Source organism: Phyllobates terribilis, unplaced genomic scaffold (genome assembly GCF_046119375.1).
Source record: "Phyllobates terribilis strain yellow unplaced genomic scaffold, ASM4611937v1 Scaffold_5__5_contigs__length_657084704, whole genome shotgun sequence".
In the NCBI taxonomy this organism is placed as follows: Eukaryota; Metazoa; Chordata; class Amphibia; order Anura; family Dendrobatidae; genus Phyllobates; species Phyllobates terribilis.
This window is the reverse complement of record NW_027362765.1, coordinates 154,269,464-154,341,552: the sequence shown is the minus strand read 5'-3', so window position 1 is coordinate 154,341,552 and position 72,089 is coordinate 154,269,464. Positions and strand designations below refer to the sequence as shown.

The 72,089-nt window shown below is 45.8% G+C and overlaps 1 protein-coding gene across 1 annotated transcript; it reads right to left on the bottom strand.

Annotated features, from left to right (window-relative positions):
• Positions 1-27,101: 27,101 nt before the first annotated feature.
• On the bottom strand, positions 27,102-49,842 carry DLX4 (distal-less homeobox 4; the record flags this gene model as incomplete). Its single annotated transcript, XM_073681559.1, has 3 exons — positions 27,102-33,428; positions 33,898-34,091; positions 49,515-49,842. Coding segments are annotated over 3 exons (765 nt in total), but the record flags the coding sequence as incomplete, so codon positions are not given.
• Positions 49,843-72,089: the final 22,247 nt, after the last annotated feature.

The following is a 72,089-nucleotide window of genomic DNA, read 5'->3' as shown; positions in this document are numbered from 1 at the left end:
TATATGGAGTAATAGGAGGAGATATAGGGAGGTTATATGGAGTAATAGAAGGAGATATAGGGAGGTTATATGGAGTAATAGGAGGAGATATAAGGAGGTTATATGGAGTAATAGGAGGAGATATAGGGAGGTTATATGGAGTAATAGGAGGAGATATAGGGAGGTTATATGGAGTAATAGGAGGAGATATAGGGAGGTTATATGGAGTAATAGGAGGAGATATGGGGGGGTTATATGGAGTAATAGGAGGATATATAGAGAGGTTATATGGAGTAATAGGAGGAGACATAGGGAGGTTATATGGAGTAATATGAGGAGATATAGGGGAGGTTATATGGAGTAATAGGAGGATATATAGGGAGGTTATATGGAGTAATAGGAGGAGATATAGGGAGGTTATATGGAGTAATAGGAGGAGATATAGGGAGGTTATATGGAGTAACAGGAGGAGATATAGGGAGGTTTTAAGTAGTAATAGGAGAAGATATAGGGGAGTTTATATGTAATAATAAGAGGAGATATAGGGCGGTTATATAGAGTAAAAGGAGATGATATAGGGGAGTTTATATGGAGTAATAGGAGGAGATATAAGGAGGTTATATGGAGTAAAAGGAGGAGATATAGGGAGGTTATATGGAGTAAAAGGAGGAGATATAGGGAGGTTGGTTATATGGAGTAATAGGATGAGATATAGGGAGGTTATATGGAGTAATAGGAGGAGATATAGGGAGGTTATATGGAGTTAAAGGAGGAGATATAGGAGGTTTTATGGAGTAATAGGAGGAGATATAGGGAAGCTATATGGAGTAATAGGAGGAGATATAGGGAGGTTTTATGGAGTAATAGAAGGAGATATAGGGAGGTTATATGGAGTAATAGGAGGAGAAATAGGGGAGGTTATATGGAGTAATAGGATGAGATATAGGGAAGGCATATGGAGTAATAGGAGGAGATATGGGGGAGGTTATATGGAGTAATAGGAGGAAATATATGGTAGGTTATATGGGGTAATAGGAGGAGATATAGGATAGGTTATATGGAGTAATAGGAGGAGATATATGGATTTTATATGGAGTAATAGGAGGAGATATAGGGAGGTTATATGGAGTAATAGGAGGATATATAGGGAGGTTATATGGAGTAACAGGAGGAGATATAGGGAGGTTATATGGAGTAATAGGAGGAGATATAGGGAGGTTTTATGTAGTAATAGGAGGAGATATAGGGAAGCTATATGGAGTAATAGGAGGAGATATAGGGAGGTTATATGGAGTAAGAGGAGGAGAAATAGGGAGGTTATATGGAGTAATAGGATGAGATATAGGAAAGTTATATGGAGTAATAGGAGGAGATATAGGGAGGTTATATGGAGTAAGAGGAGGAGAAATAGGGGAGGTTATATGGAGTAATAGGATGAGATATAGGGAAGTTATATGGAGTAATAGGAGGAGATATAGGGGAGGTTATATGGAGTAATAGGAGGAGATATAGGGCTGTTATATGGAGTAATAGGAGGAGATATAGTGAGGTTATATGCAGTAATAGGAGGAGATATAGGAGAGGTTATATGGAGTAATAGGAGGAGATATATGGATTTTATATGGAGTAATAGGAGGAGATATAGAGAGGTTATATGGAGTAATAGGAGGAGATGTAGGGAGGTTGGTTATATGGAGTAATAGGATGAGATATAGGGAGCTTATATGGAGTAATAGGAGGAGATATAGGGCTGTTATATGGAGTAAAAGGAGGAGATATAGGGAGTTTTATGGAGTAATAGGAGATATAGGGAGGTTTTATGGAGTAATAGAAGGAGATATAGGGAGGTTATATGGAGTAATAGGAGGAGATATAGGGAGGTTATATGGAGTTAAAGGAGGAGATATAGGGAAGTTTTATGGAGTAATAGGAGGAGATATAGGGAGATTATATGGAGTAATAGGAGGAGATATAGGGAGGTTTTATGGAGTAATAGAAGGAGATATAGGGAGGTTATATGGAGTAAGAGGAGGAGAAATAGGGGAGGTTATATGGAGTAATAGGAGGAGATATATGGATTTTATATGGAGTAATAGGAGGAGGTATAGGGAGGTTATATGGAGTAATAGGAGGAGATGTATGGAAGTTATATGGAGTAATAGAAGGAGATATAGGGAGGTTGGTTATATGGAGTAATAGGATGAGATATAGGGAGCTTATATGGAGTAATAGGAGGAGATATAGGGCTGTTATATGGAGTAATAGGAGGAGATATAGGGAGGTTATATGGAGTAAAAAGAGGAGATATAGGGAGCTTATATGGAGTAATAGGAGGAGATATAGGGCTGTTATATGGAGTAATAGGAGGAGATATAGGGCTGTTATATGGCGTAATAGGAGGAGATATAGGGAAGTTTTATGGAGTAATAGAATGAGATATAGGGAGGTTATATGGAGTAAGAGGAGGAGAAATAGGGGAGGTTATATGGAGTAATAGTATGAGATATAGGGAAGTTATATGGAGTAAGAGGAGGAGATATAGGGAGGTTATATGGAGTAATAGGATGAGACATAGGGAGCTTATATGGAGTAATAGGAGGAGATATAGGGCTGTTATATGGAGTAATAGGAGGAGATATAGGGAGGTTATATGGAGTAAAAAGAGGAGATATAGGGAGCTTATATGGAGTAATAGGAGGAGATATAGGACTGTTATATGGAGTAATAGGAGGAGATATAGGGCTGTTATATGGAGTAATAGGAGGAGATATAGGGAAGTTTTATGGAGTAATAGGAGGAGATATAGGGAAGTTTTATGGAGTAATAGGAGGAGATATAGGGCTGTTATATGGAGTAATAGGAGGAGATATAGGGCTGTTACATGGAGTAATAGGAGGAGATATAGGGAAGTTTTATGGAGTAATAGGAGGAGATATAGGGCTGTTATATGGAGTAATAGGAGGAGATATAGGGCTGTTATATGGAGTAATAGGAGGAGATATAGGGAGGTTTTATGGAGTAATAGAAGGAGATATAGGGAGGTTATATGGAGTAAGAGGAGGAGAAATAGGGGAGGTTATATGGAGTAATAGGAGGAGATATAGGGAGGTTATATGGAGTAATAGGAGGAAATATATGGTAGGTTATATGGGGTAATAGTAGGAGATATAGGAGTGGTTATATGGAGTAATAGGAGGAGATATATGGATTTTATATGGAGTAATAGGAGGAGATATAGGGAGGTTATATGGAGTAATAGGAGGAGATATAGGGAGTTTTATGGAGTAATAGGAGGAGATATAGGGAGGTTATATGGAGTAATAGGAGGAGATATAGGGGAGGTTATATGGAGCAATAGGAGGAGATATAGGGAGGTTATATGGAGTAAGAGGAGGAGAAACAGGGGAGGTTATATGGAGTAATAGGAGGAGATATAGGGAAGTTATATGGAGTAATAGGAGGAGATATAGGGGAGGTTATATGGAGTAATAGGAGGAAATATAGGGGAGGTTATATGGGGTAATAAGAGGAGATATAGGAGAGGTTATATGGAGTAATAGAAGGAGATATAGGGAGGTTATATGGAGTAATAGGAGGAGATATAGGGGAGGTTATATGGAGTAATAGGAGGAGATATAGGGGAGGTTATATGGAGTAATAGGAGGAGATATATGGAGGTTATATGGAGTAATAGGAGGAGATATAGGGGAGGTTATATGGAGTAATAGGAGGAGATATAGGAGAGGTTATATGGAGCAATAGGAGGAGATATATGGAGGTTATATGGAGTAATAGGAGGAGATATAGGGGAGGTTATATGGAGTAATAGGAGGAGATAAAGGGAGGTTATATGGAGTAATAGGAGGAGATATAGGGGAGATTATATGGAGTAATAGGAGGAGATATAGGGAGGTTATATGGAGTAATAGGAGGAGATATATGGATTATATATGGAGTAATAGTAGGAGATATAGGGAGGTTATATGGAGTAATAGAAGGAGATATAGGGAGGTTATATGGAGCAATAGGAGGAGATATATGGAGGTTATATTTAGTAATAGGAGGAGATATAGGGGAGGTTATATGGAGTAATAGGAGGAGATATAGGGAGGTTATATGGAGTAATAGGAGGAGATATAGGGGAGATTATATGGAGTAATAGGAGGAGATATAGGGAGGTTATATGGAGTAATAGGAGGAGATATATGGATTATATATGGAGTAATAGTAGGAGATATAGGGAGGTTATATGGAGTAATAGGAGGAGATATAGGGGAGGTTATATGGAGTAATATATGGAGATATAGGGGAGGTTATATGGAGTAATAGGAGGAGATATAGGGAGGTTATATGGAGTAATAGGAGGAGATATATGGAGGTTATATGGAGTAATAGGAGGAGATATAGGGAGGTTGTATGGAGTAATAGGAGGAGATATAGGGGAGATTATATGGAGTAATAGGAGGAGATATAGGGAGGTTATATGGAGTAATAGGAGGAGATATAGGGGAGATTATATGGAGTAATAGGAGGAGATATATGGAGGTTATATGGAGTAATAGGAGGAGATATAGGGGAGGTTATATGGAGTAATAGGAGGAGATATAGGGAGGTTATATGGAGTAATAGGAGGAGATATAGGGAGGTTATATGGAGTAATAGGAGGAGATATAGGGGAGATTATATGGAGTAATAGGAGGAGATATAGGGGAGGTTATATGGAGTAATAGGAAGAGATATAGGGAGGTTATATGGAGTAATAGGAGGAGATATAGGGGAGGTTATATGGAGTAATAGGAGGAGATAAAGGGAGGTTATATGGAGTAATAGGAGGAGATATATGGAGGTTATATGGAGTAATAGGAGGAGATATAGGGGAGGTTATATGGAGTAATAGGAGGAGATATAGGGGAGGTTATATGGAGTAATAAGAGGAGATATAGGGAGGTTATATGAAGTAATAGGAGGAGATATAGGGAGGTTATGTGGAGTAATAGGATGAGATATAAGGGAGGTTATTTGGAGTAATAGGAGGAGATATAGGGGGGCTATATGGAGTAAGAGGGGGAGATATAGGGAGGTTATATGGAGTAATAGGAGGAGATATAGGTAGGTTATATGGAGTAATAGAAAGAGATATAGGGGAGGTTACGTGGAGTAATAGGAGGAGATATAGGGAAAGTTATATGGAGTAATAGGAGGAGATATAGAAAGGTTATATGGAGTAATAGGAAGAGGTATAGGGAGGTTATATGGAGCAATTGGAGAAGATATAGGGAGTTTATATGGAGTAATAGGAGGAGATATAGGGAAGGTTATATGGAGTAATAGGAGGAGATATAGGGGAGGTTATATGGTATAATAGGAGGAGATATAGGGAGGTTATATGGGGTAATAGGAAGAGGTATAGGGGAGGATATATGGAGTAATAGGAGGAGATATAGGGGGGTTATATGGAGTAATAGGAGGAGATATAGGGAGGTTATATGGTATAATAGAAGGAGATATAGGGAGGTTATATGGAGTAATAGGAGGAGGTATAGGGGAGGATATATGGAGTAATAGGAGGAGATATAGGGGGGTTATATGGAGTAATAAGGGGAGATATAGGGATGTTATATGGAGTAATAGGAGGAGATATAGGGAGGTTATATGTAGTAATAGGAAGAGGTATAGAGAGGTTATATGGAGCAATAGGAGGAGAAATAGGGAGGTTATATGGAGTAATAGGAGGAGATATAGGGAGGTTATATTGAGTAATAGGCGGAGATATAGGGAGGTTATATGGGGTAATAGGAGGAGATATAGGAAGGTTATATGGAGTAATAGGAAGAGATATAGGGAGGTTATATGGGGTAATAGGAGGAGATATAGGGAGGATATATTTAGTAATAGGAGGAGATATAGGGAGGTTATATGGAGTAATAGGATGAGATATAGGGAGGTTATATGGAGTAATAGGAGGAGATATAGGGAGGTTATATGGAGTAATAGGAGGAGATATAGGGGAGGTTATATGGAGTAATAGGAGGAGATATAGGGAGGTTATATGGAGTAATAGGAGGAGATATAGGGAGGTTATATGGAGTAATAGGAGGAGATATAGGGAGGTTATATGGAGTAATAGGAGGAGATATAGGTGAGGTTATATGGAGTAATAGGAGGAGATAAAGGGGAGGTTATATGGAGTAATAGGAGGAGATATAGGTAAGATATATGGAGTAATAGGAGAAAATATAGGGAGGTTATATGGAGTAATAGGAGGAGATATAGGGAGGTTATATGGAGTAATAGGAGGAGATATAGGAAGGTTATATGGAGTAATATGAGGAGATATAGGGAGGATATATTTAGTAATAGGAGGAGATATAGGGAGGTTATATAGAGTAATAGGAGGAGATATAGGGAGGTTATATGGGGTAATAGGAGGAGATATAGGGAGGATATATTTAGTAATAGGAGGAGATATAGGGAGGTTATATGGAGTAATAGGAGGAGATATAGGATAGGTTATATGGAGTAATAGGAGGAGATATAGGGAGGTTATATGGAGTAATAGGAGGAGATATAGGGGAGGTTATATGGAGTAATAGGAGGAGATATAGGGAGGTTATATGGAGTAATAGGAGGAAATATAGGGAGGATATATGGAGTAATAGGAGGAGATATAGGGAGGATATATGGAGTAATAGGAGGAGATATAGGGAGGTTATATGGAGTAATAGGAGGAGATATAGGGAGGTTATATGGAGTAATAGGAGGAGATATAGGGAGGATATATGGAGTAATAGGAGGAGATATAGGTAGGATATATGGAGTAATAGGAGAAAATATAGGGAGGTTATATGGAGTAATAGGAGATATAGGGAGGTTATATGGAGTAATAGTAGGATATATATGGAGGTTATATGGAGTATTAGGAGGAGATATAGGGAGGTTATATGGAGTAATAGGAGGAGATATAGGGAGGTTATATGGAGTAATAGGAGGAGATATAGGGAGGTTATATGGAGTAATAGGAGGAGATATAGGGAAGTTATATGGGGTAATAGGAGGAGATATAGGGAGGATATATGGAGTAATAGGAGGAGATATAGGGAGGTTATATGGAGTAATAGGAGGAGATATAGGATAGGTTATATGGAGTAATAGGAGGAGATATAGGGAGGTTATATGGAGTAATAGGAGGAGATATAGGGGAGGTTATATGGAGTAATAGGAGGAGATATAGGGAGGTTATATGGAGTAATAGGAGGAAATATAGGGAGGTTATATGGAGTAATATGAGGAGATATAGGGATGGTTATATGGAGTAATAGGAGGAGATATATGGAGGTTATATGGAATAATAGGAGGAGATATAGGGAGGATATATGGAGTAATAGGAGGAAATATAGGTAGGATATATGGAGAAATAGGAGAAAATATAGGGAGGTTATATGGAGTAATAGGAGGAGATATAGGGAGGTTATATGGAGTAATAGGAGGATATATATGGAGGTTATATGGAGTGATAGGAGGAGATATAGGGGAGGTTATATGAAGTAATAGGAGGAGATATAGGGAGGTTATACGGAGTAATAGGAGGAGATATAGGGAGGTTATATGGAGTAATAGGAGGAGATATAGGGAGGTTATATGGAGTAATAGGAGGAAATATAGGGAGGTTATGTGGAGTAATTAGAGGAGATATAGGGAGGTTATGTGGCGTAATAGGAGGAGATATAGGGAGGTTATATGGAGTAATAGAAGGAGTTATAGGGAGGATATATGGAGTAATAGGACGAGATATAGGTAGGATATATGGAGCAATGGGAGAAAATATAGGCAGGTTATATGGAGTAATAGGAGGAGAGATAGGGAGGTTATATGGAGTAATAGGAGGAGATATAGGGGAGGTTAGTTGAAGTAATAGGAGGAGATATAGGGAGGTTATACGGAGTAATAGGAGGAGATATAGGGAGGTTATATGGAGTAATAGGAGGAAATATAGGGAGGTTATATGGAGTAATAGGAGGAGATATAGGGAGGTTATATGGAGTAATAGGAGGAGATGTAGGGGAGGTTATATGAAGTAATAGGGAAGATATAGGGAGGTTATACAGAGTAATAGGAGGAGATATAGGGAGGTTATATGGCGTAATAGGAGGAGGTATAGGGGAGGTTATATGGAGTAATAGGAGGAGATATAGGGAGGTTATATGGAGTAATAGGAGGAGATATAGGGAGGTTATATGGAGTAATAGGAGGAGATATAGGGAGGTTATATGGAGTAATAGAAGGAGATATAGGGAGGATATATGGAGTAATAGGACGAGATATAGGTAGGATATATGGAGCAATGGGAGAAAATATAGGGAGGTTATATGGAGTAATAGGAGGAGATATAGGGAGGTTATATGGAGTAATAGGAGGAGATATAGGGGAGGTTATTTGAAGTAATAGATGGAGATATAGGGAGGTTATACGGAGTAATAGGAGGAGATATAGGGAGGTTATATGAAGTAATAGGAGGAAATATAGGGCGGTTATATGGAGTAATAGGAGGAGGTATAGGGGAGGTTATATGGAGTAATAGGAGGAGATATAGGGAGGTTATATGGAGTAATAGGAGGAGGTATAGGGTAGGTTATATGGAGTAATAGGAGGAGATATAGGGAGGTTATATGGAGTAATAGGAGGAGATATAGGGAGGTTATATGGAGTAATAGGAGGAGATATAGGGAGGTTATATGGAGTAATAGGAGGAGATATAGGAGAGGTTATATGGAGTAATAGGAGGAGATATAAGGAGGTTATATAGAGTAAGAGGAGGAGATATAGGGAGGTTATATGGAGTAATAGGAGGAAATATAGGGAGGTTATATGGAGTAATAGGAGGAGATATAGGGAGGTTATATAGAGTAATAGGAGGAGATATAGGGAGGTTATATGGAGTAATAGGAGGAGATATAGGGAGGTTATATGGAGTAATAGGAAGAGATATAGGGAGGTTATATGGAGTAATAGGAGGAGATACAGTAAAGACCAAAAGTTTGGACACACCTTCTCATTTAAAAATATTTCTGTATTTTCATGACCATGAAAATTGTACATTCACACTGAAGGCATCAAAACTATGAATTAACACATGTGGAATTATATACTTAACAAAAAAGTGTGAAACAACTGAAAATATGTCTTATATTCTAGGTTCTTCAAGGTAGCCACCCTTTGCCTTGATGACTGCTTTGCACACTCTTGATGAGCTTCAAGAGGTAGTCACCGAAAATGGTTTTCACTTCACAGGTGTGCCCTGTCAGGTTTAATAAGTGGGATTTCTTGCCTTATAAATGGGGTTGGGACCATCAGTTGTGTTGTGCAGAAGTCTGGTGGATACTCTGCTGATAATCCTGATGAATAGACTGTTAGAATTTGTATTATGGCAAGAAAAAAGCAGCTAAGTAAAGAAAAACGAGTGGCCATCATTACTTTAAGAAACGAAGGTCAGTCAGTGCGAAAAATTGGGCAAACTTTGAAAGTGTCCCCAAGTGCAGTTGCAAAAACCATCAAGCGCTACAAAGAAACTGGCTCACATGAGGACCACCCCAGGAAAGGAAGACCAAGAGTCACCTCTGCTTCTGAGGATAAGTTTATCCGAGTCACCAGCCTCTGAAATCGCAGGTTAACAGCAGCTCAGATTAGAGACCAGGTCAATGCCACACAGAGTTCTAGCAGCAGACACATCTCTACAACAACTGTTAAGAGGAGACTTTGTGCAGCAGGCCTTCATGGTAAAATAGCTGCTAGGAAACCACTGCTAAGGACAGGCAACAAGCAGAAGAGACTTGTTTGGGCTAAAAAACACAAGGAATGGACATGAGACCAGTGGAAATCTGTGCTTTGGTCTGATGAGTCCAAATTTGAGATCTTTGGTTCCAACCACCGTGTCTTTGTGCAATGCAGAAAAGGTGAACGGATGGACTCTACATGCCTGGTTCCCACCGTGAAGCATGGAGGAGGAGGTGTGATGGTGTGGGGGTGCTTTGCTGGTGACACTGTTGGGGATATATTCAAAATTGAAGATATACTGAACCAGCATGGCTACCACAGCATCTTGCAGCGGCATGCTATTCCATCCGGTTTGCGTTTAGTTGGACCATCATTTATTTTTCAACAGGAGAATGACTCCAAACACACCTCCAGGCTGTGTAAGGGCTATTTGACCAAGAAGGAGAGTGATGGGGTGCTACGCCAGATGACCTGGCCTCCACAGTCACCAGACCTGAACCCAATCGAGATGGTTTGGGGTGAGCTGGACCGCAGAGTGAAGGCAAAAGGGCCAACAAGTGCTAAGCATCTCTGGGAACTCCTTCAAGATTGTTGGAAGACCTTTTTCCGGTGACTACCTCTTGAAGCTCATCAAGAGACTGCCAAGAGTGTGCAAAGCAGTCATCAAAGCAAAAGGTGGCTACTTTGAAGAACCTAGAATATAAGACATATTTTCAGTTGTTTCACACTTTTTTGTTAAGTGTATAATTCCACGTGTGTTAATTCATAGTTTTGGTGCCTTCAGTGTAAATGTACAATTTTCATAGTCATGAAAATACAGAAAAATATTTAAATGAGGTGTGTCCAAACTTTTGGTCTGTACTGTATAAGGATATTATATGGAGTAATAGGAGGAGATATAGGGAGGTTATATGGAGTAATAGGGGGAGATATAGGGAGGTTATATGGAGTAATAGGAGGAGATATAGGGAGGTTATATGGAGTAATAGGAGGAGATATAGGGAGGTTATATGGAGTAATAGGAGGAGATATAGGGAGGTTATATGGAGTAATAGGAGTAGATATAGGGAGATTATATGGAGTAATAGGAAGAGCTAGAGGGGAGGTTATATGGAGTAATAGGAGGAGATATAGGGAGGTTATATGGAGTAATAGGAGTAGATATAGGGAGGTTATATGAAGTAATAGGAGGAGATATAGGGAGGTTATATGGAGTAATAGGAGGAGATATAGGGAGGTTATATGGAGAAATAGGAGGAGATATAGGGAGGTTATATGGAGTAATAGGGTGAGATATAGGGAGGTTATATGGAGTAATAGGAGGAGATATAGGAGAAGTTATATGGAGTAATAGGAGGAGATATAGGGACTTTATATGGAGTAATAGGAGGAGATATAGGGAGGTTATATGGAGTAATAGGAGGAGATATAGGGAGGTTATATGGAGTAATAGGAGGAGATATAGGGAGGTTATATGGAGTAATAGGAGGAGATATAGGGAGTTTATATGGAGTAATAGGATGAGATATAGGGGAGATTATATGGAGTAATAGGAGGAGATATAGGGAGGTTATATGGAGTAATAGGAGGAGATATAGGGGAGGTTATATGGAGTAATAGGAGGAGATATAGGGAGGTTATATGGAGTAATAGGAGGAGATATAGGGAGGTTATATGGAGTAATAGGAGGAGATATAGAGAGGTTATATGGAGTAATAGGAGGAGATATAGGGAGGTTATATGGTGTAATAGGAGGAGATATAGAGGAGGTTATATGTAGTAATAGGAGGAGATATAGGGGAGGTTATATGGAGTAATAGGAGGAGATATAGGGAGGTTATATGGAGTAATAGGAGGAGATATAGGGAGGTTATATGGAGTAATAGAAGCAGATATAGGGAGGTTATATGGAGTAATAGGAGGAGATATAGGGAGGTTATGTGGAGTAATAGGAGGAGATATAGGGAGGTTATATGGAGTAATAGGAGGAGATATAGGGAGGTTATATGGAGTAATAGAAGCAGATATAGGGAGGTTATATGGAGTAATAGGAGGAGATATAGGGAGGCTATATGGAGTAATAGGAGGAGATATAGGGAGGTTATGACGCGCCCCTGGGCCTGTGTCACGCTGCGTTGCGCACGCGGGAGCTTACCCGGAGCCGGATCTGTTGAGGGTTGTAGTCTCGTGGCGGTGACCCGGTCCGTGCCCAGGGAGTCAAACTGGACGGCAGTCTATTAGCGGTAGATGTAGTACGACTACGCCACCCGTTGAATGCAGCTTATGGAGCTGCCGCTGCAGGACAGTCCGCTGAGGCCAGTGGATGGATGGTGCAGCGGGGATGGTATAACCCCCAACGGGAGGGGTATGGCCTCAGGGCAGCCGACGTGGATGATGGGGGTAGCAGGAACCACTCAGAGACGGTGCGGTGTAATTCAGGGTCTTTACTGGTAACAACGATAAACCCTCCCGGAGTACTTGCTAGCGAACGGGGCCTGGTCAGTCCTTGAGCAGATGGGATCTCCCCTGGCCAGGCGGAGTTGTAGGCCTCCCAAACTAACTGTACTCTTCTGGCTACCTTGCTAGAAGCGGATATAAGTAGCCCACGTCCCTGAGTGTACCGTGTGGTGCTCGCCCGTATGGCCGGTGACTCGGGGCCTTCTAATGGCTTCCGCTCCACGATGGCGGTGCTGGTCCCACGCGTGTGACCGTGCCTTCGGGTTTCTGGGCCTGAGGACCTGAAATCCCCTGCCGGTCGGCTTCTGCTGCTGGGTAAGAGTTAGTCCCCACAGCCTCGGACGCCGGGTCCGGTAAGAAATCTTCTCAGTCAGGGCGAGCTCTGCAGCTGCCAGCCCCTGACTTGTAGTAGTATTGCTCCCACTGAGCTTCTGCTGTTTCTTCCTATGCTGCTTCTCTGTCTCTACTCTCCTTGACTGACTAACCCTGCTTCAGCCCCGGGTTTATATAGGGGAAGTTCTTCCCCTCCCAAGACTGAGCAGGAGGTGTGGCATGCACAGGATCCCTGACCAAAGGACCTCCCACCTGCTCTCAGACATAACATTACATTACTGTGGAAACCAGACCCCTGGGGTGCCACATTCCCCCCTAGTAAAATTTAGTACTCCGGGACTAAACATATTTTAGAAAAACATAACAAGATATAAACAATAATAATACAATAAGAAACACATAAAGGTGGTCACGGCATGTCCGTAACCGGGTGCAGTCTTTGAAGAAAGCAAGGTGTCCATTTCACCAAAACAGGGAGACGTAACCAGGTAGGGGTCTGTCCTACCCCGAGTCCTTAACAGTCTCTAGTCCATCCTGGGTTACGCTCCAACTATGTACAAGGATTCCCGGTAATCCACCAAGGATTCCTAAAAGTAACTGGAAACACAAAATTATACACAAGCAACAATACACAGGTAAACATAAATAAAACAATTTATACACTTCAAATCCTCCAGCGTGCGGGTAACTGGCCTCTAGTGGCCCTAGTGGACCTACGGAGCTGACTGTCTGGCCCTGAACTACAGGGTGTAGGAGCTGTCAAGGGTAAACTGGGCAGCTGTCTACCGGCTCTTTGTCTCACTAGGGGTACGGCAGGCTCACTATAAGCAGAGGGTTGATCCTCCTGTTCTGCTTGTGTGGAGTCTTCTGCCTCCTGGACCGGCTGTTCTTCCAGCTCTACCTGTGCTCCGTAGGTGCTTGGGATGCTGGTTGGAGGAAGGTGAGTACGGGTACCACAACTGCACCATTGACTTGAGTCCAAGACCGAGGGAAGTCCCCGAGCACAGTACTAACCATATCTTCCCTTTCCTCTACGGGTCGATGGTCTTCTTGTTCCTCTTCAGGGTTCCTCAGTTGTTCGGGACACTTCTTCAGGTGGTCCCGGGATACAATGGCTGTGGTTTCCCCTCCGTCTTTACTGATGGTACAAACCTTCGGGTTCTCATGGCTTGAGGGCAGTACGGTGTACGGGTCCTTCTCCCACTGGTCGTCCAACTTGTGGAGCCGTCTCTTCCTCTTCAAGACCTGCTCTCCGGGTACCAGGGGAACAGCGGGAGCATACTGGTTGTAAGTTTTCTCTTGTCTTTCCCTAGCCTGACAGAGACTTCGCTCCACGCTCTCCTGTACTCTCCGGTACTGCTGCTGCCTCTCTGTGTCCCAGTCTGTTTCTGGTGAAGTGTCCTCGGGTGTCAGGACTCCCATTTCCAGGTCAACAGGTAACTTACCAGGTCTTGCCCTCATTAGGTAAGCCGGGGTACAGTTGGTGGAACCTACCGGGATGTGGTTGTATAGGTCCACCAGATCGGGCAACTTCTCAGGCCACAGATTGCGTTCTTCCAGGGGCAACGTTTTTAGAAGATCCATTACCACCTGGTTCATTTTCTCACAAAGTCCATTAGTTTGCGGATGGTAGGGTGTCGTCCTTATCTTCCGGCAGCCATACAGATTGCAGAATTCCTGGAAGACCTCCGCTTCAAAGGCAGGTCCCTGGTCCGTCAGCACTTGGTCCGGGTACCCGTGTGGACGGCAAAAGTGCTGCTGGAAGGCTCTAGCTGCTGTTTGAGCCGTTAAGTCCTTGACGGGGACGACAACCAGAAACCGGGAGTAATGATCCACGATGGTTAACGCGTAGACGTAGCCACTTCTGCTTGGGGTCAGTTTTACATGATCCAAGGCTACCAGTTCCAACGGTTGCCGGGTGACGATGGACTGCAGGGGAGTCTTCTGGCTGGCGCGGTCCTTCCTTCTCAGGTTGCACGGGCCACAGTCTCTGCACCACTTCTCAATGGTTCCCCTCATGCCTACCCAGTGGAATCGCTCGCGCAGCAGGAACTCCAGCTTCTTCCACCCGAAGTGTCCAGCTCCGTCGTGGTATGCCTCCATCACCATGGCTGCGTCCCTCCGTGGCACCACTACTTGCCAGAGTAGTTCATGCGTCCGGGAGTTAACCATTCTGCGGCACAACTTCCCCTTGTAAAGGAACAGTCGACTCTTCTCTGCCCATAGTTGTTTGGCTTCCTCCGGAGCGTCTGGTTCAAGGCAAGCCTCCGGGCGAGTCAGCATCTCCTTCACCAGTCGGACGGCAGGGTCGCTGTCTTGCGTTTCCGCCCAGTTGTAGTGAGGTAAGGGGTTCAACGTAACAGCCTGCTTACTCCTTACCCGGTGGGAATACTGGATAGTCCTATGACGGTGGAACGCAGGGAGTTCAACTTCTTCCAGTCCCTCCGGTTCTTCTCCTTCGTCCGGCAGGTTGGGCATCCTGGACAGGGCATCCGCGTTGGTATTGGAGCGTCCGGCCCGGTATTTGATTGTGAACTCGTAGTTGGACAGACGGGCCATCCACCTCTGCTCCAGGGCACCGAGTCTTGCCGTGTCCAGGTGTGTCAACGGGTTGTTATCCGTGTACACGGTGAACCGGGAAGAAGCGAGGTAATGCTTAAAGCGCTCGGTGACTGCCCATACTACGGCCAGGAACTCTAGCTTAAATGAGCTGTAATTCTCGGGGTTCCTTTCGGTGGGTCGCAGTTTTCGGCTGGCGTAGGCGATTACTCGTTCCTTCCCCTGCTGGATCTGGGACAGTACGGCTCCTAGCCCGATGTTACTGGCGTCGGTGTAGAGGATAAAGGGCTGGCTATAATCCGGGTACGCCAGGATTTCGTCCCCCGTGAGGGCCATCTTCAGCTGGCGGAAGGATTCTTCTTCCAGCTCCTCCCATTTGAAGGGCGGCTTCTGGTTCTTGGCCTTCCGGGACTGGCCTATCAGGAGGTCCTGAATAGGTGCTGCCTTTTTGGTGAAACCGGGAATAAACCTTCGGTAGTAGCCTACCAACCCGAGGAACTGCCGCACTTCTTTTACGCTGGAGGGGCTTGGCCATTCCTTAATTGCGGTGATCTTATCAGGGTCGGGAGCCACTCCGTCAGCGCTCACCACGTGTCCCAGGTACTGCACCTTTGGTTTCAGGAGGTGACACTTGGAGGGTTTCATCTTTAGGCCGTAACTCGCCAGAGCCTCGAACACTTCCGCCAGGTGTTTCAGGTGGTCCTCATACGTCTTGGAATATACGATGACATCGTCCAGGTACAACAGGACCGTCCCGAAGTTTCTGTGGCCCAGACAACACTCCATTAGTCGTTGGAAGGTTCCTGGTGCGTTGCAGAGTCCGAACGGCATGCAGGTGAACTCGCTAAGTCCCATCGGGGTGGTGAATGCGGTCTTCTCCCGGTCCGCCTCTGCTACAGGAACCTGCCAGTACCCGCTAGTGAGATCCAAGGTAGAGAAGAAGTTAGCAGATCTTAAAGCAGCCAATGACTCCTCTATTCTTGGCAAGGGGTACGCATCCTTGTGTGTGATACGGTTGATTTTCCGGTAATCTACACACATCCTCATGGTGTTGTCTTTTTTTCTGACTAAGACTAGTGGAGCTGCCCAGGGGCTACAGCTATCCCTGATCACCCCAGCCTCCTTCATGTCTCTAAGCATCCCCTTGGCGTGTTGGTAGTGGGCAGGGGGTACGGGTCGATACCTCTCTTTTATAGGAGGATGGTCTCCCGTGGGGATGTGGTGTTCTACCCCCTTGACTCGCCCGAAGTCTAACGGGTGTTTACTGAACACTCTCTCGTACTCCTGAACCACCCGATAGACTCCTTGTTTCTGGTGTGCGGGAGTGGAGTCCAGGGGCGGAACTACCGCCCGTGCAGCCGGTTCATTGAACGGGGGCCCCGAGGGAGAGGGGGCCCCTTCAGCCTCCAGCAGGGCCGCCATCAGGGCATGACTGCCCTGACTCCAGTATGGGGCCCAGCCGGTAGGGGCCCCCCTCTTGTGCGTCTCTCTCCTCATGGGGCCCCCGGCCCCATGCTAAGCGCCGGGGCCGGAACATCTCAGCGCTGCGCTGCTGCGGCAGCGCTTTCATGATTCCCCTGACTTCCGGTCATGTGACGGCACCGTCACATGACCGGAAGTCAGGAGAACCTGGTGTCATCGATTTGGACGAGCGCCAGGATTCTGCAGGGATCGCATGGGGGTAAGTATAACAAGTTTTTTTTTTTTTTTAAATACAATTTACTAGGAGTGGGGGGAATGGGAGGTGCACATGTGGGGGAGGGGGATGAGAGAGGTGCACATGTGGGGGAGGGGGATGAGAGGTGTGCACATGTGGGGGAGGGGGATGAGAGAGGTGCACATGTGGGGGAGGGGGATGAGAGAGGTGCACATGTGGGGGAGGGGGATGAGAGATGTGCACATGGGGGGGATGAGAGAGGGGCACATGTGGGGGAGGGGAATGAGAGAGGTGCACATGTGGGGGAGGGGGATGAGAGAGGTGCACATGGGGAGGGGAATGAGAGAGGTGCACATGTGGGGGAGGGGAATGAGAGAGGTGCACATGTGGGGGAGGGGGATGAGAGAGGTGCACATGTGGGGGAGGGGGATGAGAGAGGTGCACATGTGGGGGAGGGGGATGAGAGAGGTCACATGTGGGGGAGGGGGATGAGAGAGGTGCACATGTGGGGGAGGGGGATGAGAGAGGTGCACATGTGGGGGAGGGGGATGAGAGAGGTGCACATGTGGGGGAGGGGGAATGAGAGAGGTGCACATGTGGGGGAGGGGGATGAGAGGTGCACATGTGGGGGAGGGGGATGAGAGAGGTGCACATGTGGGGGAGGGGGATGAGAGAGGTGCACATGTGGGGGAGGGGGATGAGAGAGGGGCACATGTGGGGGAGGGGGATGAGAGATGTGCACATGGGGGGGTGAGAGCTGCACATGGGGGAATTGGGAGAAAATGAGCTGCACATGGGGGAATTGGGAGTAGGGGGATAATGAGCTGCACATAATGAATGTGGGGTGGGGGACAGTAAATGATAAATGATGATGGGGTGGGGAGAGCAGGACATGATATAATGAATTGGGGCAGGGGGTGCATGTAAATAATGAATGCGGGGAGCAGGAAGTATAGAGTAGGGGGCGTTGCGGATGCAGGAGTGTAACTGGTAACAAATTGGCGGAAAGAGTAGAGGTTCTAATTAAATTATATATTAAGTGCCTATTTACAGTTAATGGGGGCACCGTGGTGGATTACAATTTATATTTGGAATGGTAGGTTGTATAATAACTAACCATATATTGATGGTGGATACACGTCTGTATTCAGCTGCGTAATGTAGAAGTTGGGGAATGTGCTCTAGATAACTGTGTTATTTTATGCAGAGACGAGTCCTGGCTGGAAGACGTAATGGCGGTCTGTGCTGGATGAAGGAGAAAAGCGTAGCTGAAGGACTTCACCTAGAGACGTCACCAGTGAGTCAGTGTATTACATGTACACTTACACTATATACTATGTACCGGGCTCCTGTGTATAATGTCACTGGTGATCACTGTATTACCTGTACACTGACACTATATACAGAGCTCCTGTGTATAATGTCACTGGTGATCACTAGATTACCTGGACACTTACATTATACATACCATGTATAGAGCTCCCGTGCATAATGACACTTATGGTAATATTAGTAATGTGGTGGTAATATTAGTAATGTGGTGGTAATATGTGGTCTGGTCATGGTGTGGCAGTTTTTCCCCCTTCTGTGTGGTATTATTCGGTCACTATGTTGTGGTAATATGTGGTCTGGTCATGGTGTGGCAGTATTCCCTGTATGTGGTATTATTGGTCATTTTTAAAAAAAAATGTATATGACACATTCCCTTAAAGAAAACTAAATAAAAATATATCTAAAAAGAGTATTGGATATTTTAAGAAAATTTTAATAGGTTAGAGTAGGGCCCTGCCAGAAGAGTCTACCTTATCGTGGTGGCGGCTTTAAAAATCTTTTGGCCAAAACAAAAGCTGATGGCTATGCATGTGGCACCGTCTGGTGGCAGCGACGTGGACGAGCGCCAGGATTCTGCAGGGATCGCATGGGGGTAAGTATAACAAGTTTTATTTGTTTTAAATACAAGTAGTTAACTAGGAGTGGGGGGGATGAGAGATGCACATGGGGGGGGGTGAGAGATGCACATGGGGGGGGTTGAGAGATGCACATGGGGGGGATGAGAGATGCACATGGGGGGGATGGGAGATGCACGGGGGGGATGAGAGCTGCACATGGGGGGGGATGAGAGCTGCACATGGGGGGGATGAGAGCTGCACATGGGGGGGATGAGAGCTGCACATGGGGGGGATGAGAGCTGCACATGGGGGGGGGTTATGTTTAGATAACTTTGTTGCCTTATGAAGCGCAGGGGGGGGGGGCCCAAAAAATTTCTTGCACAGGGGCCCACTACAGTCTGTGTCCGCCCCTGGTGGAGTCAGTACCCAGATGTAGTTGCTGACACCAGTCCTCCATGTTTTTCTTAGAGCCGTTACCTTCCTCCGGGTGAGATGGAGGCAAGGGTTCCACAGATTGTATAGAATTTTGGTTAATGGTATATAATTTGGCTAGCGTGGCATACCGGGGCAGGTACACTTCCCTCTCCCCGATATTTATTATGCGAACGGGCACCCTCCCATGGCGTACATCAACCACCCCCCGTGCTGTCAAAATGGTGGGCCTACTGTCCGAGTAAACTGGTTCTACCATTGCCTGGTAATCTCTACCTCTCAGACCAATAGCTGCCCGGCACCAAATCATCATTTCACTTTTTGGGGGCATGGCAATAGGAAAAGGGTCACACATTCTTACGCTACCAATCTCACCGCCGGAGAGTTCCACCTGTTGCCGTCGCATCAGTGCCCGGATCTCTTTCTGGAGCACCCGCTGCTCGCCGGAGCTGGCGTTCTTGGCAACCTGCTGTAAAAGGAAAATCACCTCTGCAAGACAATTTTCAATTACATTAGTTCCTAGAGTTATTTTTGGGTGACTCTCATGTTTGTCAATATCTACAATGATCAGTCCCTGTGCTGCCAGTTCGACTCTACCGATTTTGATGGTCACCTCTTTAAATCCGATCTGTGGCACGGGCTGGCCATTGCTGGCGATGATACTCAAGTCGTCGTCAGGGTAGCGGGTAATATCCGAGTCATTCCAGTACTGCTTAAAGAGCACGTACGGGATGGTGGTGACCTGTGACCCGGTGTCCAGTAGGGCACTCATGGGAATGCCATCCAGTACCACAGGCAAGACTGGACGTCCTCCCACATATCTGTCGCGCCAGTTCGATGGGCCTGGTGATCTTTTTCCTGGGGGTTGGCCCTCTACCCCAGGTTGTGCCCGTTTAAAGAACAGTACCTTGCCATATGTCCGGGTTGATTGCAGCGGCGGCAGATGGGTCGTCCGTCCTCGCTGTATCGGTCACTGGGTCTTCCTCTGGCCGGTGGGGTCTTCCTTGGTCGACGCCACGGGATGTCCTCCGGTCCAGATGCCAGCTGGATCTTCCCTGGGGTGGAAGCCTGTAAAGACTGCACAGTTCGGGTTAGCGCAGCAACGCTCTTAGCTAGCTCTTGGACCTGATGGTGTAGGTCTGGAGCCGGGTCATTGTCCAAAGCCTGCGCATCAGCTCCCACAGGCCCTGCCGACAAGGGCGCCGCCTCCTGGTGGTAAGTGATAGCAGGGCGCCTGTGGGTCACAACGCCACCCGGTGCCGGTTCTCGGAGCACCCGGATGGCTCTGTCCTTGAACTGTGCAAAGCCCAAATGGGGATCCTGTAAGGCCATTGCCCGCAACTGGGTTCGGTGGGTATTACAATACAGTCCCTCTATAAACTGTTCAGTCAACAGCCTGTCCTCGTTTCCCACTCCATCAGGGTCGGTCTGCTTAATGGCCCTCAGGGCCTCTTGTAGGTTTAGTGCATAGTCCCTTATACTCTCATGCGCTCGCTGCTTGCACCCGTAGAATCTAAGCTTAATCTCGGCTGAGGTGCGGGTATCAAAGGTGTCCTTCAGCCGGGTTAGTATCCCTGCGACCGTCTTCCTCCCAGGTGGCCAGGATTTTACTTCCCTTTTGGCTGCCCCGGTTAGTTGGGCCACCAGGATGCTCACTTTTTGCTCTTCTGTGAGGGGGTACACCTGGAAGAGGCTATCCAGCTTTTCTCTAAAGTCATGCAGGGTATGTGACTCCCCTGAGTACTGGGGTAGCCAAGCTGCTCCCGGGATATAGGGCATGGTGAAGGGCATAACTGCAGCAGCGGTAGCGCTGGCGGGGGTTGAGGCAGTGAAGCTCTCCTCCGTATCCGACATCTTCCTCCCCCCTAGTGGACCGTGGCCTACCTTGCGATGATCCTCTTCCGTAGGCCGCGGCTCCGCAGTGGATCGTCAGGGTTGAGGACCTTCCGTCGCGCTCCTGTGACGTCGGCGTCTGCTGGGCTCCTTCCAGGACCTTACGCAACGTCCGGACGTGAGGCGGGGCTTCAGTTCTCGCGCGCTTTCGGAGTCCACGCCCCTCTTCTTCCCGCACGGCGTCCTCAAGATGGCGTCCAATGGCGGGAAAACTCCACGGATGGCGGGAAGAAGGCAGAAGATGGCGCCGGATGGCGGGAAACTTCACCGATGGCGGGAAGAAGGCTGAAGATGGCGCCGGATGGCGGGAATCTTCACCACAGGTAAGTTTGAAAAGTCTCTTTTTCAGGCACGCAGTACCCGGTGGTTGCGGGCACGAAATCCTGCCGACTACGCCAAAGGTTGACGCGCCCCTGGGCCTGTGTCGCGCTGCGTTGCGCACGCGGGAGCTTACCCGGAGCCGGATCTGTTGAGGGTTGTAGTCTCGTGGCGGTGACCCGGTCCGTGCCCAGGGAGTCAAACTGGACGGCAGTCTATTAGCGGTAGATGTAGTACGACTACGCCACCCGTTGAATGCAGCTTATGGAGCTGCCGCTGCAGGACAGTCCGCTGAGGCCGGTGGATGGATGGTGCAGCGGGGATGGTATAACCCCCAACGGGAGGGGTATGGCCTCAGGGCAGCCGACGTGGATGATGGGGGTAGCAGGAACCACTCAGAGACGGTGCGGTGTAATTCAGGGTCTTTACTGGTAACAACGATAAACCCTCCCGGAGTACTTGCTAGCGAACGGGGCCTGGTCAGTCCTTGAGCAGATGGGATCTCCCCTGGCCAGGCGGAGTTGTAGGCCTCCCAAACTGACTGTACTCTTCTGGCTACCTTGCTAGAAGCGGATATAAGTAGCCCACGTCCCTGAGTGTACCGTGTGGTGCTCGCCCGTATGGCCGGTGACTCGGGGCCTTCTAATGGCTTCCGCTCCACGATGGTGGTGCTGGTCCCACGCGTGTGACCGTGCCTTCGGGTTTCTGGGCCTGAGGACCTGAAATCCCCTGCCGGTCGGCTTCTGCTGCTGGGTAAGAGTTAGTCCCCACAGCCTCGGACGCCGGGTCCGGTAAGAAATCTTCTCAGTCAGGGCGAGCTCTGCAGCTGCCAGCCCCTGACTTGTAGTAGTATTGCTCCCACTGAGCTTCTGCTGTTTCTTCCTATGCTGCTTCTCTGTCTCTACTCTCCTTGACTGACTAAGCCTGCTTCAGCCCCGGGTTCATATAGGGGAAGTTCTTCCCCTCCCAAGACTGAGCAGGAGGTGTGGCATGCACAGGATCCCTGACCAAAGGACCTCCCACCTGCTCTCAGACATAACATTACATTACTGTGGAAACCAGACCCCTGGGGTGCCACAGTTATATGGAGTAATAGGAGGAGATATAGGGGAGGTTATATGGAGTAATAGGAGGAGATATAGGGAAGGTTATATGGAGTAATAGGAGGAGATATAGGGGAGGTTATATGGAGTAATAGGAGGAGATATAGGAGAGGTTATATGGAGTAATAGGAGGAGATATAGGGAGGTTATATGAAGTAATAGGAGGAGATACAGAGAGGTTATTTGGAGTAATAGGAGGGGATATAGGGGAGGTTATATGGAGTAATAGGAGGAGATATAGGGAGGTTATATGGAGTAATAGGAGGAGATATAGGGAGGTTATATGAAGTAATAGGAGGAGATACAGAGAGGTTATTTGGAGTAATAGGAGGAGATATAGGGAGGTTATATGGAGTAATAGGAGGAGATATAGGGGAGGTTATATGGAGTAATAGGAGGAGATATAGGGAGGTTATATGGAGTAATAGGAGGAGATATAGGGAGGTTATATGGAGTAATAGGAGGAGATATAGGGAGGTTATATGAAGTAATAGGAGGAGATATAGGGAGGTTATATGGAGTAATAGGAGGAGATACAGAGAGGTTATTTGGAGTAATAGGAGGAGATATAGGGAGGTTATATGGAGTAATAGGAGGAGATATAGGGGAGGTTATATGAAGTAATAGGAGGAGATATAGGGAGGTTATATGGAGTAATAGGAGGAGATACAGAGAGGTTATATGGAGTAATAGGAGGAGATATAGGGGAGGATATATGGAGTAATAGGAGGAGATATAGGGGAGGTTATATGGAGTAATAGGAGGGGATATAGGGAGGTTATATGGAGTAATAGGAAGAGATATAGGGAGGTTATATGGAGTAATAGGAGGAGATATAGGGAGGTTATATGGAGTAATAGGAGGAGATATAGGGAGGTTATATGGAGTAATAGGAGGAGATATAGGGAGGTTATATGGAGTAATAGGAGGAGATATAGGGGAGGTTATATGAAGTAATAGGAGGAGATATAGGGAGGTTATATGGAGTAATAGGAGGAAATATAGGGAGATTATATGGAGTAATAGGAGGAGATATAGGGAGGTTATATGGAGTAATAGGAGGAGATATAGGGAGGTTATATGGAGTAATAGGAGGAGATATAGGGAGGTTATATGGAGTAATAGGAGGAGATATAGGGAGGTTATATGAAGTAATAGGAGGAGATATAGGGAGGTTATATGGAGTAATAGGAGGAGATATAGAGGAGGTTATATGGAGTAATAGGAGGAGATATATGGAGGTTATATGGAGTAATAGGAGGAGATATATGGAGGTTATATGGAGTAATAGGAGGAGATATAGGGAGGTTATATGGAGTAATAGGAGGAGATATAGGGAGGTTATATGGAGTAATAGGAGGAGATATATGGAGGTTATATGGAGTAATAGGAGGAGATATAGAGGAGGTTATATGGAGTAAAAGGAGGAGATATAGGGAGGTTATGTGGAGTAATAGGAGGAGATATAGGGAGGTTATATGGAGTAATAGGAGGAGATATAGGGAGGTTATATGGAGTAATAGGAGGAGATATAGGGAGGTTATATGGAGTAATAGGAGGAGATATAGGGAGGTTATATGAAGTAATAGGAGGAGATATAGGGAGGTTATATGGAGTAATAGGAGGAGATATAGGGAGGTTATATGGAGTAATGTATTGCAATGTATGTATTGGTTATGTTGTGAATGAGCTATCATGATGCTGTAATAAGACCTCAAAATAACAAACCTCATTTGTTTTGATACATTTTATCAGATCGAGAACTCACATCATTGTAAGCAGCATATGAGTGAATGGTCCTCCATGTGCACACGTTTCTTCAAGACAAGAAAAGAAACCTAGAAACCCCACACCTGGTTATGTGCACTTTGTTTTATGAGAGATAAGAGATGTTCACTGTCAGACATTCCACCTCCAGATGTGAGACAAGACTCCACTCATCTCTCTGCTGTCCCTGCTGATGAGAAGCTTTTGATGTGTTGACATCTAAGAGGGAGACTCACGTTGCTATTCTCAGATCTTGTGTCTCGTGCAGTTTGTTAACTCTGTCTAATGCGACGACATTTATCACCCCAACATTTACCCGACGGTCCTTTATTGTCACATAGTAAATTTTCACAGTTGCGTTAAACTTGAGAGAAAATATGTTCCTCCTACCAGAATGTGGTATAATATGCCACGACTAATCTAGATTATGAGGTTGACAACTTTCTTGTCTATTACTTTTCAAGGCCTGTTATCATAATCTACACCATATCCCAAAGGCAACATACTCAGTTATCTTATCCATACTCCTAAGAAAAAAGAGAAATACATAAATTAGGAAGGTTTGTGTGGTTGTCTTGAAAATGTAATCAATTCTAGAAGTCCAGAACAAAGCACACTAGGCTATTATGTAGTGTAGTCTACCATGTTTGTCCTTGTTGCCTATAGACAAAGCAGTATTCGAGTTAAAAGTTTTGAGAAGGTTCTCTGGTTTAAAAAAGATGACAGGTCTCCTGACCTATGAGACTATAAGCTTGGGTCAGGACAGGAGACCCGAGATCAATCCTATGATTGAGGTCCATATATGTACTGTAAAATATGGCGATCGGAGCCCGGACTTACAAGTGGAAAGAGGCTGTGTGGACATTTAAAAAGACTTTAGGCAAAATATAGAGCCTGTGGGACAAAGCAAGACTCAAGTATATTAAGTATATAAAAAAAACTAGACTGTTGACAAGTACTCCATGCATTTATATTTCTGCCACTACTTTTTGTGTTCAGTTAAATGAGTAAAACTTGACATGCCTGCCACCATTGTGTATAGAAGTCTTTTACTGAAGATAGATTCCAACATCATGTAATGTGGACAAGTCTATGATGATAGAATCTATAAAAAGTTACCAAAACATTTAAAATAAAAATTTACAGTATCTACCTAACACAAAGACATAGAAACTCATTTATGATCATGAAAAAGTTATTCAATAACAAATTTTATTAACCCGTAAGACATTCCATGCAAAGTAATGAAAAAATGCAATAAAATTGTAGGGCAAACGATTTATATATACAGTTATATGAAAAAGTTTGGGCACCCCTATTAATCTTAAGCTTAATGTTTTATAAAAATTGGTGTTTTTGCAACAGCTTTTTCAGTTTGATATATGTAATAACTGTTGGACACAGTAATGTTTCTGCCTTAAAATGAGGTTTATCGTACTAACAGAAAATGTGCAATCTGCATTCAAACAAAATTTGACAGGTGCATAAGTATGGGCACCCTTATCATTTTCTTGTTTTAAATACTCCTACCTACTTTTTACTGACTTACTAAAGCACTTTTTTTGGTTTTGTAACCTCATTGAGCTTTGAACTTCATAGCCAGGTGTATGCAATCATGAGAAAAGCTACTTAAAGTGGCCACTTGCAAGTTGTTCTCCTGTTTGAATCTCCTCTGAAGAGTGGCATCATGGGCTACTCAAAACAACTGTCAAATGATCTGAAAACAAAGATTATTCAACATAGTTGTTCAGGGGAAGGATACAAAAAGCTGTCTCAGAGATTTAACCTGTCAGTTTCCACTGTGAGGAACATAGTAAGGAAATGGAAGAACACAGGGACAGTTCTTGTTAAGGCCAGAAGTGGCAGGCCAAGAAAAACATCAGAAAGGCAGAGAAGAAGAATGGTGAGATCAGTCGAAGACAATCCTCAGACCACCTCCAGAGAGCTGCAGCATCAACTTGCTGCAGATGGTGTCACTGTGCATCGGTCAACTATACAATGCACTTTGCACAAGGAGAAGCTGTATGGGAGAGTGATGCGAAAGAAGCCGCTTCTGCAAGCACGCCACAAACAGAGTCGGCTGAGGTATGCAAAAGCACATTTGGAGAAGCCAATTTCTTTTTGGAAGAAGGTCCTGTGGACTGATGAAACCAAGATTGAGTTGTTTGGTCATACAAAAAGGCGTTATGCATGGCGGCAAAAAAACACAGCATTCCAAGAAAAACACTTGGTACCCACAGTAAAATTTGGTGGAGGTTCCATCATGCTTTGGGGCTGTGTGGCCAATTCCGGCACCGGGAATCTTGTTAAAGTTGAGGGACGCATGGATTCCACTCAGTATCAGCAGATTCTTGACAATAATGTTCAAGAATCAGTGATAAAGTTGAAGTTACGCAGGGGATGGATCTTTCAGCAAGACAATTATCCAAAACACCGCTCCAAATCTACTCAGGAATTCATGCAGAGGAACAATTACAATGTTCTGGAATGGCGATCCCAGTCCCCAGACCTGAATATCATTGAACATCTGTGGGATCATTTGAAGAGGGCTGTCCATGCTCTGCGACCATCAAACTTTACTGAACTGGAATTGTTTTGTAAAGAGGAATGGTCAAAAATACCTTCATCCAGGATCCAGGAACTCATTAAAAGTTACAGGAAGGGACTAGAGGCCGTTATTTTTGCAAAAGGAGGATCTACTAAATATTAATGTCACTTTTCTGGTGAGGTGCCCATACTTATGCACCTGTCAAATTTTGTTTGAATGCAGATTGCACATTTTCTGTTAGTACGATAAACCTCATTTCAAGGCAGAAACATTACTGGGTCCAACAGTTATTACATATATCAAACTGAAATAGCTGTTGCAAAAACACCAATTTTTATAAAACAATAAGCTTAAGATTAATAGGGGTGCCCAAACTTTTTCATATAACTGTATATATATCTATAATATAGATATATATATATATATATATATATATATATATATATATATACCTCAGGAATGGATCTTTGTAAAGAATAGCACATTTTGCTGATATGACTCATACATTATTAACATCTCTTTATAAATAAAATATTTTGACATTGTAACCATAATAAATTGGTTCATTAATAGTTATAATAAAAAAAGAATCATTTCAAAAGGACATGCACAAATATCTGAGGCCATCAAATATCCCTGAAAAGATCTGTAAACATTTCATGGTCATAGTAAGAAAGAGCCTAAGGAATATGATAATATTGAGGATTTCAAATATTGGTGATATAGTTCCCTTAAAGTTGAGACTATGAGCTGAGACTTTGGGTCTTTTTTTTAAAGGGAATCTGTCATCAGGTTTTTGCTTTGTAATTTGAGAGCATCATAATGTAGGGGGAGAAACCCTAATTCCAGAGATGTGTCACTTGTTAGTCTGCATGCTGTCATTTTGATACAATCACAGTTTTCTTTGCTGCAGATGTAGAAGTGCACTGAATACTGAGCCCTGTATATCCCTGCCCACACCACTGATTGGCAGCTTTCTGTGTACAATGTAAATTAACAGAAAGCTGCTAATCAGTGCTGGGGGCGGGCTTACACACAACAGTTGACTAGGAGGCATGAGACCACTAGTCCTGTGATGATAATCTCCTGCTGATAAAACATTGATTTTATTGTAATGGCAACACACAGTCTAGTAAGTGACACATCACTGGAATCAGGATCTCAGCCCCTACATCATGCTGCTCTAAGGTTACATTGCAAAAACCTGCTACAGATTCCCTTTAAGAGTAGAGTTTAGTCTTTGGCTTGCTAAACGTTTAGAAAACAGACAAGAAATAAAATCAATATATACATTATCATTAGTGACTGAACCTCTTAGTGTGTTAACACCACAATACTGTTAGCTAAAACCTGAAGGCCCCTCATACAATTACTGAGCATATTTCCAGAAGTAGCTCATGGACAAATGATAGTCACAAAGTACAAAGAACAATGGAGGTTAGGAGAGGACTAAAGAACTTGTAAAATGCCGACCAGTTAAAAAGTACACAGGTATTTCCCTTAAATGGGAGTTAGTGGATGGCCGAGAAACAAGTGGTGGTGGCCTTTGACTGACAGTAATAGAATATACCAGACTTTCATGGAACAGAATTCATAGAAATACAGTCAATAAGTATATATAAGCATGGCTGTAACTAACACAGTAACTGGTATGCCAGCTATCGTGTTGGACCAAAGGATTAAGGTTGGTTTTAAATTAAGGCAGAAGGGATCCCCAGAAACATCCTGAATTCACAATTGATCCTATCCATTCTCTAGTCCACCAGGGAACATATAATAAACCTCCTCACTGCTTATATCACTAGGAAATTAATCACTTCACTATCGTAGACCACCAGAGATTTTTAAACTTTCATACATTCTGTATGTAAATAGTGAGCAGGAGGGCAAAATTGCTTTTATTTTCTATAAAATTGGCCTTACAGGGGATCTTCCAATGGTTCCAGGGTATGGATTGACATTGCGAGTTGACTGGTCAGTACAAGAGGTTTATCAACTTTTCATGGTTATTGTACACTTACTGATCTGAATTTGCGAAAGAGCTTCTGTGTACCAGTAACCCAAAATTCTTTATTCTGAGACTGGCAACTTTTGCAGTGATCCCCACCATGTACAACTGAGTTAGGGATAACAATCACAGTGAATAATGAAAGGAACAGCGGTAAAATGAACATGGGACTAAAGAAAGAGTAATGGAGTCCAAGATAATAAAATACGTGTTGGCCGATCGCTTGTTAGACCAACAGTTACTTCTCTCAACTCCTCCTCGTACACATAAATGCTTGCTTTGGGCAAGAATAAATGGAAGAGTGGAGTGAACCACTGCCAGACACCTCTGACAACTGATCATCCTCCGAAAAAACTCAAGACACTAAAAGTCAACATAACCAATGCTTATCTACCACAACATCATCTAAAAAGATAGCATGACAATTTTCATGGACAGTAACAGGAGACAGCGGGTAACTTTATATGTATCCAAACCTGATTCATAGTGACTCAAAATTGATAGAGCAATGTAATTTGCCACCCCAAAATATGGTGAAGTTCCATGAATTAAATTATAATCTTTGGTCATACTTGTAGAACTGACAGGTGCCATAAGACACCTGATATTAAGCTGTCCAGTGCCTTGCGGATAGAACAGTTGCCACCACTTGACCCTTTTTTAGGCAAAAGGTGGAAACTTAATAACTCATCCCGTCACTTCATGGATCATTTGTTCCATATAAACAATTTTCCATGGGTTAAGCCATTGTAAACTAGCAGAAAAGTTTAGCTTAGCTACAATTGTTTTTTTCTTCTTAACGTATTTCAACTCAAGCAGTGGATCGATAAACTAGAACCACTTTAATGGTACTTATTACTTAGATATAGTGGAGGAAGCCATTATATTCTTCCCTAATGCCTCAAATATGAACTGTCTTCATTACTGTGATTGTGGGCAGAAGATAAATTGTCATCATGACCCTATCATTTAAGATCCCCTATATATTTGCACATCTATTGACTATCCCTCTTCATTACATAATGATAGGGTAGGGTTGGTGACTGATGGACATATCCACCTAGATCTCATACTGGCAATGTTAATGTGGATTTTTAGGTGGACTAACTATATATCTCCTAATATGTTTTTAAAAAAATTCTGGCAAAAAAAGATCTAAAATGTCAAACGAATCTTACATATTGATTAGTCGAAGGTAGTTTACGCTACAGTTTAGATTTTCCAAAAACTGAAATTCCACCTTTCAACATCAGGTCATTTTTTGAGCCAATGTTCTGTGCTGATTTATTCCTGCATATATTTTTCTAACACTTGGCGCTGTGTTTTTCTGACACACGCTCCAAATCACTGCAAGTTTCTGGGAGTTGTGCAATTCTGACAAGCATTGAAAAAGTCATGTAGTATTGAGATATAGATACTGTACTTACAAATATGTGTTATTTTTGATTCTTTCTCAAGCCCATGCAGCTGGAGCCTGCCACCCACTTTATTCTTCCATGTCAGATTTGTGGGCACTTGGTGCCTACAACAGCGAACTCTGACCAACAATATTAAAGGGGTTGTCTGGTACTTTTATATTGATGGACCATCCTTAGGATAGGTCATCAATATCTGACCGGTGGGGGTGTGCCACCCACCACCCCTACCAATCAGCTGTTTATGATGCCGGCAGTGGCAAGATGTGCTCAGTTGCGGAGCTGCACAGCTCCGTCAACTATATAGTGGCCAAAGGTAGGTACTGCACATCCGCTCCCTACTTGAATCACCGTGAGCAGGTGATTGTCAGATGGTGTTGAATGTCGCACCCCCTCCAATCAGATATGAATGACCTATCCTAAGGACAGGCCTTTAATATAGAAGTCCCAGACAACCCTTTTAACTATGCTTTGTGTCCACTCCGCCTAATATTGGATCTTGGACATGCACAGTCTATATTTTGTACACATGTGCTGTTTAGATGCTGCACTGTAACTGTCCTATGTACCTAACGTCATTAATGGCATGACATAAATAAGGGGTGAAAACCACCCAGGACTGATCACATTTCAGATATACAGCACGTGTTTTGCAAAGAAAAGGAAAGCAGACAAACATGGTCACAAAGGAGCCACCTAGACTGCAGAAATGGTATGAAATACTTAAGATTTTTTACATATTTTGGTATATATGTACTTTTTAAAATAATTGCTTTCCAATGAGGTCATTCAGATTTTTGGGGGAAATTTAGTCTTTAAATATTTATTTTTTTATTTTGCAGTTTTTCTTCTTTAAGAGCCCCGGTTAGAAGGGGAAACAGTCCACAGTCATGATAGATGTCAGCCTGATAGAACCTGGCTGCTCTGATGTGACCGGAGGGGCTCGGCCATCACATGATTGCCAGCTAAATAGAGACCATTCCTTGTTTCTTTCCTTAGATCTCATTCAGCACTGTCTATGCTGGAAAAGATATCTCAAAAGTGGTTATAATAAACCTCTCCACTTCTGTCTTCTCCTCAATTCCCCAGCTGTCTCTGGCACCCAATCTGCTCCTGCTAAATCTCAGGATCTTTACTCCTGCAACATATATTTATAAAGGAGTTGAATTATAGCCTACGACTGAACCTCATACATGAAGGTCCATACATTATTAGGTTACTGTATGGACAGTATACCATGAGCTCCTATGTTCCCTCTAGTGGTAGATGTAGGCAGTCACAATTTTTTTTTTAACGTAGCGTATAAAGATTATTCCGGACTCAGTGTCAGATAAATGGAGCTCCAACCTCAACAAAGATGTAGAAGGAAAGGAATCAGCACAATACTTTAGGTGTATAAAGATGAAGAAAATAAATTTGTGTTCAAGGATGAGCATTCACAATAAAGGGAACCTGAAAGCTGATTCATGATGGTAGTATGAATCAGAGTCCAGCTCTGTCATTTCATCTGGCCCCCTCCACAGTCCCCCTAAGTGACAGGTCTCTCCCTAAGGGCTCATGCAGATGACCGTATTTCAGGTCCAAGTCCAATCCAACAAAACATCAGATCACACTCAAACCAATATTATTCTATGGGGCTGTGCACAAGTCTGATTTTTTCCTCGGAACAAGTCTGTCCGAGGAAAAAAATCGCAGCATGCACCAGTTGCACCCGTAAATCAGATCGAACTCGGCCATGCAACTCAATGAGTCCATTGGAAATAATCGGACCACATTCGGATGACATGTAGTCCAGGCTGAAATGACGGAGCTGGACTCTGATTCATGCTCACCGTGGATCGGGCACCATGAATCAGCTACATGGTTCCCTTTAAGTTTGGTTACATGTATTTATAACCATATTGAAGTCTACCTGTCACCGTGAAGATGGAAATTTTAATTTATCGTTTATAGCAATGTAACCAGTCACCAAGGATTGAGCATCACTTATACAGCTATATCTCTGTGCTGAACAATGGTACTCAAGAACTGTCGTTCGTTTTTGTGAAAATTTAGGGTATGTAATGGAATAAAAAAATGAAATTCTTTACCAAGACAATGTTCATGTATATAGGTATACCAGTAATATACTTAGCAATGTATATGGAGCACGGGTGCATTCTTCATAGCAGAGATACAAAATAGTGTAATCTAAAATAGAAAAAAATGAAAGTGGCACTCACCAACCAGACCTTATCTTCTTTATTTATCCACTAATAAGATTAAAAGGCCAGCAGGATCAAAGTTAGCAGGACACAAACGGGCTATGGCCTTTTCACACTCTCTCTTGTGCTTTATCATCCTGCTAAATTTTATTTGTATTCTTGGAGAAATAAAGAAGTTAAGCTCTGGTGGTGAGTGGCACTTTCATTTTTCCTATTTTTGATCACAATGATAGATAGTTTATACTAGCTGCGCACCACACATTTGAGCTAATGTGATATCCTCTCCAACACTCCACGTGTCGTAAAAATGGCATAAGGAAATAGGTCTTGTAGGCTGTGCCAGTGTTTTTTGCCTTAGTTAGAAGATTCAAATTAGGCCCGTTTCAGGTTCTTCTTGAAACTATCACATTCCTAACCAACTGGGTCAAAATGTCCTCCCATTTTCAGGAATCATTTTCTCTTTTTTTTTTTGCTAACATTGTTTTATTTATGGAGTCCAAATCCCTGTTAAGAGTCTCATCATCCATTAAAAATGGCCAACCTGTTATGTGCGTTCTCTCATTAGGTGACTGAGAGTAGCCACATAGGTTGCCTATTTGATATATTTACTGTATTTCATAGAGTAAATAAATGTTAATTTAACATCTATTCATATACTTGACAGGCATCACGTGTATCAAAGCATTTTAGCTCCTTCTCCAGACAATGGATGGATCCACAGCAGTAATTATTATTATATAAGAGAGCACGTTAAGGAGAACTTGTCATATCCCCTTTCTTCCTATGACCCATATTGGCTGGTATCATCTGGCATGACAGTAAGATCATATTACAAATCTCTATTAGGTCCCATTACATCATTGGGGATCTTGAAAAAGTATCTGGAGCCTGATACCAGGGATTATAATTATTCAAGTAATTGGAAGGAATTGGGGTAGTCTTTGTAGTTGAAGAAAAGTCCCAACTCGGAGGAACATTGGGAGAAGAAGGAGAAAGTGAAGATGAGGTGAGCGCTTGATCTCCATCCTGAATACTTGAACCTTGTTTTATGATCTTCTTGTACTTGGACCTCTTATTCTGAAACCATATTTTCACCTATAATAAAGGGAAGACATATAAACATCACTTGACATAAGACATTGGGAGCATCATCATTGGGTGATAAGAGTCCGCATGTGACTCTAGAACTGTCCAATTATAGATCAAGAAAATCAGACCGCGGTTCTAAAGATATATCAGAAGTGCTCGATTTAATGGTTACCCATGGCTGCAACATCCTATCCCCAGTTATATTTTCAGTAGAAGCAAAATCCATTTGGAGGTAACTTTGGAGAAAATCACTTGCCACTGAGACGATTAACAAACAATCTACATGACCCTACTCATATTTCCTGTGTCTACCACAACGTAGATGCAGTGGACCTAAGAGTCATCTCCACTGGTGGGTCCAAGGACCTCAGTCCAACACCTACAGCCCTATCTCCAGCTCTATTTCTTCCATCCACTGGATCTTTCATTGTTTTTAGACACTTTTAAATATTACCCAGAAGCCTTTGTTCCTCACCTGTGTCTGTGTTAGGCCAAGCTGTGCCGCCAGCTCTGCCCTCTCTGGTAGTGCCAAATACTGAGTTTGTTGGAACCTGTGATTTAATGCCTGTAGTTGTAAACTGGAATATATTGTGCGAGGTTTTCTAATTTTCTTCCCTTTTCCATTGATCCGGATTTCTCCATTTTCTATGACCGTTGATTTCTCCAGCTCTGAGAAGACAATTGACAAGTGATAAATTACGTACAAGTAATATGATTTGTGCTTAGCTTAAGAGGACAACATTTTTGAACTGATGGATCTTATTCTTAAAAGCACAAAGAAAGAAATAGTAACTCAAGATGGCGGGTCAAAATAAGGACAGTGAAGTTGAATCCGAGGACATATTGGAAATTGACCAAGATGGTATCAGTCATGACCTCGGGCTTTAATACTAAAGAAAGGTAACTTTCCACAGAACGGAGAGCAACAGATACAATTACCCCCAACCTGTTTGACAATGACTTTATCTATTCATACATGCAAAGTAATCCACAGCCAAAGTAATCCTAAAAAAATGGGGTTTTCAATAAACATCTGAGACTGGTATATGTGGATGAGGGATGGAGCATTGTGTCTCTGGCTGGTCACTGAAGCTTTAAATGTTTATACCCATCTTTATAAGTTGTGCATAGGTAAAAACTTACTTATTGGTGGGGGTCCAACAGCTGGAACCCCTGAGAACTGGGATCTATAGAGTCACATCTAAATGGAGTGGTTGCCAGACATGAGCACCACTGCTTCATTCATTGGCTGTGGGACTAAACCAGTCCTATAAAGAACGCCTGGAGCTGTGATGCACATGCCCACCCATCATTCCATTCAAATGGAGGAGCCACATTCTCATGATCGGTGGGGATCTAGAGCCAAAACAGAGCTTCTGATACCTGGGCCATTTATGTACATGCACGGCCATTTGTTTAGTGGCTGCGGAAGGCAAATTTTATGACTAGCTAGAGTTCCCATTTATAACAAAGGCTGATCCCTGATAGAGATTTCTGAAGCTGAACCACTAATTGAACTGAAAAATGGATAGTAGCGATGAGATAAGTTGTTATGAGATTTCTTGGCTCATCTGACAATGTCTACCATAATTAACGTCATAAAATTAAGAGTTTCTGTAATGATGGATGTCTTTCTTCTGATAACCTGTAATTAGAACTCATATAAAATGTAGTATCAATATTATTTCAGCGGGGCATGGAATTTACTGTACGATGAAATGATTCTAATTGTAAGGTAAAACAAATAGTGATTGCATTGAATGACAATTCTGTAATAGATTCTGATTAATTACTATTTATAATCCTAAAACATTTTTTCTAAAAAAATCTATCTGGGATAAAAGTAAAGATGAACGTTTCTTCACTTGAATCAGAAACTTGACATGATTCAGGACTAATTGCAAAGCCTCTTCAGTTATTTTCATTTTAGATCTAATGGAGCAATAAAAAATCATTACAAATGTGACTATGCCTATTAACAGCACTGAAAAAGTTTGCTAGGCGGGGAGGGCGCTATTGCATTGGATTCTATGAAAAGTGTTCTCCATCCACAGTGGTGAATAATGGTACTGCAAGTTTTGTAAATGTTTGAAAGTAAAATTACACACAGCACAGGCCTCAACAAAACACTGAAGTTAGTAATATGTAGCCTTTCATAATAGTATTCCTTGTAATACTTTAAGGGGTTTGCTTCAACATTACTTTAGAGGGAACTTGTCCGGTCCCCCAACACAGCAGCATTCACATATGTATTACTAAATTCCCTACCTAACCAAAAAAATCCATGTGTAAAAAAAGATTTATAATCTCTGTTTTTCTTATGCTAATTAAGCTTTTGACTAGTCGATGGGACGTTAGTTTCCCCAGACTAGTCAGCCCTCTTTGTATATTATCATGAGAGTTGGCATTATCGTTGTACGTGAGCCGTCTTCTGCACTTCTGGTCATTCGCAGTGCATACACCCGGCTTCAAAGACTTGCCTGAAGAAAGTCACATGCCTGCGCAAGGTTTGCAGAGAATTGGCGATAACGCAGACTCTTGCAAATCATGTTATCACGCCCACAGTGGCATGATAATATGTAAAGAGGGATGACTAGTCTGGGGAATCTAACTCCACAGACAATGTCATTTTAAGTGGTGTGGTGTGTGGATCAGCCTTAATAGTGACAAACCAAAGACATTTGGGCAGTAAACTCTGCAGAGACAAGTTGTGGCTGGTAGAAGTCAGTATGACGGTCAGGAGCAGGTGGAGAAGAAAAGAAAGAGAGTGACTCCAGAGTTGGAGTTACCTGCAAAGTTCTGCCTCTGCTCACTGTAAGGTCTGAAGAGTGATGATGGGTGATAACATTCTTGTTTGTGATAGAATGCCCAGCATAGAGTTACATTTGTAGGGGTTATACTGGGAGATATTTATACTGGGAGATATAGTTTTGCTTGGTTCAATCTTAACCAGGGGAGGAGTCCTGAGGAGATAATTTGCATATTTCCACTGCATTTTGGGGTAAGTGAAGAGTCTCCGCGAGCTCAAAGAACACTGGATTTTGGCTGTTGGAGCTGAAAAGAGGACATCGGTAAACCGCGCGCCGCCATTTTGAAGCATTTCACTGTTTTTAGAACATTAACAGTAAGAACATGGAAGAGTCCAGGAGCCATTTGGTGAGCTGCATATCCTGCTACATGTTCACAGACTTGCCAGTGGAAAAGCCAAACTTCACATGCCAGAAATGCAAGCTTGTGTCCCTGTTGGAGGAAAAGTTGCGAAATCTAGAAGAGAGGTTAACTACCTTGAAAATCATTAAGGAAGGTGAAGAGTTCTTAGACAGAGCAGAATTATCTCTTCATGATTCAGAAAGAGAAGAAATTCGAACTGCACCTGAGGAAACAGAGGAATGGAAGCATGTGACCCACAGGAGCCGGAGGATCGAGAGGCAGTCAGCACCCATACTGCTCAGGAACCAGTACCAGGCTCTCACGCAGGAGAACCTTGAAGAAATACAGCAAGATAAGACTTTGCCAGCAATGAATAACCTTGTAAGCCCTCAGAATCCTCCTGGATGGAGAAAGAAGAATGTTGTGAAGAAAAAACGAAGAGTGGTGGTCATGGGGGATTCCCTGTTAAGAGGAACAGAGGCCGCTATCTGCAGACCAGACATAACCTCAAGAGAAATGTGCTGTCTTCCTGGAGCAAAAATTAAAGATGTGTCTGACAGGATATCAAGACTCTTCAGACCTACAGATCACTACCCATTCCTGCTAATACATGTGGGGACAAATGACACCGCAAGAAAGGACCTGGAAACCATCTGCAGTGACTTTGAAGACTTAGGCAAGAAAGTGAAAGAATTGGGAGCGCAGGTGGTCTTCTCATCCATCCTCCCAGTGGATGACCATGGAACAATGAGGTGGAATAAGATTCTACAGGTGAACAACTGGCTACGTCGATGGTCCCGTCAACAAGGATTTGGATTTCTGGATCACGGGATGAATTACCTATACGATGGACTACTTGCTAGAGATGGGGTGCACCTTACGAAGACTGGAAAACATGTATTTGGAAGTCGCCTTGCTACACTCATCAGGAGAGCTTTAAACTAGAACAATGTGGGAAGGGAAGCAAAAGGCCAGAAAAAGCCATACAGCTGACAAATACTATTGAGATCTCTGCTACTGGAAGTGGAAAGAAAGAACAAAGACAAAAAAATCTAAATAAAAATATGGGAGGAAGAGAAACCAATCACAAACTAAAATGTTTTTATACAAATGCACAAAGCATGGGCAACAAACAAGGAGAATTGGAACTACTAATGCAGGAAAAGAAATATGATGTCATTGGAATCACTGAAACTTGGTGGGACGATACACATGATTGGAATAAAAGGCTAAAAGGATACAACTTATTTGCAAGAAACAGAATTGATAAACGAGGAGGAGGTGTCGCATTGTATGTTAGAAAAGCGTATATCTGCACAGAGATTGAAGCTTCAGAGACTGGGAGTTCTGTGGAAACTGTTTGGGTAAGAATACAAGGAGAGAACAACGGAAAGGACACCATTGTAGGCATTTACTACAGGCCACCTGGGCAAGCTGAAGATATGGATGAACTCTTTATGTATCAAATGACCAAGTTCTCCAAAAAATATGACGTAGTGGTCATGGGAGATTTCAACTATCCAGACATTTGTTGGGAATCTCTCTCAAGTAAAACTAACAGGTCAAGCAAATTCTTATCCTCTCTTGCTGACAACTTTATCTTCCAAAAGGTAGGGGAGAAAACAAGGGGATCTGCTACTTTGGATCTAATCCTTATAAACAGGGAGGAAATGGTTGAGGAGGTAAAGGTGGCTGGGACGCTAGGAGGCAGCGATCATGCTATTATAGAATTTTGGATAACTAGAGGAGGAAGACATGTGAAGACTCAAACTTCAAGGTTAGATTTTAGAAAGGCAGATTTTAAGAGACTCAGAAAGAGAATAGGAGGGATCCAATGGCTGGATGTCCTTAAGGACAAAAATGTCCAGGAAGGATGGGAAATTTTTAAAAATGAGATTCTCAAAGCACAATCGTTAACAATCCCGAAAAGTAGGAAGAATGGGAAGCATTTAAGGAAACCAGGATGGATGAACACAGAACTTAAACACATGCTAAAAAGAAAGAAAGAAATGTTTATTAAATGGAAAGAGGGAGGCATATCTAAAGAAGATTATAATGCAGTCTGCAGATCCTGCAGGGCACGTATCAGGTTAGCTAAAGCTGACAATGAATTAAGGCTTGCAAGAGATGTCAAAAGCAATAAAAAAGGATTTTGGGGGTATGTCAAAAGTAAAAGAAAAGTCAAAGATGCTATAGGATTTTTACAGGATGAAAATTGAGAAATGGTAAGAGAGGATGTTGAGAAGGCCGAACTTTTTAATTCCTATTTTGCATCTGTTTTCTCTCAGAAAGAAAATGTAACATCAACTGATTTGCACTGTCCTTTTAAAGGAATAGAAGAATCCAAGTTATCTGTAAACAGAAAGATTGTGAGGGAATATTTAGCTAACATAAATGAGTTCAAGTCTCCAGGTCCAGATGAATTACACCCCAGAGTACTGAAGGAGATCGTAGAAGAAATTTTAGAACCACTCTCCATAATCTTTGAAAATTCTTGGAGAACAGGAGAAGTCCCAGAAGACTGGAGAAGAGCAAATGTTGTTCCTATCTTCAAAAAGGGGAAGAAGGTGGACCCAGGGAACTATAGGCCGGTGAGTCTGACTTCTATACCAGGAAAGATCTTTGAACAAATTATTAAACATCATGTATGTAAGTACCTGGATAAGAATGAAGTGATTAACCAGAGTCAGCATGGGTTTGTAACTAACAAGTCATGTCAGACTAACTTAATTTCCTTCTATGACAGAATCACTGACTGGGTGGATCAGGGAAATGCTGTAGATATAGTATATCTTGACTTCAGCAAAGCATTTGACAAAGTATCTCACACCATCCTTATTGAAAAAATGACCAAGTATGCAATGGACCAGGCAACTGTTAGGTGGATTCATAACTGGCTTAGTGATCGGACTCAAAGGGTGGTTGTAAATGGCTTCACATCCAGCTGGATGAATGTCTCAAGTGGGATACCACAGGGCTCTGTCCTGGGACCTGTATTGTTCAACATCTTCATCAATGATTTAGATGAAGGAACTGATTAAATTTGCTGATGACACAAAGCTAGGAGGGATAGCTAATACTAGAGAAGAGAGAGAGAGGATTCAAAAAGACCTAAATAAACTGGAGCAGTGGGCAGCAACCAACAGAATGGTTTTTAACAGGGAAAAATGCAAAGTACTACATCTGGGCAATAAAAATGAAAAAAGCATATACAGAATGGGAGGAATAGAGCTAAGCAACAGTACATGTGAAAAAGACTTAGGTATACTAACAGATCATAGACTGAACATGAGTCAACAGTGTGATGCAGCAGCAAAAAAGGCAAATACAATTCTGGGATGTATTAACAGAAGCATACAGTCTAGATCACGTGAAGTCATTATCGGTCTTTACTCCTCTTTGGTCAGACCTCATCTGGAATACTGTGTACAGTTTTGGGCACCACATTTTAAAAAAGACATAGACAAACTGGAGCAAGTTCAGAGAAGAGCGACCAGAATGGTGACTGGTCTGCAAACCATGTCCTATGAGGAACGGTTGCAGGATTTGGGAATGTTTAGCTTGCAAAAAAGAAGACTGAGAGGAGACTTAATAGCTGTCTACAAATATGTCAAGGGCTGTCACATTGTAGAAGGATCATCTTTATTCTCATTTGCACAGGGAAAGACTAGAAGCAACGGGATGAAACTAAATGGGAGGAGACACAGATTAGTTATTAGAAAAAACTTTTTGACAGTTAGGGTGATTAATGAGTGGAACAGGCTGCCACGAGAGGTGGTGAGTTCCCCTTCAATGGACGTCTTCAAACAGAGGCTGGACAGACATCTGTCTGAGATGATTTAGTGAATCCTGCTTTGAGCAGGGGGTTGGACCAGATGACCCAGGAGGTCCCTTCCAACTCTACCATTCTATGATTCTATGATATGGCAGGCATACCACAGGTCTGTATAAATCCTGGGTTTTGGCAATCACTCTGATTTTTTCCTTTCTACCCCAAAGCCCCTTATTTCAAAAAGAGTCAGCCCTTCATATTATCTTATATACACTGTATCATATACATTGTTATCCGTTAATATTGTAAACAGTGCTCTCCTTTATTATATAAAGTGTACTCCCTTAATATTATATATGGTATTGTCCCTAATTATTACATACGCCAACTGACTCCTCTAGTATTTGGGTCTGGCATGTGGTATGAATACATTTTGGGGTGTAATGAATGGGGTCATATACACTGTGAGTCAAATGGCGGATGTGCAAGGAAAGAATTTTGTTTAGAACATTACATGCGCCACTTTTTCTTCTGAAGATGGGGAGTGCATATTATCTCATATGCCTAGGGCACCAACATACCTAATCCCAGTCCTGCGCTATTTCCAGTATTGTGAGGTATAGTACTGATAGTTTTGTTTGTCTGACCTTTAATGTCTTCAGTGGAGGGGAACTTGATTTATGGATACTGGAAAAAGGAACTATGAAGATGTCTGTAGAAGTCCAGGTCATAAAGGCCACCACAATAGGAGGGAGTTGGAATGTAGAAATTCTGCATTGTTCAAGGTAGCAGTTACTGTTGGAGAAGACGTGACCTATCGTACGGGATGCGTCCAGTGATCAAGAACATACACCTGCCACCTGAGCAGAGGAATAGCTGTAAGGCGTGCAGTGGTAACAGCCTACCTAGGAATTAGGGCTACGGAGGGGCCTATTGGCCCTCCATCACTAAGATACCAACACTATCAATATCATAGTTGGGGGTTGATACAGATTTTACATCAAGGCTCAGGAACACTCAAGATCACTCAATGGCATTCTTGGATCTTGGGGTGACCCGTTTGGTTGTGGACTATACCTTTCTTTTACAACATCTTGCTACAGTTCACATTAAAGGAAATTTGATAAATTACTAATTAATCTTATAATATTACTAATAAGATGGGAAAACCCTGTTCATGGTTTTTCTATTTTTCAATTAGCACATTCTGCATATTATATATCTGAGCCACATAGTAATAAGAGGCCGATATACACTACAGCAGATGTTTCCACCTTGTGGCGCTCCTGTAGCACAACTACCACTTCTGACATGCCCACAATTATATACGCTATATAAAAATACAGTCCTCCTAGGCCCCATGCAGATTGGTAAACTGATGCCTATAGATAGCTGTAACTCAGCGTATCTCTGATTTCATACTAAGGCATGCAGAGCTTTTTTCATGGATTGATACCGAGTAGCATCATATCATATGCCATTATAGGTGAAATATGGATATAGTCTCTTTGGTAGATGCCAGAATAATAGAAAAAATACAGTGGCACAGAACTAGGACTTCTATCTGTCTAGTAGATTACTGGCACAGCCGTTATTTATATTTGGAGGCCGGAAAAAAGAAAATGTTTTTACCAGCAATAGCATGTGCTGATATTTTTGCATAATGAAACGATGTGTGTGCAGTAGTGATGAGCGAGTGTGCTCGTTTAACCCTTTCGCCGAGCATGCTCGGGTGCTTTCCGAGTATCTTCGGTGTGCTCGTATATTAAGTTCGAGTCTCTGCATCTGCATGATTTAAGTCTGTTAGTCAGCCTCAACACATGCAGAGATTGCCTGTTTGTTAGGGAATCCTCACATGTGTTGAGGCTGACTAACAGTCATATATCATGCAGACGCAGGGACTCGAATTTAATATACAAGCACGCTGAAGATACTTGGAAAGCACCCGAGAGTACTCGACGAAAGGGTTAAACAAGCACGCTCGATCATCACTAGTGTGCAGTCAAGTTTCTTCCTATTTAAATTGACTACTACTCTTTTACAAGGTCGCCTATCCTGTGAATCAAAGAAAAGGAATACACTCATTTTTTTTTACAATAAATAATTCCCAAATCAAGCCATTCACCAAACAGCTTCATCTAGGTTGATGAAGTCTGATGAAGCCACTGGCGAAATGCGTGACGGGTGTGTGTTAGTGAATAAAGCCCTGTAATCCATCTGGCTTTCTTTATTTAGATAAATGTTCTACTTATTTTTATTTTTATCGGCTATTATGCTCTTTATTCAACATTCATTTTTTCAGCTCTTTTTGTTGTTGCTCCCATCTGCTCTCATGTACATGTTATTGGGTAATTGCACTTGCACTTTTGCAATATTATGACTTATTGATTAGTCTGCACAACATGGTAGTTGTCTTTACCTATTTCTACAGCACATTTGGTTCATCCATTATTTCTTCTTGCTATTATAACTGTGTATTTGTTCTGTTTTTAAAGCATATTTGATGTATTTTCCCGTATAAATAAAGCACTGTGCCCTGCATTTGGTTGGCTGATTTGGTCTTAAATCTAAAGCTGGTCATACACATGAGAACTCTGTTGACCGATCAGCAATCTCCACTGACTCTCCCGTACACATGAACACTTAGTTTGGCCTAGCCTTCATCTAATATATATAATCGTCTTATCCCGTCTGTCTGTCCTTCTGTCCAGGAAATCCTGCGTCGCTGATTGGTCCGGCCGCGGCCAATCAGTGACGCGGGATTTCAGAAAAAGATGGCGGCCGTTAGCGGCTCATCTGCCGCACAGAGGTCAGCGGCGATGCAGCCGGGAGATGACCGGCGCTAGCCGGTCATCTCTCGGCTGCTCGCAGCAGAAGTACCCCGACTGGCGGTGCCGCTGACCTCCATGCGGCTACCATCGGGAGATCAGCGGCTAGGGCCGCTGATCTCCCGACGGCAAGTGTGAAGGGAGGACCGGGGAGCGGCGCCGCCGGTCGGGATACTTCTGCATTTTTCTTTACTTAGCTGCTTTTTTCTTGCCATAATACAAATTCTAACAGTCTATTCAGTAGGACTATCAGCTGTGTATCCACCAGACTTCTGCACAACACAAGTGATGGTCCCAACCCCATTTATAAGGCAAGATATCCCACTTATTAAACCTGACAGGGCACACCTGTGAAGTGAAAACCATTTCCGGTGACTACCTCTTGAAGCTCATCAAGAGAATGCCAAGAGTGTGCAAAGCAGTCATCAAAGCAAAAGGTGGCTACTTTGAAGAACCTAGAATATAAGAAATATTTTCAGTTGTTTCACATTTTTTTGTTAAGTATATAATTCCACATGTGTTAATTCATAGTTTTGATGCCTTCAGTGTGAATGTACAATTTTCATAGTCAAGAAAATACAGAAAAATCTTTAAATGAGAAGGTGTGTCCAAACTTTTGGTCTGTACTGTATATATACATATATATAGTGGGGGAAATAAGTATTTGATTCCTTGCTGTTTTTGTAAGTTTGCCCACTGACAAAGACATGAACAGTCTATAATTGTAAAAGTAGGTTAATTTTAACATTGAGAGATAGAATATCCAAAATAAAATCAAGAAAATCACATTGTATAAATTAGATAATTTTATTTGCATTTTGTAGTGAGAAATAAGTATTTGATCCCTCTGGCAAACAACACTTAATACTTGGTGGCAAAACCCTTGTTGGCAAGCACAGCAGTCAGACGTTTTTTGTAGTTGATGATGAGGGTTGCGCACATGTCAGGAGGAATTTTGGTCCTCTCCCCTTTGCAGATCATCTCTAAATCATTAAGATTTTGAGGCTGTCGCTTGCTTCTTTTTGAGCCACTTCTTTGTTGCCTTGGCTGTAGGTTTTTGGTCATTATCTTGCTGGAAGACCCAGCCACGACCCATCTTTAATACTCTTACCGAGGAAAGGAGGTTGTTGGCCAAAATCTCGCGATACATGACCCCATCCAACTTCCCTTTAGTACGGTGCAGTCGTCATGTCCCCTTTGCAGAAAAGCACCACCAAAGTATAATGTTTCCCCCACCATGCTTCACAGTTGGGACGATGTTCTTAGGGTTGTACTCATCCTTCTTCTTCCTCTAAACACGGCGAGTTGAGTTAATGCCAAAGAGCTCAATTTTTGTCTCATTTGACCACAGCACCTTCTCTTAATAACTCACAGAATCATCCAAGTGTTCATTGGCAAACTTCAGACGGGCCTGCACATGTGCCTTCTTGAGCAGGTGGACCTTGCGGGCACTGCAGGATTTTAAACCTTTCAGGCATAATGTGTTACCAATGATTTTTGGTGACTGAGATCCCAGCTGCCTTGAGATCATTAACAAGTTCCCCCCTGTGTAGTTTTAGGCTGATCTCTCACCTTCCTCATGATCTAGGATACCCCACGAGGTGAGATTTTGCATGATGCCCCAGATTGATGTCGATTGATAGTCATTTTGTATTTCTTCCATTTTCTTACTATTGTACCAACCATTGTTTCCTTCTCATCCAGCGTCTTACTTATGGTTTTGTAGCCCATTCCAGCTTTGTGCAGGTCTATGATCTTGTCCCTGACATCCTTAGAAAGCTCTTTGGTCTTGCCCATGTTGTAGAGGTTAGAGTCTGACTGATTAATTGAGTCTGTGGACAGGAGTCTTTTATACAGGTGACTATGTAAGACAGCTGTCTTTAATGTAGGTAACGAGTTGATTAAGAGCGTCTAACTGGTCTGTAGGAGCCAGAACCCATAATGGTTTGTAGGGGATCAAATACTTATTTCTCACTGCAAAATACAAAAACAATTATCTAATTTATACAATGTGATTTTCTTGATTTTTTGGGGATATTTTATCTCTCAATGTTGAAATTAACCTACCCTTAAAATTATAGACTGTTCATGTCTTTGTCAGTGAGCAAACTTGCAAAAACAGCAAGGGATCAAATACTTATTTCCCCCACTGTATATATAATAATAATCATAGGCTATTTCATTAAGAAAAATAATGATAGCCTTTCAACTGTCATCCCTATTCCATGTTTTTATGTAAGTGGAGTCGTGTGACTTTCTCTCTCCTAAGTCACACTTTATTAGAAATTAACGAAAAAGTGCTAAAAAAACATTTATTCAGTTTGACTTACACAACAGTTCAAGCTTTTACTACATGCTCTATCACATCCAACTTCTGAGGTTCTTCAGCAGCAGAAGTTTATATTATGCACTGCTTTGTAATGTCATAATTAATACACACCTCAGCTGCTGCAGCTCTTCTTTTTAAAAATAATAGATCAATCAAGGAAGAATAGATCTCTCCTTGCTCTCAAAAGGAGTTTCTCAGAATTGTGAGGAGTTATACTGTATAGTCATGAAACTTCTCAGTGGCTTCTAATAAAGTCCTATTATTTACAGTCAATATCACATATATTATACGTATTGATATAAATCTAATACATAATAAATATATATTATATATTTGTGTATACATATATATGTATACAAGTGCCAGGTGTTAAATATTCCAGCTCTAAACACTCCTGACTAGTTAGTACTACATTTCCATAATCTCATCTTAATTATACTTTTGCCCGTTATCCAAGAAGCGTGTTTTGTAATGCAAATTAAATTCTCATAAATCCAGTGAGCTGTCACAGCCCTAAACCCCCGCAACATACACAGGACCGAGAAAGAAATGTCAAGATAAGTCATTACTACGCTGTGACCGGAAGGATAAAGCTATATGGACAAATATAGATACTGTACAGAGATATATAGATATTAGATAGTAGATAATAGATAGATAGATAGATAGATAATGTAGATAGATAGATAGATAGATAATGTAGATAGATAGATAGATAATGTAGATAGATAGATAGATAGATAATGTAGATAGATAGATAGATAGATAATGTAGATAGATAGATAGATAGATAGATAGATAGATAGATAATGTAGATAGATAGATAGATACTGTAGATAGATAGATAGATAGATAGATAGATAGATAATGGAAGATAGATAGATACTGTAGATAGATATATAGATAATAGATAGTAGATAATAGATAGATAGATAGATAGACAGATAGATACAGTCATATGAAAAAGTTTGGGCACCCCTATTAATCTTAAGCTTAATGTTTTATAAAAATTGGTGTTTTTGCAACAGCTATTTCAGTTTGATATATGTAATAACTGTTGGATACAGTAATGTTTCTGCCTTGAAATGAGGTTTATTGTACTAACAGAAAATGTGCAATCTGCATTCAAACAAAATTTGACAGGTGCATAAGTATGGGCACCTCACCAGAAAAGTGACATTAATATTTAGTAGATCCTCCTTTTGCAAAAATAACAGCCTCTAGTCGCTTCCTGTAGCTTTTAATGAGTTCCTGGGTCCTGGATGAAGGTATTTTTGACCATTCCTCTTTACAAAACAATTCCAGTTCAGTTAAGTTTGATGGTCGCCGAGCATGGACAGCCTCTTCAAATGATCCCACAGATGTTCAATGATATTTAGGTCTGGGGACTGGGATGGCCATTCCAGAACATTGTAATTGTTCCTCTGCATGAATGCCTGAGTAGATTTGGAGCGGTGTTTTGGATCATTGTCTTGCTGAAAGATCCATCCACTGCGTAACTTCAACTTTATCACTGATTCTTGAACACTATTGCCAGGAATCTGCTGATACTGAGTGGAATCCATGCGTCCTTCAACTTTAACAAGATTCCCAGTGCCGGCATTGACCACACAGCCCCAAAGCATGATGGAACCTCCACCAAATTTTACTGTGGGTAGCAAGTGTTTTTCTTGGAATGCTGTGTTTTTTTGCCACCATGCATAACGCCTTTTTGTATGACCAAACAACTCAATCTTGGTTTCATCAGTCCACAGGACCTTCTTCCAAAAAGAAATAGGCTTCTTCAAATGTGCTTTTGCATACCTCAGCCGACTCTGTTTGTGCGTACTTGCAGAAACGGCTTCTTTCGCATCACTCTCCCATACAGCTTCTCCTTGTGCAAAGTGCGTTGTATAGTTGACCGATGCACAGTGACACCATCTGCAGCAAGTTGATGCTGCAGCTCTTGTCCTTGACTGATCTCACCATTCTTCTTCTCTGCCTTTCTGATGTTTTTCTTGTCCTGACACTTCTGGCCTTAACAAGAACTGTCCCTATGTTCTTCCATTTCCTTACTATGTTCCTCACAGTGGAAACTGACAGGTTAAATCTCTGAGACAGCTTTTTGTATCCTTCCCCTGAACAACTATGTTGAATAATCTTTGTTTTCAGATCATTTGACAGTTGTTTTGAGGAGCCCATGATGCCACTCTTCAGAGGAGATTCAAACAGGAGAACAACTTGCAAGTGGCCACTTTAAGTAGCTTTTCTCATGATTGCATACACCTGGCTATAAAGTTCAAAGCTCAATGAGGTTACAAAACCAAAAAAAGTGCTTTAGTAAGTCAGTAAAAAGTAGGCAGGAGTATTTAAAACAAGAAAATGATAAGGGTGCCCATACTTATGCACAGGTCAAATTTTGTTTGAATGCAGATTGCACATTTTCTGTTAGCACAATAAACCTCATTTCAAGGCAGAAACATTACTGTGTCCAACAGTTATTACATATATCAAACTGAAATAGCTGTTGCAAAAACACCAATTTTTATAAAACATTAAGCTTAAGATTAATAGGGGTGCCCAAACTTTTTCATATGACTGTAGATAATTGGTAGAATAGATAGACAGATATATAGATGATTGATAGGTAGATAGATATAATGATTGATAGATAGATAAATGATATATAGATGATAGAATGATAGATGGATAGATAGATGATAGATGGATATATAGATTGATTGATTGATAGATAACATATAGATAGATAATAGATAAATAATAGATAGAAGATAGATAGATAGATAGATACTGGAGATAGATACATAGATAGATAGATAGATAGATAGATAGATAGATAGATAGATAGATACTGGAGATAGATAGATAGATAGATAGATAGATAGATAGATAGATAGATAGATAGATAGATAGATAGTGGAGATAGATACATAGATAGATAGATAGATAGATAGATAGATAGATAGATAACATATATATGGTATTACTTGAGCTCACAGAATAATTATTGGTCCTGTGTAACAAATAACAATCAATAGTAATGAAAATTAACCCATGTAAGCATCATAAATGACATAAACATGAATTTATCACCTGGTAAATCACTTCTGCACACAAAACAATATTAACCATCTCCGGGCCATCATATTTGTTTCAGGGCATAAATCACAGTGCTGCCATTGTTCTGTGCCAAACTTTGTGAACATTTATTGGCAATCTCTCTGTGTAAACAGGCTATTACTATATTGCATCACAGAGAGTAGATTATCAATACTTTACTCATTTTTATACTCAACCAAATTTCTTTATAGAAGTTGAATTAAAGTACGATTTAAAGACCTTATGGACTACAACCCACAGCAATACATTTAGATCCTGTCCTGCCAGTATACACATTTACAAGTGGTGCACAGTCTGAGGGACTACAAAACACATATGGCAGGCAGAAGTCACATCTATGTAGACCTCTGCACAGGACATATGTTCAGGAGAGGACTGTACCCGTCTGGTATGGTGAATAGTAATACTATTCAAATGGGAGCAGTACTCTACATAATATCACACTACTGTGCCAAGGTAACTTCGATAAGTGAGCACATAGTATTATAATAAAGTGCCATACAATGCACATATATGTATAACAGTACCATACAGTGATGAAATAACAGCGATATGCCTAATTAATACCTGGGTTCTCCTTGCAAAAGTTTTAATAAATGTGCCCCTTGCGATTACAATAAGAAAACTCCCTGCCCTTCACTCACACCAAATTGCTGACATTGTAATTGTACTGCATTCATAAATAGTTTTACAAAAAAGTTAAAAAAATCAGATTAAACCTCACCAAATACCGTATTTTAAAGTGTGTCATTATTACCCCATAATAATTAGAACAATGCGTTATTGTAATGTGAGTATAAAGGGCCCAGTTAGTTACCCATGTATTTAAACTGTAATTTATACTATATTAGTGCCAATGTGCCATGTATTTTAATAAAATGGTGTCCACCAACCTGGGTCTTCATGAAGTCTTCCACCTTGGCTAATTGTGCCACTGTAGTGCTGGTAGCTAAGATAGGGGCTCCCGTTATGATGCCCATGAGGATTAGATACAGGTGATGTTGGATATGGGTATGGGAATGATCTTCCTCCATAGGCCGACACCCCTGGAGAGAAGAGACCCTCATGTCCAGTAGAGTGGAAGCCATGCAATGGGTAATGTCCATGTGCCAAGATTGGAGAATGTTGTGGTTGAGGAGATGATGTTGGTCCATGGCTGTAGTCTAGAAAGGCTGACTTTGATGGATCCAGGAACGTATCAGTAATAGAGGTAATTTCTAATAGTAGAGGTCACTTGGTCCAGGTTCATGTCAAACCATGTGTTGGTGGTGACCCATGATGATCAACCTCCATCTCATACCTGCTCCAGTCATCAAGCTGTACTTCCCTGTCAATAGTCAAGTACTGTACCTCTAGCAAGTCAGCTCTGCCAAACTCCTGGAGCCGCCTCCAACATTGTAATTGGTAGGTACTTCTCTTGATGTCACCGATTCTTCCCCAGGGAAGCCCTCATTAATATAATTAGCTCTGTGTGCAAGCAGCTGGTTGAATGAAAGCTGCTCACAACCTGGGCTGTTGTTCTGCAGGTTGTAACTTGCTCCAACTGTCTGATCAACAAGAGCAGACGAGGGGAGGAAGGCGAGAGCTGCCCTGCAAAACAACCAAGTGTATGTACGGATCTATAGGGTTAGGGAATCAGATCATACGGATGTTCACATAGGGGACGTTAGAAACGAAGACTCAAGTAGTTAACTCTTCCTATAGGTGCAAAATTTAACTGAAATGTGGACAGTCAGGCGTCATCAAGCTATCAGACTAGCCACATTAAAACTACAACAGCATGGTTAACTACCCTCAATGATGTGTATTGAATTTTGGAAAACCAGAAGCAATGGCACAAATGTATCAGTTGAATTTCTGATTCTAGGGATACATACACTTCTAAAAGACCTCACGGTTTCAGGAGACACTCCCTATGTCACCATTTGCTGCCCCTGTAGTTTTACCCCAGAAGCAATGCCTCTACTGGAGAATACCATCCAAATGAAAATAGCAAAGTCGTCTAAGAAATATAGGAAACACTACATGGTACATGGTAGAAGAAGGAGGGTGCAAATTTGTATTGGGGCCTTTAAGTTACGTCTCAAAAAGTATAGTAGTATCAACCAATAACAGAAGCGTGCCTATTAGAATGTTTGCCATGGACTCTCTTTCCTCTTCATATAGTTCTTGAAGAAGAGTTTCCCAGTAACATCAGTAATTACCATTGGTCAGAAATACTTGTAGTCTACTAAAGACAAGATACAAGGTTTATAGTCACAGTGTATTGTAGCCATTACTACACTCAGGCAGTCGTGGAGTAGAGTCATTGGCAAAGCTAAATCTGAATTCTCATGAGGGCAACGTGTTAGTATATAATTGATCTATGATCTTCAGACAGAAAGCTTACTAAACAGATTATGCTGGTGAAAATAGCCCTTGCCTTTGCCACATAAGCAACTCAGCAAGGGGCCATCAGTGTCTTTGTTGTCAGTTGCTACTGCTGTCACAGTTCCTTATGACAGAGACATTTAAACCAAGTGATAGCATTAGTACAAGTAACCTATGAGTGTTCATGAGTACAGAGTAGCCATGTGTATAATAAAAATAGTACTAAATGGAAGATTGACTATTTAGCTATTTGGACCATACAAGAGGATCCATAGCACAAGTGAGAACACATTGTAAGTGCTAATGACGCGCCCCTGGGCCTGTGTCGCGCTGCGCTGCGCATGCGGGAGCTTACCCGGAGCCGGATCTGTGGAGGGTTGTAGTCTCGTGGCGGTGACCCGGTCCGTGCCCAGGGAGTCAAACTAGACGGCAGTCCATTAGTAGTAAATGGTTGATGACTACGCCACCCGTTGAGTGCAGCCAGGGGGCTGCTGCTGCAGGGCAGACCGCTGAGGACGATGGTGGGATTGTGCAGCGTGATAGTATAACCCCCAACGGGAGGGGTATGGCCTCAGGGCAGCCGACGTGGATGATGGGGGTAGCAGGAACCACTCAGAGACGGTACGGTGTAGTTCAGGGTCTTTACTGGTAACAACAAAAGACCCTCCCGGAGTACTTGCTAGCGGATGGGGCCTGGTCAGTCCTTGAGCAGATGGGATCTCCCCTGGCCAGGCGTAGTTGTAGGCCTCCCAAACTGACTGTACTCTTCTGGCTACCTTGCTAGGAGCTGATGTAAGTAGCCCACGTCCCTGAGTGTACCGTGTGGTGCTCACCCGTATGGCCGGTGACTCGGGGCCTTCTAATGGCTTCCGCTCCACGATGGCGGTGCTGGTCCCACGCGTGTGACCGTGCCTTCGGGCTTCTGGGCCAGAGGACCTGAAATCCCCTGCCTGACGGATTCTGCTGCTGGGCAGGAATTAGTCCCCACAGCCTCGGACTCCGGGTCCGGTAAAAAGTCTTCTTAGTCAGGGCGAACTCTGCAGCTGCCAGCCCCTGACTCCTTGTAACTGCTGTTTCTTCCTATGCTGTCTCTACTTCTTCTCTTCTTCTACTCACTCACCCTGCCTCAGCCCCAGGTTTATATAGGGGAAGTTCTTCCCCTCCCAAGACTGGGCAGGAGGTGTGGCATGCACAGGATCCCTGACTAAAGGACCTCCCACCTGCTCTCAGACATAACATTACGTTACTGTGGCAACCAGACCCCTGGGGTGTCACATTCCCCCCTAGTAAAATTTAGTACTCCGGGACTAAACACATTTAGAAAACATAACAAGGCAAAACATTAATAATACAATAAGAAAACACATAAAGATGGTTACGGCGTGTCCGCAACCGGGTGCAGTCTCTGAAGAAAGCAAGGTGTCCATTTCACCAACACAGGGAGACGTAACCAGGTAGGGGTCTGTTCTACCCCGAGTCCTTGACAGTCTTTAGTCCATCCTGGGTTACGCTCCAACTATATACAAGGATTCCCGGTAAATCCACCAAGGATTCCTAAAAACAACTAGAAATACAAAATTACACACAAGCAACTATAGACAGGTAAACATTATAAAATAGCTTAAACATTTAGATCCTCCAACGTGCGGGTAACTGGCCTCTAGTGGCCCTAGTGGACCTACGGAGCTGACTGTCTGGCCCTGAACTACAGGGTGTAGGAGCTGTCAAGGGTAAACTGGGCAGCTGTCTACCGGCTCTTTGTCTCACTAGGGGTACGGCAGGCTCACTATAAGCAGAGGGTTGATTCTCCTGTTCTACTTGTGTGGAGTCTTCTGCCTCCTGGACCGGCTGTTCTTCCAGCTCTACCCGTTGCTCCGTAGGTTCTTGGGATGATGGTTGGAGGAAGGTGAGTACGGGTACCACAACTGCACCATTGACTTGAGTCCAAGACCGAGGGAAGTCCCCGAGCACGGTACTAACCATATCTTCCCTTTCTCCCACGGGTCGATGGTCTTCTTGTTCCTCTTCAGGGTTCCTCAGTTGTTCGGGACACTTCTTCAGGTGGTCCCGGGATACAATGGCTGTGGTTTCCCCTCCGTCTTTACTGATGGTACAGACCTTCGGGTTCTCGTGGCTTGAGGGCAGTACGGTGTACGGGTCCTTCTCCCACTGGTCATCCAACTTGTGGAGCCGTCTTTTCCTCTTCAAGACCTGCTCTCCGGGTACCAGGGGAACAGCGGGAGCATACTGGTTGTAAGTCTTCTCTTGTCTTTCCCTAGCCTGACAGAGACTTCGCTCCACGCTCTCCTGTACTCTCCGGTACTGCTGCTGCCTCTCTGTGTCCCAGTCTGTTTCTGGTGAAGTGTCCTCAGGTGTCAGGACTCCCATTTCCAGGTCAACAGGTAACTTACCAGGTCTCGCCCTCATTAGGTAAGCCGGGGTACAGTTGGTGGAACCTACCGGGATGTGGTTGTATAGGTCCACCAGATCGGGCAACTTCTCAGGCCACAGACTGCGTTCTTCCAGGGGCAATGTTTTTAGAAGATCCATTACCACCTGGTTCATTTTTTCACAAAGTCCATTAGTTTGCGGATGGTAGGGTGTCGTCCTTATCTTCCGGCAGCCATACAGATTGCAGAATTCCTGGAAGACCTCCGCTTCAAAGGCAGGTCCCTGGTCCGTCAGCACTTGGTCCGGGTACCCGTGTGGACGGCAGAAGTGCTGCTGGAAGGCCCTAGCTGCTGTTTGAGCCGTTAAGTCCTTGACGGGGACGACAACCAAGAACCGGGAGTAATGATCCACGATGGTTAACGCGTAGACGTAGCCACTTCTGCTTGGGGTCAGTTTTACATGATCCAAGGCTACCAGTTCCAACGGTTGCCGGGTGACGATGGACTGCAGGGGAGTCTTCTGGCTGGCCCGGTCCTTCCTTCTCAGATTGCACGGGCCACAGTCTCTGCACCACTTCTCGATGGTTCCCCTCATGCCTACCCAGTGGAACCGCTCGCGCAGCAGGAACTCCAGCTTTTTCCACCCGAAGTGTCCAGCTCCGTCGTGGTATGCCTCCATCACCATGGCTGCGTCTCTTCGGGGCACCACTACTTGCCAGAGTAGTTCATGCGTCCGGGAGTTGACCATTCTGCGGCACAACTTCCCCTTGTAAAGGAATAGTCGACTCTTCTCCGCCCATAGTTGTTTGGCTTCCTCCGGAGCGTCTGGTTCAAGGCGAGCCTCCGGCCGAGTCAGCATCTCCTTCACCAGTCGGACGGCAGGGTCGCTGTCTTGCGTTTCCGCCCAGTTGTAGTGGGGTAAGGGGTTCAACGTAGCAGCCTGCTTACCCCTTACCCGGTGGGAATACTGGATAGTCCCATGACGGTGGAACGCAGGGAGTTCAACTTCTTCCAGTCCCTCCGGATCTTCTCCTTCGTCCGGCAGGTTGGGCATCCTGGACAGGGCGTCCGCGTTAGTATTGGAGCGTCCTGCCCGGTATTTGATTGTGAACTCGTAGTTGGACAGACGGGCCATCCACCTCTGCTCCAGGGCACCGAGTCTTGCCGTGTCCAGGTGTGTCAACGGGTTGTTATCCGTGTATACGGTGAACCGGGAAGAAGCGAGGTAATGCCTAAAGCGCTCGGTGACTGCCCATACCACGGCCAGGAACTCTAGCTTAAATGAGCTGTAATTTTCGGGGTTCCTTTCGGTGGGTCGCAGTTTTCGGCTGGAATAGGAGATTACTCGTTCTCTCCCCTGCTGAATCTGGGACAGTACGGCTCCTAGCCCGATGTTACTGGCGTCGGTGTAGAGGATGAAGGGCTGGCTATAGTCCGGGTACGCCAAGATTTCATCCCCCGTGAGGGCCATCTTCAGCTGGCGGAAGGACTCTTCTTCTAGCTTTTCCCATTTGAAGGGCGGCTTCTGGTTCTTGGCCTTCCGGGACTGGCCTATCAGGAGGTCCTGCATAGGTGCTGCCTTTTTGGTGAAACCGGGAATAAACCTTCGGTAGTAGCCTACCAACCCTAGGAACTGCCGCACTTCTTTTACGCTGGAGGGGCTTGGCCATCCCTTAATTGCGGTGATCTTATCGGGGTCGGGAGCCACTCCGTCAGCGCTCACCACGTGTCCCAGGTATTGCACCTTTGGTTTCAGGAGGTGACACTTGGAGGGTTTCACCTTTAGGCCGTAACTCGCCAGAGCTTCGAACACCTCCGCCAGGTGTTTCAGGTGGTCCTCATAAGTTTTGGAGTATACGATGACATCGTCCAGGTACAACAGGACCGTCTCGAAGTTTCTGTGGCCCAGACAGCACTCCATTAATCGTTGGAAGGTTCCTGGGGCGTTGCAGAGTCCGAACGGCATGCAGGTGAACTCGCTAAGTCCCATCGGGGTGGTGAATGCGGTCTTCTCCCGGTCCGCCTCTGCTACAGGAACCTGCCAGTACCCGCTAGTGAGATCCAAGGTAGAGAAGAAGTTAGCAGATCTTAAAGCAGCCAATGACTCCTCTATCCTTGGTAAGGGGTACGCATCCTTGTGTGTGATACGGTTGATTTTCCGGTAATCTACACACATCCTCATGGTGTTGTCTTTCTTTTTGACTAAAACTAGTGGGGCTGCCCAGGGGCTACAGCTATCCCGGATTACCCCAGCCTCCTTCATGTCTCTAAGCATCCCCTTGGCGTGTTGGTAATGTGCAGGGGGTACGGGTCGATACCTCTCTTTTATGGGAGGATGATCTCCCGTGGGGATGCGGTGTTCTACCCCCTTGACTCGCCCGAAGTCTAACGGGTGTTTACTAAACACTCTCTCATACTCTTGAACCACCCGATAGACTCCTTGTTTCTGATGTGAGGGAGTGGAGTCAGTACCCAGATGTAGTTGCTGACACCAGTCCTCCATGTCTTTCTTAGAGCCGTTACCTTCCTCCGGGTGAGATGGAGGCAAGGGTTCCACAGATTGTATAGAATTTTGATTAGTGGTATATAATTTGGCTAGCGTGGCATACCGGGGCAGGTACACTTCCCTCTCCCCGATATTTATTATGCGAACGGGCACCCTCCCATGGCGTACATTGACCACCCCCCGTGCTGTCAAAATGGTGGGCCTACTGTCTGAGTAAACTGGTTCTACCATTGCCTGGTAATCTCTACCTCTCAGACCAATAGCTGCCCGGCACCAAATCATCATTTCACTTTTTGGGGGCATGGCAATAGGAAAAGGGTCACACATTCTTACGCTACCAATCTCACCGCCGGAGAGTTCCACTTGTTGCCGTTGCATCAGTGCCCGGATCTCTTTCTGGAGCACCCGCTGCTCGCCGGAGCTGGCGTTCTTGGCAACCTGCTGTAAAAGGAAAATCACCTCTGCAAGACAATTTTCAATTACGTTAGTTCCTAGAGTTATTTTTGGGTGACTCTCATGTTTATCAATATCTACAATGATCAGTCCCTGTGCGGCCAGTTCGACTCTACCGATTTTGAGGGTCACCTCTTTAAATCCGATCTGTGGCACGGGCTGGCCATTGCTGGCGATGATATTCAAGTCGTCGTCAGGGTAGCGGGTAATATCCGAGTCATTCCAGTACTGCTTGAAGAGCACGTACGGGATGGTGGTGACCTGTGACCCGGTATCCAGTAGGGCACTCATGGGAATGCCATCCAGTACCACAGGCAAGACTGGACGTCCTCCCACATATCTGTCGCGCCAGTTCGATGGGCCTGGTGATCTTTTTCCTGGGGGTTGGCCCTCTACCCCAGGTTGTGCCCATTTAAAGAACAGTACCTTTCCATATGTCCGGGTTGATTGCAGCGGCGGCAGATGGGTCGTCCGTCCTCGCTGTATCGGTCACTGGGTCTTCCTCTGGCCGGTGGGGTCCTCCTTGGTCGACGCCACGGGATGTCCTCCGGTCCGGATGCCAGCTGGATCTTCCCTGGGGTGGAAACCTGTAAAGACTGCACAGTTCGGGTTAGCGCAGCAACGCTCTTAACTAGCTCTTGGACCTGATGGTGTAGGTCTGGAGCCGGGTCATTGTCCAAAGCCTGCGCATGAGCTCCCACAGGCCCTGTCGACAAGGGCGCCGCCTCCTGGTGGTAAGTGATAGCTGGGCGCCTGTGGGTCACAACGCCACCCGGTGCTGGTTCTCGGAGCACCCGGATAGCTCTATCCTTGAACTGTGCAAAGTCCAGATGGGGATCCTGTAAGGCCATTGCCCGCAACTGGGTTCGGTGGGCATTGCAATATAAACCCTCTATAAATTGTTCAGTCAACAGCCTGTCCTCATTTCCCACCCCATCAGGGTCGGTCTGCTTTATGGCCCTCAGGGCCTCTTGTAGGTTTAGTGCATAGTCCCTTATACTCTCATGCGCTCGCTGCTTGCACCCGTAGAATCTAAGCTTGATCTCGGCTGAGGTGCGGGTATCGAAGGTGTCCCTCAGCCGGGTTAGTATCTCTGCGACAGTCCTCCTCCCAGGTGGCCAAGATTTTACTTCTCTTTTGGCTGCCCCGGTTAGTTGGGCCACCAGGATGCTCACTTTTTGCTCTTCTGTGAGGGGGTACACCTGGAAGAGGCTATCCAGCTTTTCTCTAAAGTCATGCAGGGTATGTGACTCCCCTGAGTACTGGGGTAGCCAAGCTGCTCCCGGGATATAGGGCATGGTGAAGGGCATAACTGCAGCAGCGGTAGCGCTGGCGGGGGTTGAGGCAGTGAAGCTCTCCTCCGTATCCGACATCTTCCTCCCCCCTAGTGGACCGTGGCCTACCTTGCGATGATCCTCTTCCGTAGGCCGCGGCTCCGCAGTGGATCGTCAGGGTTGAGGACCTTCCGTCGCGCTCCTGTGACGTCGGCGTCTGCTGGGCTCCTTCCAGGACCTTACGCAACGTCCGGACGTGAGGCGGGGCTTCAGTTCTCGCGCGCTTTCGGAGTCCACGCCCCTCTTCTTCCCGCGCGGCGTCCTCAAGATGGCGTCCAATGGCGGGAAAACTCCACGGATGGCGGGAAGAAGGTCGAAGATGGCGCCGGATGGCGGGAAACCTCCACGGATAGCGGGAATCTTCACCACTGGTAAGTTTGAACAGTCTTTGCTTTTCAGGCACGCAGTACCCGGTGGTTGCGGGCACGAAATCCTGCCGACTACGCCAAAGTTGACGCGCCCCTGGGCCTGTGTCGCGCTGCGCTGCGCATGCGGGAGCTTACCCGGAGCCGGATCTGTGGAGGGTTGTAGTCTCGTGGCGGTGACCCGGTCCGTGCCCAGGGAGTCAAACTAGACGGCAGTCCATTAGTAGTAAATGGTTGATGACTACGCCACCCGTTGAGTGCAGCCAGGGGGCTGCTGCTGCAGGGCAGACCGCTGAGGACGATGGTGGGATTGTGCAGCGTGATAGTATAACCCCCAACGGGAGGGGTATGGCCTCAGGGCAGCCGACGTGGATGATGGGGGTAGCAGGAACCACTCAGAGACGGTACGGTGTAGTTCAGGGTCTTTACTGGTAACAACAAAAGACCCTCCCGGAGTACTTGCTAGCGGATGGGGCCTGGTCAGTCCTTGAGCAGATGGGATCTCCCCTGGCCAGGCGTAGTTGTAGGCCTCCCAAACTGACTGTACTCTTCTGGCTACCTTGCTAGGAGCTGATGTAAGTAGCCCACGTCCCTGAGTGTACCGTGTGGTGCTCACCCGTATGGCCGGTGACTCGGGGCCTTCTAATGGCTTCCGCTCCACGATGGCGGTGCTGGTCCCACGCGTGTGACCGTGCCTTCGGGCTTCTGGGCCAGAGGACCTGAAATCCCCTGCCTGACGGATTCTGCTGCTGGGCAGGAATTAGTCCCCACAGCCTCAGACTCCGGGTCCGGTAAAAAGTCTTCTTAGTCAGGGCGAACTCTGCAGCTGCCAGCCCCTGACTCCTTGTAACTGCTGTTTCTTCCTATGCTGTCTCTACTTCTTCTCTTCTTCTACTCACTCACCCTGCCTCAGCCCCAGGTTTATATAGGGGAAGTTCTTCCCCTCCCAAGACTGGGCAGGAGGTGTGGCATGCACAGGATCCCTGACTAAAGGACCTCCCACCTGCTCTCAGACATAACATTACGTTACTGTGGCAACCAGACCCCTGGGGTGTCACACTAACTGCTCCTCAAATTAAGTTACCACCAACTTCAAGCAAAGTAGTTGGTAAGACGACCATAATTACCACACAGGAACCCACATCACTCTCACACCCTTCTGAGAACATTGTGGAATCTCAAATAACTTTTGTTTTGACATTTCTGATTGGCATATCAACAGGATATGCTATATATATGAAGGGGGTGGTCCTAGGTCTGAGAAATGGGCATTATATTTCTCACCTTGCATGGCTACTTTTAGAATTTTGATAAAAAGTGAATATGGAGAATCTCACATACAAGGCAACCTCTCTACTTTCAGCAGCATGAAATGAGGCCCTGCTCTCAAAACACATACGGAAACCCAGAGATGTGACTCTCATTTAGCATACATTTAGGAAATATCATGTGGGGGTGACTTCAACATCCCCATTGACACTTCCCACTCATCTGTCTCTAAGTTCCTATGACGCGCCCCCTGGGCCGTGTGTGTAGGGGAAATACCCGGAGCCGGGTCTCTGTATAATGCTGGGGGTTGTAGTCTCCGTGGCGGCGACCTGGTACCGTGGCTCAGGGTGGCCAAACCAGTGGCAGTCTATTTATGTGGTTTTTATGACAAAATGTCCGACTACGCCACCCGTGGATTGCGGTCACTGAGTACCGTCGCTGCGGGCAGACCGCTGAGGCTGATGTTGTGTGCGCAGCAGGAGGTAGTATAACTCCCCACGGGAGGAGTATAGCCTCAGGGCAGCGTCTGTAGATGGTGAGGGTTGTGGTGCGTGGACGCAGCAGAAATGACTCAGAGTCCGTGCAGTGCGGTTCAGGGTCTTTACTGTTGGTAATGAAGAAGGCCCTGCCGGGAGTACTGGCTAACATTAGAGGCCTGGTCAGTCTGTGAGCGAACAAGAGTTCCCCTGGCCAGGTGGAAGTATAGGCCTTCCCGTCTGACTGCACTCTTCCTGGCTACCCTGCTGTAGTCGTGTAGTAGCCCACGTCCCTGAGTGTACCGTGTGGTGCTCACCCATATGGCTGATGACTTGGGGCCTTTGGTGCCTTCCGCTCCTCGATGGCGGTGCTGGTCCCTTGCGTGTGACTGAGCCTCCGGGCTTTCTATGGCCAGAGGACCTGAAATCCCCTGCCAGGTGGTTTCTGCTGCTGGATGTAGATATCCCCACAGCCTCGGACTCCGGTGTCCGTTTCTCTGCGTCTTCTGCCAGGACGAGCTCTGCTCCAGTCCCTGGTCTTCAGCTCCTGGCTCCTACAGAGCTCCTTGCTGCTGCTCTGTCCCTTCTCTGGAACTAGACTTCTCTCTGACTACCTAACCCCGCCCCAGATCCAGTTTATAAAGGGCAGGTTCCTCCCCTCTCTGGACTGGGGCAGGAGGTGTGGCATGCAATATTGCTCCTGACCAGGAAAACCCATGCTCGCTCTCAGACATGGTATTTCTACAACTGTGGCAACCAGACCCCTGGGGTGCCACATTCCCCCCTAGTAAATTTTAGTACTCCGGGACTAAACATATCTTATGAAAACATAACATGACAGGGTATAAGCAATAACACAACATATTTACAAGCAGTTTAGTCTTTTTAGGTCACGGCGCTCCCGTAACCAGGTGTCCATGTCACCCGAGATGCATTTTGAGGGACCCGTCTCAAACCCTCCACGTAGGCCCTGGGGTGGATACAGGGCATCGATGATCCGGCGTTGGACCACGTCTTCAGCCACCTCCACGGGTTTTTGTTCTGTGGTCTGGGACAAAAAGGGGCACTTTACAGGTGCAACTATATACAAGGTACAGTTCCGGTTATTCACTGTCCATAACCTGTTGGGTAACTAGAAAAACACAATGAGTATGCAGGCAACAAACATTAAACGTTTCAACAGTTGCAATATACTGGTACGTAACACACTATCTGGTGGTGTTCTTTCTGGGTCCCCTGTTTCTACCCCTTGTGTAGTGGGCTCACTAGTGTCTGCACTACAGGTATTTGGAGATGTTACGGGTAGGTTGCACAGCTTTCTGCATACCTTTTGGCTTACCACGGGCACGGCAGGCTCACTACTAGCAGAGGGTTGATTCTCCTGGGCTGCTGGTATGGAATCTTCTGCCTCCGGGGCCGGTTGCTCTCCCAACTCTACTTGCTCTTCTGTAGGCCCTTGAGGGGCTGGCTGGAGAAAGGTAAGGACGGGTACCACAATAGCGTTGTTACTTTGTGTCCAGGACCCGGGAAATTCTCCGAGTACTGTACTGACCATTTCTTCCCTTTCCTCTGTGGGTTGAGGGCTATCTTGGTCTTCATCAGTGCTTTGCAGCTGCTCGGGACACTTCTTCAGGTGGTCTCTGGAGACAGTGGCTGTGGTCTCTCCTCCATCCTTACTGATAACGCAGACTTTTGGATTTTCATGGCTTGAGAGCAGTACTGGGTACGGTTCTTTCTCCCACTGGTCATCCAACTTATGGAGCCGCCTCTTCCTCTTCAAGACCTGCTCTCCAGGTGCCAGGGGAACAGCAGGAGCATGCTGGTTGTAAGTCCTCTCTTGCCTTTCTCTTGCTTGAGACAGACTTCTCTCAACACTCTCCTGCACTTTCCGGTACTGCTGCTGCCATTCTGTATCCCAGTCTGCCTCTGGCGAGGTGTCCTCAGGTGTCAGGACTCCCATATCCAGGTCAATAGGCAGCTTACCAGGTCTTGCTCTCATTAGGTAAGCCGGGGTGCAGTTGATGGAATTTACTGGGATGTGGTTATACAAATCCACCAGATCAGGCAGTTTTTCAGGCCACAGACTGCGTTCTTCCAGGGGCAACGTTTTCAGCAAGTCTATCACCACTTGGTTCATCTTCTCACATAATCCGTTGGTTTGGGGGTGATAAGGCGTTGTCCTTATCTTCTTGCAGCCATACAGGTTGCAGAACTCCTGGAAGACCTCCGGTTCGAAGGATGGACCTTGGTCAGTCAACAATTGCTCCGGATACCCGTGTGGACGGTAGAAGTGCTGCTGGAAGGCTCTAGCTGCTGTCTGAGCCGTTAAGTCCTTGACCACCACCAGGAACCGGGAGTAATGGTCTATAATGGTGAGGGCGTAGACGTACCCGGACCTACTTGGAGCCAGCTTCACATGGTCCAGAGCTACCAGTTCTAGTGGCTGCTTGGTGATGATGGACTGCAGGGGAGTCTTCTGGCTGGCACGGTCTTTCCTTCTCAGGTTGCACGGGCCGCAGTTTCTGCACCATCTCTCAATGGCCCCTCTCATGCCTACCCAGAAGAACCGCTCATGCAACAGGAACTCCAACTTCTTCCATCCAAAGTGCCCTGCTCCATCGTGGTATGCCTCCAGGACCATAGCCGCGTCTCGTCTCGGGACCACTACCTGCCAGGTCAACTCATGTGTCCGGGAGTTGACAATCCTCCGGCACAGCTTCCCCTTGTAGATAAACAGTTTACTCTTCTCCTTCCACAGCTGTTTAGTTTCTTCTGGAGCATCTGGGTCAAGGCGGGCATCAGCCTGTGTCAGCATCTCTTTCACCAGGTGGACGGCTGGGTCACTGTCTTGCGTCTCCGCCCAACTGTAGTGGGGTAAGGGATTGAACGTGGCAGAGTGCCTGTCCCTTACACGGTGGGAATACTGGGTAATCCCATGACGGTGGAACACAGGGAGTTCAATCTCTTCCAGTTCTTCTGGATCTTCCCCTCCGTCCGGCAAGTTTGGCATCCTGGACAGGGCGTCTGCGTTGGCATTTGTGCGTCCCACCCGGTATTTGATGGTGAACTCATAGTTGGATAGGCGGGCCATCCATCTCTGCTCCAGGGCACCAAGTTTTGCAGTGTCCAGGTGTGTCAACGGGTTGTTGTCCGTGTACACGGTGAACTTGGAAGAGGCAAGGTAATGTTTAAAGCGCTTTGTCACTGCCCATACCACCGCGAGGAACTCTAGCTTGAAGGAGCTGTAATTTTCAGGATTCCTTTCCGTGGGCTGGAGCTTCCTGCTGGCATAAGCGATTACCCGTTCTCTGCCCTGTTGGATCTGGGACAGCACCGCCCCTAGCCCAATGTTGCTCGCGTCCGTGTGGAGAATAAAAGGCTGGCCGTAATCAGGGTACGCCAGGATTTCATCCCCTGTGAGGGCCATCTTCAGCCGGCGGAAAGACTCATCCTCCAGCTTGTCCCATTTGAAGGGCGGCTTCTGGTTTTTGGCCTTCCTGGACTGGCCTATCAGGAGATCCTGCATAGGAGCGGCCATTTTGGTGAACCCGGAGATGAATCTTCGGTAGTAGCCTACCAACCCGAGGAACTGCCGCACTTCCTTTATGCTGGAGGGTCTTGGCCAGTCCTTAATCACTGTGATCTTATCAGAGTCTGGAGCTACTCCATCAGCACTCACCACGTGTCCCAGGTACTGTACCTTCGGCTTCAGTAGATGACACTTGGAGGGTTTCACCTTTAGGCCGTAGCCTGCCAGGGCGTCAAACACTTCTGCCTGGTGTCTCAGATGGTCCTCGTATGTTTTGGAATACACGATGATATCGTCCAGGTATAGCAGGACCGTCTCAAAATTCCTGTGCCCCAGGCAGCACTCCATCAACCGCTGGAAGGTTCCTGGTGCGTTGCAGAGCCCGAACGGTATACAGTTGAACTCGCTGAGACCCATCGGGGTGGTGAACGCGGTCTTCTCCTTGTCGGCCTCTGCTACAGGAACCTGCCAGTACCCGCTAGTAAGATCCAAAGTGGAGAAGAAGTTAGCAGACTTTAATGCAGCTAAAGATTCCTCTATCCTAGGTAACGGGTACGCATCTTTGTGTGTGATACGGTTGACCTTCCTGTAGTCTACACACATTCTCATGGTGCCATCTTTCTTTTTCGCAAGAACTAGTGGAGATGCCCGGGGGCTACTGCTGTCCCTGATTACCCCAGCCTCCTTCATTTCTCGCAACATTCCCTTGGCATTTTGATAGTGTGCAGGGGGTACAGGTCGGTATCTTTCCTTTATGGGTGGATGGTCTCCCGTGGGGATGTGGCGTTCTACCCCATTTACCTGCCCAAAGTCTAGCGGGTGTTTGCTAAAAACTCTTTCGTACTCCTGAACCACCCGGTAGACTCCCTGTTTGTGGTGTGGGGGAGTGGAGTCGGTGCCCACATGCAGTTTCTGACACCAGTCCTCCATTTGTCTCTTGGAGCCGTTACCCTCCTTCTGGTTGAGATGGAGGCAAGGGTTCCACGGCCTTTACAGAGTTTTGGTTAACGGTGAACAATTTGGCTAGAGTGCCATACCGGGGCAAGTATACTTCTCTTTCCCCAATGTTTAGGATGCGGACGGGCACTCTCCCATGGCGTACGTCGACCACACCCCATGCTGTCAAAATGGTGGGCCTACTGTCTGAGTAGACGGGTTCTACCATGGCTTGGTAGTCCCTTCCTCTTAACCCGATTGCAGTCCGGCACCAGATCATCATCTCACTTTTTGGGGGCATGGCGATAGGGAACGGGTCACTCATCCTAACGCTACCAATCTCACCACCAGACAGTTCTACCTGTTGCCTTTTCATCAGGGCTCTGATCTCTTTTTGTAGGACACGCTGCTGGCTGGAGCTGGCATTCACCGCAATCTGTTGTAATATGACAATTATCTCTGCAAGACAATTTTCAATAACATTAGTACCCAAGGTTATCTTAGGGTGGCTTTCACGACGGTCAATGTCCACAATAATCAGTCCTTGCGCTGGTAGTTCAACTTTACCAATTTTAATGGTCACCTCTTTGAATCCTACCTGCGGTACGGGCTGACCATTGCTGGCGATGATGCTCAAATCGTCGCCTGGGTAGCGGGTAATATCCGAGTCATTCCAGTACCGCTTAAAAAGCACATAGGGGATGGTGGTTACCTGTGACCCGGTTTCCAGTAGTGCACTCATAGGAATGCCATCCAGCACCACAGGCAAGACCGGTCGTCCCCCTACGTACTTATCACGCCAGCTCGATGGGCCTGATGGTCTTATGCCTGGGGGTTGGCCCTCTGCCCCAGGTTGGGCCCGTTGACAGTACCTTGCCATATGTCCTGGTTGATTGCAGAGGCGGCAGATGGGTTGTCCGTCCTGGTTGTAGCGGTCGCTGGGCCTTCCTCTGGACGATGGGATCCTGACGCGCCCCCTGGGCCTGTGCTGTGCAGGAGGATACCCGGAGCCGGATCGCTGAGGGTTGTAGTCCTCCGTGGCGGTGACCCGGTCCGTGCCCAGGGCGGTTAAACCAGTGGCAGTCTTAGGTAATAACAATGTCCGACTACGCCACCCGTGGATTGCGGTCAGTGGGGACCGCCGCTGCGCTGCAGACCGCTGAGGCTGATGTTGTTTGCGCAGCCGAGTATGGGATAACTCCCCACGGGAGAAGTATTGCCTCAGGGCAGCTAGTGTGGAAGATGAGAGAGATGGTGTGAGCGTCCCAGTAGTAATGGTGCTGGTGCGGCGATGAAACACAGAGACGTGTGGTGCAGTTCAGGGTCTTTACTGATGGTATAAAGCAGACCCTCCCGGGAGTATTGGTTAGCAGTAGGGGCCTGGTCAGTCTGTAAGCAAGTAGGATCTCCCCCTGGCCAGGTGGAGTTGTAGGCCTCCCCGACTATCTGCACTCTTTCCTGGCTACCTTGCTCTATGCGGGTAGAAGTAGCCCACGTCCCTGAGTATACCGTGTGGTGCTCACCCGTATGGCCGGTGACTTGGGGCCTTCCGTTAGCCTCCGCTTCACGATGGCGGTGCTGGTCCCTTGATTGTGACCGTGCCTCCGGGCTTCTATGGCCAGAGGACATGGAATCCCCTGCCGGTTGGATTCTGCTGCTGGACCTGGATGTCCCCACAGCCTCGGACTCCATGTCCGGGTTTAGTGTCTTCAGCCAAGGCGAGCTATCTAGCTTCCAGCCTCTGGCACTCGCTCCTGCTCCTACAGAGCTCCTGTTGTAACTCTCCCTGTGTCTGGAACTTCACTGCCTAATCTCGCCCCAGACCCAGTTTATAAGGGCAGATTCCTCCCCTCCCAGGTCTGGGTGGGCCGTGTTGCATGCTTAGGGCTCCTGACCAGAGAAACCTCCCACTTGCTCTCAGACATAATATTTCTATTACTGTGGCAACCAGACCCCTGGGGTGCCACAATCCTCCTTAGTCGACTCCAAAGGACGTCCTCCGGACTGGAAGCCAGCTGGATCTTTCCTGGGGAAGACATCTGTAAAGACTGCACAGTTCTGGTTAGCGCGACAACGCTTTTGGTCAGTTCTTGGACCTGATAGTGCAGGTCTACAGCCGGGTCTTTGTGCAAAACCTGTGCATCAGCTCCCACAGGCTCTGCAGACAAGGGCGCCGCCTCCTGGTGATAGGTGATTGCAGGGCGCCTGTGGGTTACAGTGCCACCTGGTGCCGGTTCTCGGAGCACCCGGATGGCCCTGTCTTTGAACTGCGCAAAGTCCAAATCAGGGTTCTGCAAGGCCATTACACGCAACTGGGTTTGGTGGGCGCTGGACTGTAGACCCTTAATGAACTGTTCTGTCAACAGCTTATCCTCATTCCGGGTCTGCCTGCTTAATGGCTCCCAGGGCCTCCTGCAAATTCAAAGCATAGTCCCGAATACTGTCTTGTGCCCGCTGTTGACATCCATAAAATTTTAGTTTAATCTCTGCTGAGGTGCGGGTATCAAAAGTGTCCTTTAGACGGGCCAGTATTTCCCTTACAGTCCCCTTTTCCCTGGCTGACCAGGACTTCACTTCTCTTTGGGCTGCCCCAATTAACTGGCCTGTCAGGATGCTCACTTTTTGTTCCTCGGACAGGGGGTATACTTTGAATAAGCTATACAGTCTTTCTTTAAAGTCGCTCAGGGTATGCGACTCCCCTGAGTACTGGGGTAACCATGCCGCTCCAGGGATATACGGCATTGTGAACGGCATCACTGCGGCAGCAGCCGCGCTGGCGGTGGGAGCTCCCCCCATTCCTGGTGTCTTCCTCCCCCCTAGTTAACCGTGGCCTACCTTCCGCTGCTTCTTCTCCATAGGCCGCGGCTCCGCAGGCGATTGTCGGGGTCGAGGACCTTGCGTCGCGCGCTGGTGACGTCGGCGTCTGCTCGGCTCCTTCCAGGACCTTGCGAAGCGTCAGTGCGTAAGGCGGGGCTTCAGCTCTCGCACGCTTTTGGCGTCCACGCCCCTCTTCTTCCCGCGTGGCGTCCCAGAAATGGCGCCCAATGGCGGGAAAATGGCGGCGGATGGCGGGAAAACGGCTGCGGATGGTGGGAAACTTCACCACAGTAAGTATCACAGTCTTTCTTCAGGCACGCAGTACTCGGTGGTTGCGGGCACGAAATCCTGCCGACTACGCCAAAGTTGACGCACCCCCTGGGCCGTGTGTGTAGGGGAAATACCCAGAGCCGGGTCTCTGTATAATGCTGGGGGTTGTAGCCTCCGTGGCGGCGACCCGGTCCCGTGGCTCAGGGTGGTCAAACCAGTGGCAGTCTATTTATGTGGTTTTTATGATTAAATGTCCGACTACGCCACCCGTGGATTGCGGTCACTGAGAACCGCCGCTGCGGGCAGACCGCTGAGGCTGATGTTGTGTGCGCAGCACGGGGTAGTATAACTCCCCACGGGAGGAGTATAGCCTCAGGGCAGCGTCTGTAGATGGTGAGGGTTGTGGTGCGTGGGCGCAGCAGAAATGACTCAGAGTCCGTGCAGTGCGGTTCAGGGTCTTTACTGTTGGTAATGAAGAAGGCCCTGCCGGGAGTACTGGCTAACATTAGAGGCCTGGTCAGTCTGTGAGCGAACAAGAGTTCCCCTGGCCAGGTGGAGGTATAGGCCTTCCCGTCTGACTGTACTCTTCCTGGCTACCCTGCTGTAGTCGTGTAGTAGCCCACGTTCCTGAGTGTACCGTGTGGTGCTCACCCATATGGCTGATGATTTGGGGCCTTTGGTGCCTTCCGCTCCTCGATGGCGGTGCTGGTCCCTTGCGTGTGACTGAGCCTCCAGGCTTTCTATGGCCAGAGGACCTGAAATCCCCTGCCAGGTGGTTTCTGCTGCTGGATGTAGATATCCCCACAGCCTCGGACTCCGGTGTCCATTTCTCTGCGTCTTCTGCCAGGACGAGCTCTGCTCCAGTCCCTGGTCTTCAGCTCCTGGCTCCTACAGAGCTCCTTGCTGCTGCTCTGTCCCTTCTCTGGAACTAGACTTCTCTCTGACTACCTAACCCTGCCCCAGATCCAGGTTATAAAGGGCAGGTTCCTCCCCTCCCTGGACTGGGGCAGGAGGTGTGGCTTGCAATATTGCTCCTGACCAGGAAAACCCATGCTCGCTCTCAGACATGGTATTTCTACCACTGTGGCAACCAGACCCCTGGGGTGCCACACCTATCCCTCACTTTCTCCTTTGGCCTTGCTCAATGGTCTTCCGCAGCCACTCATAAAGATGGCCACACACTGGACCTCATCTTCACCCACCTATGTTCCCAATCTAACCTCTATAACTCTCCTCTCCCTCTCTCTGACCACAACCTACTTACATTCTCTACCCTCTCCTCTCCAGGTCCGCAATCCCCATTCCACAAACTTGCACACCCTCGCAGAAACCTAAAACACCTTGACCTACACTCACTCTCTGAATCCCTCCTCCCTCTACAGACATAAATTCTTTACAAGACACAGATGTTGCTGCTGCTTTACAGTATATAACACCACAATAGCTGTAGCTCTCGATTTGATCGCCCCTCTCACACATACCAAAGCTCGCACAATCAACAGGCAACCCTAGCACACTAACCTTACTAAAGAATTGCGACGGGCCTCCAGGGTTGCTGAGCGGAGATGGAAAAGGTCCCACTCCATCGAGCACTTCATCGCATTCAAACAATCTCTCACTATTTTCAAGTCCACACTCACTGCAGCAAAACAAACATACTTCTCATCTCTCATATCTTCCCTGTCCCACAACCCTAAACAGCAATTGAACACTTTCAATTCTCTCCTCTGTCCCCCAGCGCCTCCTCCCTCTTCTCTCATCTCAGCTGAAGACTTTGACTCATTCTTCAAGCAGAAGATTGACACCATCAGACAAAGCTTTTGTTATGCACACGCCCGGGCTGAGCGGCGTGTGCGTGTGATTGTAGTGATTCCACTGGACCATGAACCGGAGAGTGCCTGGAGGGGCGTGACTAAGTATCTGGCCGATCCGACCAAGATGGCACGACGGCATACGACGCCAGTGCACCAGGGAGAAACCGGGCAGAGGGACCAGGTGCTACTCCAGGTCAAACTCCGGACACGGGGGTTGACCCACACAGGGATTACTGGATCAGGCTGGTTAGGCTGGCGCACAGACTGGAGGCTATAGGCAGGCACGACTGGTATGCAGGCAGGCGGGTAAAGGCAAGTGCAGCTAGAGTGCAGACAGGGAGGCACTAGCAGGTAGGAACACAGGCGGGATAGGACCCAGTACACACTGGGACTCAGGAACAATACAGGTAGATGGGTACAGGCAAGCACAGCTAGAGTGCAGACAGGGAGGTACTAGCAGGTAGGAACACAGGCGGGATAGGACCCAGTACACACTGGGACTCAGAAACAGGCAGGTTAGGCTGGCACAGACTGGTGGATATAAGCAAACACGGCAGGTATGCAGATGGGTGGATACAGGCGAGTATGCAGGCAGGGAGGTACTGGCCGAAAGGACGGGCTGGAGCACAGAAAGGTTAAGACCCAGTACAGACTGGGTCACAGAACCGCAGATGCGGTAGACAACCACAGCAGAGAGGGAACGCCCGAAGCGGTGGGCAAGAACAGAGCAGGACGGGGCTGCAGGAGCAGAGAGCACAAGCAGGGCAGGACAGGACTGCCGGAGCAGCGGGCAGAAGCAGGGCAGGACAGGACTGCCGGAGCAGCGGGCAGAAGCAGGGCAGGACAGGACTGCCGGAGCAGCGGGCAGAAGCAGGGCAGGACAGGACTGCCGGAGCAGCGGGCAGAAGCAGGGCAGGACAGGACTGCCGGAGCAGCGGGCAGAAGCAGGGCAGGACAGGACTGCCGGAGCAGCGGGCAGAAGCAGGGCAGGACAGGACTGCCGGAGCAACGGGCAGAAGCAGGGCAGGACAGGACTGCTGGAGCAGCGGGCAGAAGCAGGGCAGGACAGGACTGCCGGAGCAGCGGGCAGAAGCAGGGCAGGACAGGACTGCCGGAGCAGCGGGCAGAAGCAGGGCAGGACAGGACTGCCGGAGCAGCGGGCAGAAGCAGGGCAGGACAGGACTGCCGGAGCAGCGGGCAGAAGCAGGGCAGGACAGGACTGCCGGAGCAGTGAGCAAAGGAGTCAGAGCAGGCTAGGCTGAGTAGGGGGGACAGGGCTCTGTTCACACGGAACAGACAGGAAGGGAAAGGCAGAGCCAGACACCCACAGGGTACTAGCAGAGAAGTAGCGAGTGGACCACGAACTCACAAACGGGAGTACAGAGACAACAAGCAGGAGTTAGGTACAAGTTCAGACTCTGCAGAAAAAGGAAGGGAACGGACATAGAGGCAAAACAGGTAAAGGATAGGAGAGAGTTCAGACTGGAACTGAGTGTACGGAGGAGACCGACACTGCAGCGGAATACAGGAGCGGGTCTGGGAATACGGCCCCCAGAGAGGCAGGACGAACAGGCAAGGTGCGTGTTCAGACAGGACAGACAAGATACAGGAGCAGGTCTAGGTAATCGACCCCTAGAAGGCAGGAGGAACAGGCTAGGAGCGTGTTCAGACAGGTCAGACAAGATACAGGAACGGGTCTAGGTAATCGGCCCCTAGAAGGCAGGAGGAACAGGCTAGGAGCGTGTTCAGACAGGCCTGGAAATACAGCCTCCAGGATAGGCAGACAAGAGAACACAGAACGGGACCTGGCACCTTCAGAGTGCAAGCACACACTGAATGAAACACTATGCTCAGGCAGGGATAGATGGGAGCAGCTGAGCTATATACCAGGTGACAGACAGCAATAGGCTGAGGACGCACAAGGGGTGTGACCCACAGCAGGTACAAAAAGCAGGAAGTGATCGGGCGCCGCCCTTAAGCAGCAGAAACAGACACAAACAGACAGCATGGAGGGAAGCCAGAGAGACATTCTGGACAGGAGATCAAGTGCGCGCTCTTGCACAGTGGGAGATGGACCACTATGCAAGGACGCCGCCAGGTATGTTACAGCTTTTGCCTAAAGTCCCCACAGCCCCTCCTCATATCTACTCAACTTTCCTCCTCCAAACCCCACTTCTCCACCATTACAGAAGGTCAAGTCTCCTCTTTACTCTCCAAATCACACCTCACCACCTGCGAACTTGCCTTAATCCTGTCCCACCTCATCCCTAACCTTACCACAGTCTTCATCCCAACCCTAACCCACCTCTTCAACCTGTCACTAACAACTAGTGTCTTCCCCTCATGTTTCAAACACGCCTCAATCCCACCCATCCTCAAAAAGCCCTCCCTTGACCCATCCTCTCTGACTAGCTACCGCCCCATATCACTTCTCCCCTATGCCTCAAAACTACTAGAACAACATGTCCACTTTGAACTATCCTCCCATCTCTCCTCATGTTCCCTCTTTGACTGCTTACAATCTGGCTTCTGACCGCATCACTCGACTGAAACTGCCTTGACCAAAGTCACCAATGACCTACTAACTGCCAAATCCAAGCGACACTACTCCATCCTCCTCCCCCTGGACCTGTCATCTGCCTTCGACACAGTCGACCATTTCCTCTTACTACAGATTCTCTCATCTCTTGGCATCATGGACTTGGCCCTATCTTGGATCTCCTCATAGCTAACAGACAGGACATTTAGCGTCTCCCACTCACGCACCACCTCCTCATCTCGCCCCCTATCTGTCTGTGTCCCCCAAGGTTCAGTTCTAGGACCTCTGCTCATCTCCATCTACACGTTTGGCCTGGGACAGCTCATAGAGTTTCACGGCTTTCAGTATCACCTCTATGCTGATGACACACAGATCTACCTATCTGGACCCGATATCTCCT